Source organism: Canis lupus, chromosome 1 (assembly GCF_003254725.2).
Source record: "Canis lupus dingo isolate Sandy chromosome 1, ASM325472v2, whole genome shotgun sequence".
Classification (NCBI taxonomy): domain Eukaryota; kingdom Metazoa; phylum Chordata; class Mammalia; order Carnivora; family Canidae; genus Canis; species Canis lupus.
The window spans coordinates 70,396,975-70,448,581 of record NC_064243.1 but is presented as its reverse complement, the minus strand read 5'-3'; the positions used below and the strand labels follow the sequence as shown (position 1 = coordinate 70,448,581).

Here is a 51,607-nt window from a genome sequence, read left to right as displayed (position 1 = left end):
TTACACTGGTGACACCTTTGGTTTTAAAAAGGTAAAGTCCAAAAAAAAAAAAAAAAAAAAAAAGTAAAGTCCAAAATCCCTACCACAGTTTATGAAGTAATTCAAGGTCTCACCCCTCTTTATTGGTATAGCCCCATATTCTATCATTCTACACGGAAATTCAAATTAATCTGGAGGTCAATCATTCATCAAACCTGGCCTAAAACTCCCTCCTTTTTGGGATCTTTTCCAATTCATTCCCCTTATCCTTGTGTTAGGGTGTTAAATTCATCAAGGGTTATATGGCTAAGGACCTTTCAGTGGGAGAGGTGGTCTGAGACTCTGCAGGTGCAGAATCTCTGTCCTTCCTTGGGGGGGTCGGCTCTTTTTCATCATAAGCTTCTGAGCACCCTGAATGTACCAGCTTCTAAATAAGACTGAACTGTCTCAGCGACAAAGGACAAGCAGGTTTCCAGCAGATGATACTGACAGATCCAATTGCTGGCTTTGTATTTGTCCTTCAGCTCAGTGCTTCTCAAATTTTACTGTGCACAGACATCCTTCAGGGTTGTTGTAAAGTGCAGGTTCTGATTCAGTAGCTCGGAGGTAGGCCCAAGATCATGCATTTCTAACAAGTTCCTGAAGGATGTGCATCCTTAGACAATAAAGTATTAGCTTATTTTTAAATACATTTTTGAAATATAATCTAAGTAGAAAAGCAGCCCTATTTCAACATCTTAGTCAACTCCACCTTAGCATGGACACAATACAGCTTTCACCCCACAAACTGATATGAGGGGAGACGGTCTTAGTAAGGCATTTATTTTTCTATTGGTGATAAAATTATGGACCTCCACTCAACTCCTCTTTAGGGCCTCACCTGCACATAATGTCTGCCCTCTGCTCATATTGTTTTGTTTGTTTGTTTAGAGAGAGAGAGAGAGAGAGAGAGAGAGAACACATGCACACACAAGTGGTGGAGAGGGAGAAGCAGCTACCCACTGAGCAGGAAGCCCGATGTAGGGCTTGATCCCAGGACCCTGGGACCATGACCTGAGCCGAAGGCAGACAGTTAACCAACTGAGCCACCCAGGTGCCCCTAATATAGCTTTTTAAGAAGAGAAGCCATGTCCTGTTCATATCTCAGCTTTTAGTTCACCACTTAGAGGGAAGCATAATGGTTCGAAGTGCCAGTCTGCCTGTGTTCGTGTCCCAACTCATGCCCACTTACTGAGGTACTTCTCTTACTATAAGATGGGGGTAGTAGAAGCATCTACCCCTTCAGGTTGTTTTAAGGATTAAATGAAGAGAATTAGAATGATGGCTGGTGCCTAGCAAGCATTATGAAACAATTTGGCTGTGATTATTAGTGAATGTGTAGAATAATGAATCTTTCAGAAATAGTATTACATCCATTTGCTCATGTAGAATGTATCAGTTAATTTTCACACGTTAATTAATGTGTTGCATTTTTATTTTTAACACGTGCAAAATTATTTGTCAGGAGCACATGGATGCAAACAAGAAACTCATTCATTCACACAACAAATATTTCCTGAATGAAGGGCACCTCTGCAGGCACTGAAGATGAGGCCAGGAAGAGGAAAGAAGGGATACAGAAATGAGCTAAATACAACTTCTGGCCTGAAGGGAGAGAAATAAGAAAAATTTACAATGCAGGGTACAAGAGTCCAATGCTACAAGAGGCATAGCAATAATATGTTCTTGCTAGTCATCACTGGGGAGGATTCTGTGTGTTTCCTGCCCAGCATCTATTCCTATATGCAAGAATTAGAAACCATATTTTCCTCGGGGAACCACCCCCCTTTCAGTCTGTCCCAGCATTCAGGGAGCTGACTACAATTAGACCCCAGCACAGCCTTGTGACCCAGGCCTGGCCGATCAGAGAATTAAATGCCCTTCACTATAGCAACTGGTTCAAAGGTGTACACATGACCAAAGATAGGCCAGCGATTCAATTCTGGTATTCCTGAATAAATGTGGAGCTAAAAAGGTCTAAATTCCAAATTATTTTATTTAGCTTTGGCTAAAGTTTCAACCAAGAATGAGCTTTTAAAGGTAAGAACTTAGAATAAAATTCTGTTCTATTAGCACAGTGAGGATATAAACAACTCTGCTAGCCAGTCCCATCCTGCCATAAGAAAAAAAGCTAGAGAGAACCTCAGTGATACCAAGGCTACAAATATTAGTAGGTTGGGTACAGGTCCTTTCTGGATTTAAATATTCTGTATCTGGTCATCATGAGTGGATTTTGGCTTGCACAATGTTCTGTTGCATCCTTATTGTTAATGCTTTATAGTTCTACAACCACTAATTTTGAGACTATATATTCACTTTATTCATTTCCTGTGGGAAACTGAATTTAAATTCACTAATCAGTCTTTTAACAACTAGATCAGGAACTTTATTGATCTTATTACAATTGACTCAACTACATAAAAATATGAGATCCTCTTAGAATTAAGAAAAATATTATTTTATAGAAGTAGAAACAATTGTAAGATAACATAATTTTTTTTATCCTTTTCAATTTACTTCTTTGCTTTTATCTTCCCATCAATCATATGAGGAACACAGTGCTGATTAGAATCATCCTAATTTTATTGAGGAGAAAGCAGACAAAGAAGTAGTGGTAATCCATTGGCAAAACAAAGTATATAGAAGGCAACTCATTGGTGATTCACAAAAACTCAAACTCTTTACAGCTTGACTGGCCCCTGTGCCCTGGTCCTCACCTAAGCATCGTTCCCTGCATGTAACTCTGAAAGTAATACAGCTAGGCATTTTTAAACTCTGGACTGAACTTTCTGTGAATTTCAAGTCAATCTGGGAGATTTTAGTGTATTTTATTTTGCTGTTCCTAGTGCAATTTGTATATTAAGTAACTCAAAGTAATTAGCATTTTGTAAGTAGTTATATCTCACTGCATTTCCACTAGTGCCAATAGATAACTGCTACGGAAGGGCTGGTAGTATTATTCATTTTCCACACCCCATTGCTTTTTTGGTATGCTTTGTTTTCTAAGTTATATGGGGGTGTGTGATTTCTGTTATTATAATTACTAAAGACGGTTTTTAAATCTTGGATTATTAAAAATATCAGTCTACTAAATTGACCACATTAAATGCAATGTTACAAATAACTCAGGCTAATATGGTAGTCTAAATTTCAGGAGTGCATTTAAGGATGCAATCTCCCCGCAGAAAAATAGATAAAATTGTGAGGTTGCTTAATAAGTTACCATCAGTAAACTCTATGGGAATCAATAGTCCCAAAGGAAGCCCATGGCCAGCTAAGGTCAGCCAGAGGCTACTTATGTCTATTTCAGTGGTTCTAAACCTAAAGCAACTAGGATTGGTTGACTTACATGTTTTAGGCAGCTATGATTTGGAAATTAGGATGCAGTGCTCACAGGGCATGCCTTAAGAACTTGCTGTAGTTGGCTATAGCAGAAATAGGAGGGAAATGGGGGAGTGGGCTGTTTCCAGAAGTCCAGTAGAAAGATGACAGGTCCTCTCTCAAGTGGTAACAGTTCTTTGGTATTGTTCTTATGATGGGCAGCTTAAAGATGCCAAAGACAACTTTGGCTTGAAGCAGGGCTTCTCATAGTATGATCTCTGGCACATGTGGTGATTCTGTTGCGTGAAGAATCTTTGGAAATTTCATCCACCTCATAATAATGAGGTCTCAAAGGACTCTACCTGGTCTTAAGTCTGATTCAAAATGATGACAATATACTAATAATGATGATAATGACTTTTATTGAGGACTTAGTTTGTGCCAAGCATGGTGCCAAATGCTTCTATGCATTATCTGACCCAGTCTTCACAATAACCCCCTGAAGTAAGTATCACTATTTTTTCTCCAATTTACAGATGAGAAAACCGAGGCACAGAAATAAGGAACATGTCCAAAATCACAAAGTTAGTTAGTGGTAGAGCCAAGATTCACATCATGATCTAACTCCAAAATATATGCTTTAAAAATTGTGGTAAGAGGGGATCCCTGGGTGGTGCAGTGGTTTAGCGCCTGCCTTTGGTCAGGGTGCGATCCTGGAGACCTGGGATCGAATCCCACATCGGGCTCCCCATGCATGGAGCCTGTTTTCTCTCTGTCTCTCTGTCTCTCTCTCTCTCTCTCTGTGACTATCATAAATAATTAATTAAAAATTGTGGTAAGATACATATAACATTTACCATTGTAGCCTTTTTTTACATTCATTCATTCCACAAAGGAAAGAACACATCTCCATGTGTACACGCATGCTCATGTTCCCATGTAACAGAGCTTGCTGAAATTTACAGCCAGACCAACATTCTATCTGATGTGTACTCCCAAGTAAAGCTGGTTTATGAGGACTATGAGCAGGTGCAGGACTTGCTTTCAAAGCTTTCCTTCCTTTATCAGCACTCCTGATTTTATAAACTCATCAACCTCATTCTTACTCAAATATCCTGATGAATCTGGGTATAGTAGGGCTTCATGGGGACCAAAACATTTTTAACAAAGCTTTGAAGCATCTCAGCAGAGGATCCATGGCTCAGGCAACCCCACCCACAGGGCCAATGACTCCCAAAGTCCACCGAGAGCACTAGTATGGCCATTTTAAAGTGACATTTAGTACATTCACATTTTGTACAACCATCACCACTACAAATTCCAGAAAATTTTCATCACTCCAAAAGGCAACCTCATGCCCATTACATGGTCACTTCCTGTCCCTTCTCCCCTGAACTCCTGGGAACCGCTAATGTGCTTTCTATCTCTATGGATTTGCCTATGCTGGACATTTTATATAAATGGATTCATATTATATGTGGCTTTTTGTGTTTGGCTTCTTTCAGTTAGCATAATATTTTCAAGGTTCATTCATGTTGTAAGAGGTAATAGTACCTCATTCCCTTTTATAGCCAAATATCAATCCACTGAACCACATTTTGTTTACCCATAAATTGATGTACATTTGGGTGGTTTCCACCTTTTGGCTATTGTGAGTAGTGCTGCTATGAACATCCATGTGTAAGTTTTCATTTGAACACCTGGTCTCAATTCTTTTGGGTAAAAAGAATAGGCTTTTGATTATAAACCTCTGCTGATTCCAAAAAGGAGATGACCAAATATCTTAAAATTTTCAGTCATTCAACAAAAACTTACTGAGAATCTACCACATCACTACCTAGAATGCTAATACTGGGAATATAAATTGCAATGAATAAAAATGAGGTGAATGACAGGTATCATGCCTGTCCTCCTTGGGAATGACAGAAAATTGAGTAAAACATGAATCTGGCAGCAGTCAGGATTACGGGTTCCTTTCTCCTTTGCTATTAAAGGAAAACAAAAGCTGGTGATAACACAGAAGCAAGGTGCTCTAATGGGATGCTTTTGAATCAACAAATATAACTAAGAGTAGATTAAGCTATGTTATTTATCATCGTATATAATAAGTCTGAGGTAGGGAGTTTCCCCAGTGGGACAGGTCAGCAGCTCAACAACACCAAGGAGTTAGATTTTCTCCATCCTTCTGTTCTGCCAGGCTCATAGTCACAATAAGAGAGAGCAGCTCTAGGCATTATGTCCTTTTCACATATAACAAAGAGTAAAGAACAGAGGTGGGAAATGGCAGATCCCTTCTCAATCCCTTTTTAGATATAAGAAAAAATGTTCCCAGGAGTCCTCCAGAATACTTCCCTCAGGGAAGATCTGCACCAAGAGCCTATTGCTACACTAATCATTGGCAGGAGAATGGAATTACAGTGCATGATTTAAGATTAATCAAGTTTGAGGCTAGAAGGGGGCCCAGCTTCCCCTGGCCCATACAGGCACCTGATACCATAACAAAACACAGGTTCTGGGGGAAAATGTAAGAGGAAAAGGAAGGGCTATGAGACAAGCAGCTGGGTGCCAGACAAAACTTCCTGGAGGATTGTCCAGTTCAGAGTTCTCTGAGCTCCAGGCCTTAAATGAAAACAAACAAATGAAACAAAACCTCAACATGTCCAGAACTGATTTCATGATTCTCATCAAAATGGTCTCTTACAGTGCTCCATTTCCTTGGAATGCACCACCATGGCAGCTGCACAAGCCAGAAATATAGGAGTCATCATACCCTCTTCTTTTTCCTCAACACCCGTACCTACTGCGTCACCAAGTCCTGTTGATACAACCTCCAGAATAGCTCTTGAATCTACTGATCCCTTCCCTTCCACTGCCACCATTCTAATTCAAGTCACATGCATCAACTCTTCCCTGGAGCTCTGCGACAATCTTTTGCTTGGTCTCCTTGCATTTACTCCGACCTGCCTCCTATCTAGTCCTTCACATTGCAGCTGTGGCATTTTAAAATACATGGCTTAAGCTTAAAATTTGCTTCCCGCTACTCTTAGAATAAAGACCAAGGTAAGGGTCTCCGCCAGCTCTTTGCAATTCAGTTACAACGGTTTCCTTTGAGCGTTAATGGCTTGTGCTCCATCCCACCTCAAGACCTCTGTACTTGAGGTTGCCCCTGCCCCCGCCATTCCTCGTGTCTCAGTTTAACCGTCACTTCGAGGGAAAGCCTTTCCAGGCCTCCTAATTAGGTCAGGTCCCTCTGCTTCGGGCGCGTAAAAAAGTCCGTGCCTTCTGTTTAGGGCGCTTTTCTGTCTGCAGACTAAGATTGATGAGAACACGGAGCTCGCATCCCTTACAGCACAACCCCTTACAACCCCACTGCGTAGTTGAACGGCTGGAGGAATATACACACTTCCAAGAGTGGCCCGCAAGGACTGCATCCCGTGTCCCGGAAAGAGGACGGGTAACAGCCGGAGCCCGCCCGCACAGCCCGGCAGCCCGCACGACCGGCAGCCCGCACCCCCAGCCCCGCGGCTCCTCCCGGTAGCCCCGCCCCTGCGCCCCGCCCCTGCGCCCCGCCCCTCTCTGCTGAGCCTGGGGGAGGGGCATAGAGGTCGCGTGACGTGACAGCAGCCCGCCGTTGATTGGGCTTCCAGGGACGCCGGCTAGGGGAGGGGGCGTGTCCTCCTGTGCTGATTGGCTGCCGAGGGGCGCCGGGGTGGGCGGTGGCGGCGGCGGCGCGGCGGCGGCGGCGGCGGCGCGGGGGCAGGTGCCGAGGGGGACGGGACCCCGCAGGGCAGGGCAGGGAGGGCGGCAGCGGCGGGCGGGATGGGTCCTCGCCGCCGGCTTTGCTGAGACTCGCTCGCGTGGGCTGCCGGCCGCAGGCCCGCAGTGGCCGCGGGGCATGAAGGGCGTTCTGGGAAGTCCCGTGGCCGCGGCCGCCGCCGGCGCCGCGATGCAGGAGAGTTTCGGCTGCGTCGTGGCCAACCGCTTCCACCAGCTGCTGGACGACGAGTCGGACCCGTTCGACATCCTGCGTGAGGCCGAGCACAGGCGCCAGCAACAGCTGCAGCGCAAGAGGCGCGACGAGGCGGCGGCGGCTGCCGGGGCCGGCAACCGCGGCGGCAGGAGCCCGGCCGGGGCCTCGGGCCACAGACCTGGCGCGGGTGGCGGCCGGAGGGAGTCCCAGAAGGAGCGCAAGAGCCTCCCGGGCCCCGGCGCGCCGCAGCCGGACAGCCCCGGGGTCGGCCCGCCGCCCCCTGGTACGCGCGCCCCGCCCGGCACCTGGGCGCCCCCGGATAGGCGCGGGGGTCGGGGGGCAGGACAAGGGGGTCACGGAGGTCATCGCTCTTGGCCGCCTCCCGACCTCCGCTGCGAGACCGGGGCCTGGGGGTCCTGGTCCAGAGGGAAGGGGCCTTGTGGCGTTGGAAGGTAGGAGAAGAGGACGGGAGGGGGCGTCACGCCCCTCGCGGGGGTGGAGGGGAGCGGGCGTGGAGCGAGGGTCTCAGCGTTCTGGAGCTGAGCCCTTACAAGTTGGGCAAAGTTGAGTCACACGGCTCGGGCGGTGCGTGTGGCGGAGGTGACCCCGGGGAGCTCAGAGGTAGAGCGTGCGGAGTCCGACTCCGTCCCCCAGCCGGACCTCTGTCTGCAGGATGCCGGTCGGGAGGCCGCAAGGGAAGCGTGGTGGGGAGGGGAAGGCAGGAGGGCGCGCCCGGCCGCGGGGTGCTGGAGCCGAGGCCTAGGTGACCGCGGGGAAGGGCTGTGACGTCAGGGCCAGGAGCGGAGTGCGGCGGGGACGGCCGCGGGGTCCCCGGCTGCGTGCGGGCCGCGCCTTCACCCCACCCCGGCACCCTCCCGCAACCGGCCGGTCGTTGTCCAGTGCAGCATGTAGTGTCCTTGGGATATGTAACCTGTCCTTAACTCGGGCTGCTTCAAGAAAAGCGTTTGTAACCTTTCACCTTTTCAACAAGCACAAAGTTCCCCACACCGCGTGTACCAGAGACCCCGGTCCGCATCTATCAGGGAGGGTGCTCAGGACTCGCTTGTCACCTGAACTGCATCAGCCCGTAGTCTGCAGGACTCCACCTGTGTTCCATCTGTATTCCTAAAATAAGGCGGTGATGCTGAGTGAGGCTTGCTTAATGAAAGTATTAAGGTTAAGATGTGTCGTCCGACCGCTCAGCCGTTGTTGGGCAGCGTATTCAACTCGCTTCTCTGGCTCGTTCCTTGCTCATGACAGCTGTGCTCCCAGCTGAGGTTACAACTCCTGACTTAAGGGTTGGGTCTTTGACTCGGGCAGGCTAGGTAGTATTTACCTGTAAAACTTCAGTCCAACAGTATCGCTTGTGAATCAGAAAATTCACTACAATAAAGATGTTGGAAACTATTTTAAATGCTTCTGGATATCTCAAGACCCCCATGCTGGTAGGGCCAGTACGTTTATGGGCCTATTTAAGGTGAATGAAGCTTGAGATACATTGTACATTTTGTGTTCTCATTTTTCTCATAAATCTATTTAGATAAACATAGTAATGAAAAAACTGAGGAAGGCTCAGCTTTTCCTCTCCCTTTTTAACAACTGAAAACAATGTGTTTTATCCTTTAGAATAGTGTGAAACTCCATTTAGTGCTATCTGTTAATACATTGCTTTTTAACCTTTTTAATGTTGAAAATCATGCATTATTATAAGGATTTTGAACGGTTCCCTAAATGTATGAAGTAAAGTAAAATTATCCTGTTTTTCTTACTTGTTAACACTTTGCATTTATGTACATACAGAACTATTTCTTTTTTTCTAATTTAAATGATATATGAGCTGAGTTGCAATCTGCTTTCCCTTAGCATTGTAATCTGGGTTTACTAACTTTTCTGTCAGTTGTTCATGATCCAGATGATCTGGCTTTTGAGATCCATATTAAAAATCTTTAGTTAATTTTGTAGTTAAAATGGAAATTTTGTCATTTGTCAATTCTTTTTCAGGCCTGTGTTCAGTTCATTAATTTACATTCATGTAGTTACTGTACTAAATTTTTAGAGAGCTACTCTCTCAAGGTTTTGTAGCCCTAATTGATATGGATTGTGCTTTTCTAACATTCAAAATTTTTAATTTAGAGTCTTATAAGTGAATGCTCAGTATGGACAGGAATCAAAGTCAAAACATATTTGACATATATTGGAAACATTTTTGGATACGGATGTGGAAAGCGTAAGATTTTCCCATAGAAACAGGTTTTTAACGTCCTTCACTATTGAACAACATATATAGACTGTACCCAAGCCTTGTTCGATAAATTCATTCTTGAAATTCATAGAGGCTATTTAAGCTTTGCTCTTCCTAACCTTTCAGAACTACTGTCCTTGAGTCAGAGCTCAACTTTATTTTGTAGAACATCTCACTGTAAATTTTATTATACTCTGTCCCTTCATATGGGCTTGGGTATAGGTCAGTGCTTAGACAACATGTGCCAGCCTTTTATTGGAAAGAGCTAGAGAAATTCAGTGTTTGCATTATCCACTTGGTGCTGCTGACCCAGCACAGAAACAGTCGGTTCAGTTGCAGTCTTGATCTCTTAGCACTAGATTGTGGGGGAAAAAACTGGACCCCTTTTAATCTTTGGGTGGTGGGGAGAGAATGAAATGTTCACAGTGTACTTATAATTATTCTAATAAGTAGCCAGTTATACTTAATGGTTTTTAATTTATGTACCAAAACTTGGGAAGAAGTTTTAGTACAAAGTATGCACTAAATGTCATTTTAAATTTTGAATGGTGAATTCCAAATTTAATTTAATTAAAAAAAATAACCTTGAGGAAGCAAATAGGGTGGGATAAGCTCTTAAGTAATTCTGTAGTTGAGTGGAAATATTAAGATTTTAAAAAATAAGTTATAATGAAGAACTTTAAAGCAGCATTAAAAAAACTTTTTACATTGAGGGAAAAGTATTGAAAAGTAGAGTTTAGACTATTGTCATAGTCTGTTTTCAACTTGTTAGATAATTAACTTTCATAATAACATTTTCTACCTAACATTTCAAATTTGATCTCTTTTGGTAATGTACGTGCCCTCAGATTTGGCATTGCAGACTCCTGGGATAAGTGTCAATCTCTTTTTTGCTTCTGTGAGAGGGGCAGGATCTATTTATGACAGCATCTTTCCCATATCCTCAACATGTCATTAGCTCAAATTGTGACATCAGTACAGGATCCAAATTGGACTTAAGCATTTCTAGGTTGTGGGACAATGACTTAAGATTGAACTTAGATTTATTGTATAACTTTTCACATTTGAAAAAAATAGTTTGTTAACTAACAGGTAATAAGTTGCACAATTTTATGTTAGTGGTGTCACAGACTTGATTTTTGCTTTAAAATGGGACCGGTAAGGTATTGGAACTATGTTAATACTTACCTGTGCCCAGTAAAAAGTTCAGATAGGAAATATTTGGTAGGAAAAACAGAAAAATATGTATAAACATATATTCCTTAAGAGTCATGTGTTATCTAAGTAAGAAAGGAATCCGGGAATTTAAAAAATACCCATTAATTCAAATACATTTAATATTTTTATAGCCATACAACGAATGTGAAGGGTAAGTTATACCAAGGAAAATTGAAGCTACTATAATAAAAATAATGTGTCCTGTTTGAGATGGAGACCTTTCAAATGTATATAGAGAAAAATAAACACATTTTTGGAAGATGATTTAAGAAGTGACAAAGTTCTTCATTACTGAATTTATCGAGTATTGGCTGCCCTCAGAAATAGAATCTACTTAAAAATTTTAAAGCACCAAAAGCAGAGAGGAGTAAAGAGAGAAAAAGAGACTGAAGCCTGTACTGGACCCAGCTGAGTGCTGGCTTCTGCGAAGGAGAGATGCCCCTTCGAGTGCTGACTGGCCCTCGTATGAGTTGGCAAATAGCAGTTTGGCCTCCTATTGAGAAGTATGATCATAAATGTATGAAACAAAAAAAAAAAAGTAAATAAATAAATGTATAAAACCCATCAAAGAGAAGGAGAGCAGGAAAATCTGTTTTCAAACAAAAAAGATGATAGTAGTATAGACTATTTAGAAACTAAAACCTTAATAGCCAATGATGAATCCTAGTTCATTTAAAGAACAATCTGCAATATAGTGTCTGTCCTTTAACTTTTCTGTATGGTGCTTAACTACGACATTTTAATAAAGTAGTTTCTGTCAAAAACAATTTAGCAAACATGAACTGTCACACTTATTGTGAGATACCTGTATGTTAGTTGGTATAATTTATATTGCCTAGGACAGAAGAGAAAGAGAACATAAGTATCTTAAAAGTTTTTTTAGGAAGTACAGTTGACCCTTGAGCAATGTGGGAATTAGGGACACCACCCTCCTGTGCAGGCAAAAATCCACATAACTTTTGACTTCCTCAGAATTTACCTAATACCCTACTGTTGAGTGAAAGCCTATGGATAACAGTCAATTAACATGTATTTTGTGAATGTGTTGTGTATTGTATTCTTACAGCAGATAAGCTAGAGAAGACAAAACACATTTACACTACTGTATCTCAAAAAATCCATGTACACATGGCCTGCACACCTCAATCATAGTGTTGTTCAAGGCTCAACTGTAGTTGCTTTGGGCCGTGACAGCATCTACAACTTCTTCGAATGTTTTCAAACTTCCCAGATTTTCCTATGACTTTAACTTCTAGAAAAGTAGAATTTAAAACTCTCTCTGGACAGTAAATGTACCGTCATGGACCCGGTGTCCCAGCTCTCCCTTCTGATTTGTCGCCAGCAGGCCAGAAGCGAGCTCCCAGAAGAGGGGAGCAACAGGGATGGAATGACAGCCGGGGGACAGAGGTGACGCTTGACAGAGCAGAGCGGAGATCCTACAGGGAATATCGACCCTATGAGACTGAGAGACAGGCCGACTTGACACCTGAGAAGTTCACAGATGAAAAGTACGTACTGCAGGGAATGGGGAGCCAGAGGGTTTTCAGAGAACTGCTAGCATTTGCAACCTCTTCATGATGCCAGTCCTGGGAATATTTTGCCAATTTTAGTTGGGAGTTTATGTGACATGGAAGGAAATGGTCGTATGGTGAAAAATAAATTATTTATTGGTAACTGAGCAAAGACTCCCTAAAAAACTGCACAGGAGTCTGGGAAACTGGTTACATTTTGTTTTGCAGTGTAGGCTAGGGATATAATTATGGTTTTGATTTAACATTACTGATTTAGACTACTAAAAATGTAAACAAGTTTCTGGGCCTATGGTTGGTTAGGTCAGTTGGCTCTCATGATGACAGACATTTTAAGAAAAACTGATACAGTGTGTGACACCAATTCCTGGCTCCCATACCTTCCTCTAGAAAGTGCTGTAACCTGGCAGGTGGTGCCGGCATGTGGAGCTGGACTCCTGAGTGATGGGGCTGCATGCAGGCTGTGTGTGCCTACCTGTACTCGCAGAGCAGTCCTCGGGGTCTTATGCTTGGTACTACCATGGCAGGGGCTTGCTGCCTGAAGTTTTTAATTATTCAACCTGCACAACACTGAATTTAGATTAAGCAAGCAACTTGTGAATCTCGTTTAAAGCAAAGTAGGTAAAAAAAAGTCTAGGGAGACTAGAACCGTGTATGTGGACTCTATCAGCTGTCAACAGTTTCATGTCAAGGGAGCCATTATTCCCAAAGTCTTTCAACTTCTTGACTATTCATTCCATTTCTGATCCTGGCTACAAGTTTTATTCAAAGGATAAGGCTTTGTAAAACCATGTTCATTAAACTGCCCTACCACAAAAAAGTACAAAAATCCAGCAGAGAATAAGTAGCTCAGTCTGGGAGGGCTGAGGCAGGTGGTGACTTTCACAGATCCAGACCCTAGAAGTCACATATTCAGAACATGAAGATGGTGTATCTGCCACCATGTCAGAGGGTAAGGGAAAAGAAAGGCTTAATTCTGCAATTTTTGGTGATTTCTTCAATTTTGCTGTGTAATGGCCATCGTCTGCTTGCTTACAAAAAAAGTTTTTGGATCAGAGCTATTTATTTGGGGAAACCTATGTGTATTTTTTTTTCTCACTTCAGGGATTTATTCTGTGGAAATAAGGAAATTATAGCTCAAAAGCACAAATTCATGTTTCCAGCTTTTTTTAGTAGCAAAACTGTGAATCTTTAAAAAGGATGAATATATATGAACACAAAATGATACCTATTAAGTGAAATCATACATGTATGCAGAGGTAGGGTGGGATATGGGATTATGGAGGGGTTTTTCTTTTTTCTTTAAAAATAATTTCAGATTTATAGAAAGTTGCAAGAATTATACAAAGAATTCCCATATACCCTCATCCAAATTCCCTAAATGTTAACATTTGCTTTATCCTACTCTCCCTTTCTCTTTCTGTCTCTTTCCCTTCCCTTACACACACACACACACACACACACACACACACACCCTTTTTGACATTTAGGAGTAAGGTGCAGAAATATCTCTTTATCTCTAAATACTTTAAATGTATTTCCTAAAAACATGGTACAGTTATCAAACTCATTAACAGTGATACAATACTGTTACCTAATTATCTAAATCATGTAATCTACAGAGTACTCCACATTTCACCAATTGTCCCATCCCTTTTAGCAAAAGAAAAAAAAAAAAGCGTGGTTCAGAATGAAGTCCGAGAATGTGCACTGCATTTAGTCGTCTTCAGCATAGACCAGCTCTTTAGTCTTCCTTTATCTTTTATGACTTTGACATTTTGGAAGAGTGTGAGCCAGTTATTTTGTAGAACAGCCCAGAATTTGAGTTTGTCTGGTGTTTCTTCATGGAATGATACTCACTTTGGCAGGAATACCACAGAAGTGATGTCTTGTGTCCTCAGTGTATTACGTTAGGTATATGTAGGGAATTATTACCTTCAAGGAAATTATTATTATTTTTAAATATTTATTTATGTATTCAGAGAGAGAGAGGCAGAGACACAGGCAGAGGGAGAAGCAGGCTCCATGCAGGGAGCCCGACGTGGGACCCAATCCTGGGTCCCCAGGATCACACCCCGGGCTGCAGGCGACGCTAAACTGCTGCGCCATCGGGGCTGCCCGGAAATTATTATTTTTAAAAAAGATTTTACTTATTCACGAGAGAGAGACAGAGAGAGGCAGAGACACAGGCAGAGAGAGAAACAGGGTTCTGGGATAGAGTCCCACATCGGGCTCCGCACAGGGAGCTTGCTTCTCTCTCTGCTTGTGTCTCTGCCTCTCTCTCTGTGTCTCTCTCATGAATAAATAAAATCTTAAAAAAGGAAAAGATATTTTCCTTAATTTCTTAAAAAGTACTCTTCTATTAATAAAGATCAATAAAACAATTTGGGCAGTTTAGAAAATAATACAATTATAAAGAAAATTAAAACTACTTAACTTCCCATCTAAGATAATCACTCTTGACACTTGGCCTAATTTTTTCCTTTTTTTCTTATACACAGATATACTAAATATTAAGATGATAATACACATGTACTGAGTCCTTCATATTCTTTCAATTCTTCTTGCCAGGGCAGAGTGTTTTCCATGTTCTTAACAATGTTTTGTAAACATTTTTTATGGTTCTATTATGTTGTGTTGTCGATGCAGTACAGTGTAATCATTCCCTTAGTATTGGACCTTTACTAGATGTGAGTTCTAGAAGTGGGAACTTCAGTTAGGGCCATGAACCAGTGGTTCTCAGCTGGGCATCCTGTATCCTAGGATCCAGTTTGGGCATCATGTATCCTAGGATGCAGTTGTTACAGTGAAAGTTTCGATGGATACTTGTAATGTGAAAACAAATTGGAGTAAGGGGGGGGATCTTTTGATACATAATAACCAATCCCTGTCCTAGTAACCTGTCCGTTTACTCTGTCAGTAATAATCTATAGGAGCATTTCTTTTTTTATATTTCTTTATTTTTTTAAAGATTTTATTTATTTATTTGAGACAGATACTGAGAGAAAACATGAGCAAGGGGAAGGGCAGAAAGAGAGAGAGAAGGAGACTCCCCCCACTGAGCAGGGAGCCCGATGCGGGCTTGATCCTAGGACCCTGAGCCATCGGCAGATGCTTAACTGACTGAGCCACCCAGGCACCCCTATGAAAGCATTTCTCATAACTCTTTCTTCAGATTTGAATATGATAGATTGAACTTTCATCTTTGCTTATTTAATAGTGAGAAATTGTGTCACCTTGCATTTTCTATGATACATATACATGTTAGAATTATAGCATCTTGAAAATATTTTTTTTTTTTTTAAGAGAGCATGCATGCATGCCTGGGAGGGACAAAGGGAGAGAATCTTTTTTTTAAATTTTTTTTATTTATTCATAAGAGATAGAGAGGCAGAGACACAAGCAGAGGGAGAAACAGGCTCACCGAAGGGAGCCCAATGTGGGACTTGACCCCAGAACCCCGGGATTACGCCCTAAGCTGGAGGCAGACACCCAACTTCTGAGCACATCACACATCCAGCACAGAGCCGGTCACAGGGCTCAGTCTCACAACCCTGAGATCATGACCTGAGCTGAAATCAAGAGTTGGATGCTTAAATGGCTGAGCCACCCAGGTGCCCCTAGAATCTTGATAATCTTAACAGAGTATCTAATTCAGTCCTCTCCATGTTTATGAATAAGGGAACAAAGACCCAGAGTTGCCGTGATGAGTACTCTGGTCACAGCCAGCTCACATGGATTTTTTTATTCCACTAAGGCAGAACATGTGTGTTCACATAGAAGCAGTGTCATAAATGGTGCCGAGAGTAGCTTCCATGTGGTTCAGGTGCAGAGCTTAGCCACATCACTTGCGCATAGTCTGGGAGTGCAATTACTGTTTTTAATGCAGTAGGAGTTTTTCTTTAGGCTCCAAATAATGAGTTTAAGTGAATCTTTGAACATGGGCTATTAGGAAATTAGTCTATCTGGGTATCTTTTGACTCTCTGGCTTTTCCTGAAAGTTTACTGCTGGTCATTCAAAGTCAGTTCAAGTTCTGAGAGAATCACTTACTCAGATGTTTAATTTTTTTTCCTCCTCATAAGGGAAACATTTTTAAAAATTGGGGTAAGATATACATAACATAAAATTTACCATTTTAACCACTTATAAATGCACGATAGTGCAGTGGCATTAAGTACATTCACATTGTTGTGCAACCATTACCACAATCCATCTCAGAACATTTTTATCTTCCCAAAGTGAAACTGTACCCATTAAATGCTAACCCTCCTTCTCTCTTCCATGAACTTCGGTCCCTTTACCTGTAAAACAGGTACTCATGTCTACTTGCTAGGGTTGCCACCAGAGAGTGGCTTACAGGGATGTACAACAGGATTCTTCACTGAAATGTTATTTTCCTTACTTTTACTTGTGAGTACATCACAAAGCTTCCTTAAGCAGAGTACAGGATTTCTCCACGCTCACTAACCTGTTAAAAAAAAAAAAATGTTTTAATGTTCCAATTTTTAGTATATATGCTGCCAACATGAGCACAAAGAAGATATATTTTATAACCAAAAGAATATAAAGAAGCAACTGAGAATATATTTAATTGAGGGTGGGGGTGTGTGTAACCTGTAGAATAAAGAAAAAAGTAGTTTAAGGGATTAAAATATCACACAAGGGCTATTTCAGGGTCAATCACTGTTATATTTCAAATGACTTTGTATTTTGCTGGTATCTGATCTAGATTACATGTAAATTCAGACCTATTCTGACTGTTGGCATTCTTTTCACGTGTTATGGTATTTCACTTCCCCTCAATATTTAGATTTTTTTTCATTTATGGCCCTGTTCAACTTCCTTGTTAAAGAATGTATTGTTACTTGAATTGTGTCATTGTTTTAGAACTCTCCTTCAGATATTTATCATATGTGTAATAGATTTTACAACAATCTCTATTTAAAATTTTTGTTTTGGAGTGCCTGGGTGGCTCAGTTGGTTAAGTGTCTTGACTCTTGATTTCATATCAGGTCATGATTTCAGGATGATGAGATCAAGCTCTGAGTGGGCTCCACAGTCAGTGGGAAGTCTGCTTGAGATTCTCTGCCTCTCCCTCTGCCCTTCCCTGCTAAGTGCACATGTGTTCACGCACACATATTCTCTCTCTCTCAAATACATAAACCTTAAAAAAAAAAAAAAGAATAGAAATTTTGTTTTGCTCAGGGGTGGAGGGAGGTTGGAGACAGAAAAGCCAACTTGGAGAATGTATTTAGGATGATGTTTCTAGTAAGAGACTTGCATAAAGTTAATAAGTGGTGCTTCTGTATTTTTTTTTCTTTTCCAATAGGAGAATGAGTTTTGTATCTTTTTCCCCACATCATATAGTAGCTTTTTAATGTAACATTTTCAGCCATAGCAGTAGACAGGAACATACCTCTGGTTTTGGTGTTTGAACCACTAATGCCACTAGAGTTCAATGAGTAATTCTTCATGATTTTAAATATTTTTAAAGCCTTGACAAATTAAAAAATACAATTTTTAAAAAAGATTTTATTTATTTATTCATGAGACACACGGAGAAAGAGAGGCAGAGACATAGGCAGAGGGAGAAGCAGACTCCCTGCAGGGAGTCCGATGTGGGACTTGATCCTGGGCCCCAGGATCACTCCCTGAGCCATAGGCAGACACTCAACCACTGAGCTACCCAGGCGTCCCTAAAAAATAAATTTTATCTTATTAAAGTAATATTGTAATGATGAAAAGATGGAATCCTTCCTGCAGTAGCTTCAAGCCTAATGGAGGAAAGGCTGGCCCTCATAAAAATTAACAGTGGCCAGAGACAGAGCCAAGAAGAGGTGTGAGAAGAGGGTAGGCAGTCAGGCCATGGCACCAGTGGCAGAGGAAGAAGGGAAGATTGTAGAAGACACTTGGTTCTTGGCTTAGGTACTTTTTCATGCTGTAAGTTAGGGACCATAAGAGGAGCAGGGGGTCAGCATTGGTCATGTATCTGCAGGGCCAGGGCATAGACAGAGGGTATGTCCAGGAAGAACTGGCTTTGTGGCCTAGGATCAGAGACTACGATGAAAGATGTAAGATCACGTAGCAACAGCATAGAGATGAGGACAATGTGTGCCTAGAATGGGAGACAGGCATGCAGGGTCACGTAAGGACAATCCGATATCCAGAAGAACGAGGGAGGCAGCTGTGTGTGAAGCACGGAGACTAGTTAAATGAAAGAGGCAAGATACGGAACTGGTCCTTTCTTGTGACTCTGGAGGTGCCTACCTCTGGGAAGTGGAATTGGGTAGCTAGGGAGCAAGGGAAGTAGCTTGTGAATGTGTACTCTGTTTCAGTATGACCTGTTACAAAAATACTTTTTAAGGACAGGCAGGGAAGGAGAAGCCAGAGAGGTCAGAGGAAGATGAATGGTCACTGGTTTCAAATGATGAATGGGGTCAAATGACGTAAAGACAAAAGTTGTTGTTGGCCTTAACAACAAAGCGCTTCAGCTGTCCTTGGAAGGTCCTGTAGGGCAGCGGGGGTAGAGTTGAGGTGGTTACAGGTTCATGTTTTCAGCCCCTGTGTCACTGATGGGTTGTTTGGGAGAGGGAGATTTGGGAGGGTGCGTAACTTGAAGTTTAATTATTTCTGTTGTACAAAACATTCCAAATTTAACTTAAATACTGAATATTAGGGCTGGAATGAATCTTAGAGTTTATCTAACCTCCTCATTTATAAGTGAGGAAACCAGATCCAGAGGGGAAAAAGGGATGTCTTTCCACAGGTTAGTGTGAGACCTGCCCAGGACTTGGTTCTCTGATCTGGCTCCCTCACCTCACAGCTATACAACTGTGGGCAAATTATCTACCTCCTTTGTGCCTCAGTTTCCTTATCTGTGGACAGTAGTTGTATACTATAGTTCTGTTTGTGAGAATTAATTCCTGTATGTGGACTACTCAGAACAGTGCCTCAGGTGAAATTTAACAGTTACTTTATTACTCCAGCCACCATTCTTTCCAATGTATTACAGCCATCATGTCTTTCTAGAATTTTTTTTCTGAAAAAAAGCCTTAGCCCTTAATCCAGTTTACCGCTTTTGATTATGCCCCTCTCTTCCTAGACCCATTGACAGGTTTGATCGGGACAGACCACTGAGAGGCCGTGGAGGCCCCAGAGGGGCCATGCGAAGCCGAGGCAGAGGTGGCCCCGGGAACAGAGCTTTTGACGGTTTTGACCAGAGAGGAAAACGAGATTTCGAGAGGTATGGTGGGAATGAGAAAATGTCAGTTCCTCTGTAACTGCCATTTTTGCTTCGTGATCTTGATAATACATGGTATGAATCTGTTTGCTATGTGTTAATATTCATTGTACTCTTATTCCTGAGGGAGCTGATTCTGGGACAGCTTTTTTGACCAACTTCTCTGATTTGGAACTACCTTCCAGTTTAAGGGAATATTCTTTCTTTCTCTAGAGCAATCAGAACTGAAGACAACATGGGTGGATGTGGAGTTCGAACCTGGGGATCAGGTAAAGATACCAGGTATGGTGCAAATGTGTGCCTTCTGTGAACCTATAGCTAAGTGGAAATCTCCGGATCTTTATTTTCCTTTTCTTTTTTTTCTTTTTTTTTTTTAATTTTTATTTATTTATGATAGTCACAGAGAGAGAGAGAGAGAGGCAGAGACACAGGCAGAGAGAGAAGCAGGCTCCATGCACCGGGAGCCCGACGTGGGATTCAATCCCGGGTCTCCAGGATCGCGCCCTGGGCCAAAGGCAGGCGCCAAACTGCTGCGCCACCCAGGGATCCCCTATTTTCCTTTTCTTGAAAAGTATATCCTCTGTTGTGCTTGCAGCATCTTTGTGCTTGCGAGCCATTAAATAGAGATTCACTTTAGGCTTTTGTTTAGTGAGATGACTTGTTTAAAGCATGGTTGTTATGTTGCAATTAGATTTGAAAACTACTTTTTAAAGTTCTTTTATCATATTTTAGCCAGACAAATTTGTATTTGCTCACGCCCCAGTACATGGCACTGTACATTTGCATAGGCCTCAATGCTTTCTAAATTACTGAATATTCTATATTTTCCTGTGACCTTCCCAAGTTCTTATATACATTGCATCTTGATTTTATGAAATCATTTGCAGGCCCAAGCTCAATGACAAGTTTCGCCAAAGGTTCAAATTTGACATTTTTCTGAGGCTTCTTGGTGTCTCAGATCTGTGCCAGTTTTGCTACTTAGAGGAGGTACTTGGTTCTGTTGCTTCTGTCATTTCCTAGCCACAGGGACAATGCCTTCCTGCATAGAATAGGCAGCAAGTACTTCAGGGCCCTGCCTATGTTGTAGGGCAGGCTTTCTACAAGTTTGAAGGCTTGAGAGAATCCAGGCTTCTGCTTTTCTTCTTCTGAAGAACATAAGCTTTTTACATAAACTGGTTTTCCTGAAACTTGTCCTTAAAGACAATAGTATACAAAACAATACCAAATGTAATATTGCATGTGCTACCACTGCGTATCTGTGTTGTTCTTGAAAGGAAGAAGAAACTTGCTTAATGTTTCTCAGTATAGGGCTTCATAGGATCTTGATTATGAATCTTTTGATTTTGTTTTATTTTACTTTGAAAGTATATATCTTATAAAGTAATACCTCTGAGTCACCTGATTTACTACCTTATTTGATACAGCCACTCCAGGGGCACCTGGGTGGGTCAGCCAGTTAAGTGCCTGACTCTTGGTTTCAGGTCAGGTTGTGATCTCAGGTTCCTGGCATGGAGTCCTGTGTCTGGCTCTGTGCTCAGCAGAGTCTGCTTGTGGGTTCTCTCCTTCTTCCTCTGACCCTCCCTACCCCCCACCCCCACCCCTCCCGCTTGTGCTTTCCCTCAATCTCTGTCAAAAAAAAAATTTAATTAAAATACTACCACTCCATTTCAGTTTGCATTGGAACTTAAAAATAATTTTGGCTGAAAGTGATTATGTTCCCTAAGGAGTCAGCATTGGTCTTATCACATGAAGAGGTAACCAGGTGCCAGGGGTGCCTCTGGTGGACTGGCATGTCCCAATGCTAAAATGACACACATCACATGTTATTTTGAGTTGTCTGTGAGTTATTAAGTCAAACCTCTGAGGCGGCAATAATTTGTAATTTAAAGATTTTTGGAGAGTAAGACTTGGATTTCTTTTTTTTTTTTTATTTTAAGATTTTATTTATTATTTGAGAGAGAGAATGAGCTGTGGGGAGGGGTGGAAGGAGAGAGAAAGAAGCAGATTCCGTGCTGAGTGGGAAGCCCAACAGGGGCTAGATCCCAGGACCTGGAGATCATGACCTGAGCAGATGGCAGGTACTTGACCGACTGAGCCACCCAACTGCCCCAAGACTTGGATTTCTTATTTAACAAATGCAGATATGGATTTTGATCATGAAAACAGTATAGTACACTGGGGTTATATGCTGCCTTTGATTAATGAGAAAAGAGCAGAGGTGAGCCTAATGTAATAAGGCTGTTCATGGCTGGCAAGGCCAAACACTGTGTTGAAAGTTTGGGGGTTTTGGGGCACCTGGCTGGCTTAGTTGTTGAGTGTCCAACTTTTGGATTCAGCTCAGGTAGTGGGGAGCCTGCTTGAGGTTCTGTCCCTCTGCCCCTCTGCCCCTCTGTCTCTGTCTCTAAAATAAATAAATTCTTAAAAAAACTAAAGGTTTAAGGATTTTGCTGTGGTTAGTATTCCTCGTTGAAGGCATTGGCAGTGCTAACTAAAGTTATGGATAAGATGTTTTCAAAATCATACAGAGCCATTTCCAACGTTATTGGTTTTCTTCAACAGTTTGACAGTGGGTGCTTATGCTGAAAGTAGAATTTTCTCCATCTGTGGTAATTAAAAAGATATAATATCAGATCTCAGATATTTTCTTGTTACCGGTTGAAACACACCCATAAAAACACTTTTCAGTAATGGTGCCTTCCAAATTTTATTTCAAAGGGCAAGATGGTCTTATGTAATAATCAAGTAACATTCAGTTAAAATCTGTTCACTGTCATAGATTTGGGTAAGTGTGAATTCTGATTGAATTTGAACTAGATAACAAAGCCTTGAGGTATTTAACATCACTTGATGGAATGTACCTGTGCAAACAGGCATTTTCTGCATTCATATAAGTGAAATCAAAATATACACATGGCCCCTGATGCTTATCTTTCTTCTGTAAATCCAACATTGGTTTTCTACTTTCAACAAAATAACAGAATCTACTAATGTAAATTGTCGCTAATTTTGAAGCCCCATTGTTCTATAGTTTTGGTCACGTGGTTTTATAAGAGCTATAAGCACATTAGTTTTTTGTTTTTTCATTAAATAATTTAGGTTAACACAGGAGGGAGATCTGTGATTTTTTTCTCTTTGTTTAAATCGGCTGCTCAAGTTTTAGAAATGCTGGTGTTCATATAGTCAGCCCTTTTATGATTTGTAATTTTTGAAAGCTACAAACTATCAATAAACCTATGGTTTTTATCCCCTTGGTTTATTATGTTGCAAAGGGAATAAAGAGAAAGTTGGAGTAATTGCTGCTGCTTCTGCTGCTAGACTTGAGGGCTCCTGGGTGCCCAGACTCCGTGACCCTGCTGGGGTCAGGCTGATGTGCAGAGGCAGCCTTTATTGAAGGGCCTCTGCCAGCCAGAGCAGCAGCTGCATCCTTCCAAACTCAGAGTACATTTGATTTAGGACGTTTTTTAAAGTAAAAATCAATTATTTGGGGTGCCTGGATGGCTCAGTCAGATGAGCATGCAACTCTTGATCATGGGGTCATGAGTTCGAGCCCCATGTTGGGTGTAGAGATTACTAAAAAAAATAAAATTAAATATTCAAATTCTGTATTGAAAAATTCATTTTAAAGTTCAATACAATAGCTTTGCATTGTGAATAAGAAGTTTAAATGTAAAAAAGTCAATTCTGTTATTACAGTTTATCTTTCTTTTAAAGAATAGCTTATGTTGTGATATTTTTTCATAACGGAAGATGGAAAAGTGCTGGATTCTGCATGTAGAGTATGAAATGTTTCTAATGAATACACTTATATTGACTAATTTTTAGCATTTTCCTGAAAATGAAATTTCTTTTGCTGAGACTGCTTTTTTCTAAAGTAATATTCAGATAGGATTAACATTAACATAAAAAGGGAAAATTAAGATCATGTGTATTAGAATTCAAATTGTGTCTCACTGTTCTGTAATTTCCAATTTATAGATTGTATTTAGATGTGACAGTATATAAATTGATGTTTCAGAGACTGACTTTTCTGGCACAGCTATCACCAGCCTGTGTGTATTCTGTACACTCATTTTTGTGGAATGTATTCATCATTTTTTAAAAGTTTGATATGGCGTATTCTTGTGTATTGTGAGTCATTTAACACTTGTAGGTTGAGAATTTTTTTAAAAATTTATTGTTGACATACAACATTGTATTAACTTGAGGTACATAACAGTGATTTACCAATTAGATACATTATGAAATGCAAACCATGCTAAGTGGAGTTCTCATCTGTCACCACCATAAAAGGTATTACGGTATTATTTATATTCCCTATGCTGTACTTTTCATCTCCATGACCTTGTTATTTTAAAACTGGATTTTATACCTCTTAATCCCCTTCATTTATTTCACCCATCCTCCTCCACCCCTTTGCCCCTGTAGGAACCACCAGTTCTCTGTTTTTATGAGTCTTCATTTGTTTTGTGTTTTAGATGACACACATGAGTGACATCATATGTATTTGTCTTTCTCTGACTTATTTCACTTAGCATAATACTTTCAGGTCACAAATGGCAAGATTTTATTCTTTATGGCTGAGTAATATCCCACTGTGTGTATACAGTACATCTTCTTTATCCAATCATCTATCAGTGGGCACTTAGGTTTCTTCCATATTTTGACTATTGTAGACAATGTTGCAATAAACATAGGGGTGCATATATCTTTTAAATTTAATCTTTTGGGGCACCTGAGTGGCTCAGTTAGTTAAGTGTCTGATTTGTGATTTTGACTCAGGTTATGGTCTTATCAGTCATGGGATAAAGCCCTGCATCAAGCTCCACACTTGGCAGGGAGTCTGCTTGGGATCCTATCTCTCTCCCTTGCCCCTCCCTCTACTTGCACTCATGCATGCGTGTGCACTCTCTCAAATCTTTATTTATTTTTTTTTTAATTTTTTATTTATTTATGATAGTCACAGAGAGAGAGAGGCAGAGACACAGGCAGAGGGAGAAGCAGGCTTCATGCACCGGGAGCCTGACGTGGGATTCGATCCCGGGTCTCCAGGATCGCGCCCTGGGCCAAAGGCAGGCGCTAAACCGCTGCGCCACCCAGGGATCCCCTCAAATCTTTAAAATAAATAAATTTATCTTTCCATTTACTGGTGGTAAATATCCAAAGTGGCGTTGCTAGATCATATTGTAATTCTATTTTCATTGTTTGAGGAACCTCTATATTATTTGCCATAGTGGCTGCACAAATTTACATTCTCACCAGCAATGCACAAGGATTCCCTTTCTCCACATCCTCAGCAACAACTGTTGTTGCATGTCTTTTTGATACTACCTATTCCAACTGTGTGAGATTATATCTCATTGTGGTTTTAATTTCTGCATTTCCCTGATGATGAGTGGTGTTGAGCATCTTTTCATGTGTCTGTTGGTCATCTGAATGTCTTCTTTGGAGAACGTCTAGTCAACTCCTCTGCCTGTTTTTAAATTGACTGTTGGTTTTTTTGGTGTTGAGTTGTATAAGTTCTTTCTATATTTTGGATATTGACCCACTTTTGGGTATGTCATTTTCAAAGATCTTCTCCCATTCAGTAGGTTGCCTTTACATTTTCTTAATGTTTTCTTTCACTGTGCAAAAGCTTTTTATTTAGTTCAATGTAGACCCAATGGTCTATTTTTGCTTTTGTTTCCCTTGGCTGAGGAGAGAGATACAGGAAAATATTGCTAAACAGATGTCTCAGAGTTTACTGCATATGGTTTCTCTCTCTCTCTCTCTCTCTCTCTCTCTCTTTTTGAAATTTTATGGTTTGAGTTTTTACATTCAGGTCTTTAATCCATTTTGATTTTATTTTTCTGTATGATGTAAGAAAGTGGTCCAGTTTCATCCTTTTGCATGTAGCTGTCCAGTTTTCCCAACACAGTTTGTTGAAGAGGCTGTCTTTTCCCCATTGTATATTCTTGCCTCCTTTGTCATAGACTAATTGACTGTATATGCATGGGTTTAGTTTTGGGCTCTCTTCTGTTACATTGATCTGTATCTTTATTTGTGTGCCAATGCTATATACTGTTTTGTTATTATAGCTTTGTAGTATAGTTTGAAATCTGAGATTGTAGCTTTGTGTTTCTTTCTCAAAAGTGCTTTGTCAGGGGCACCTGGGTGGCTTGGTTGGTTAAGCATCTGCCTTCAACTCAGGTCATGATCTCCAAGTGTTGGGATCCAGCCCTGTATCAGACTCCCTGCTCACTGGGGGTCTGCTTCTCACTCTCCCTCTGCCCCTCCCCCCTCTATCTCCTGCACTCTTTCTCTCTCAAATAAATAAAATCTTAAAAAAAAAAAAAAAAAAAAAAAAGGAGGGCTTTGCTATTCGGGGTCTTTCATTGTTCCATACTTGTTTAGGGTTATTTTAGTTTTGTGAAAAATACCATTGCCATTTTGATAGGGATTGCATTGAATCTGTAGATTGCTTTGGATAGAGTTGACATTCTAACTATTCTTCCAATCCATGAGAATAGAGTATTTCATTTATTTGTGTTGTCTTCAGTTTCTTTTGTCGGTGTCTTATAATTTTCAGAGTACAGGTTTTTCACCTTCTTGGTTCAGTTTATTCATAGGCATTTTATTCCTTTTAATGCAATTGTAAATGGGATTGTTTTTTAATGTCTCTGCTAATTCATTATAATATATAGGAATTCAGGGGTACCTAAGTGGCTTAGTGGTTGAGCATCTGCCTTTGGCTCAGATTGTGATCCCAGGGTCCGGGGAATAAGTCCCACATCGGGCTCCCTGCAAGGAGACTGCTTCTCCCTCTGCCTATGTCTCTGCCTCTCTCTCTGTGTCTCTCATGAATAAATAAAATCTTAAAAAAAATATGTATATTATATATTCTTTAAAGTATATATATTATACATATATGTATAATATATCATATGTATAATATATGTATATATATGAATGCAACAGATTTCTGTATGTTCATTTTGTATCCTGCAACTTTACTGATATCATTTATTCTAATATTTTTTTCGTGGGTAACGTAGGGTTTCCTATATGCAGTATCATGTCATCTGCAAATAGTGACAGTTTTATTTCTTACCTGTTTGGATGCCTTTTATTTCCTTTTCTTGTCTGATTGGTATAGCTAGGACTTTCCATACTATGTTGAATAAAAGTGGTGAGAATGGACATCCTTATCTTGTTTCTGAAGTTAGAGGAAATGTTTTTAGTTTTTCACTGTTGAGTATGATGTTAGCTGTGAGTTTTTCATATATGGCCTTTATTATGTTGAGGTATGTTCCTTCTCTACCCATTTTGTTAAGAGTTTTAATCATAAATGGATGTTGAATTCCATGAAATACTTTTGAGATCTTTGCATCTTCATGTTGTTAATGTATCATGTTGATTCATCTGTAGGTATTAAATCATCCTTGTGCACTTGGAATAAATCCAGTGTGATGGTGGTAAATGATCCTTTTAATGTATTGTTGAATGCTGTTTGTTTACATTTTGTTAAGGATTTTTACATCTATGCTCATCAGGGATATTGGCCTGTAATTCTTTCTGTAGTGTCTTTGTTTTGATTTTAGTATAAGGGTAGTATTGGCCTCATAGAATGAATTTTTTTTTAGTTTTTTTTTTATTTCTTTTTATTGGAATTCAATTTGCCAACATATAGAATAACACCTAGTGCTCATCCCAGCAAGTGCCCCCCTCAGTGCCCATCACCCAGTCACCCCAACCCCCCGCCCATTTCCCTTTCCACCACCCCTTGTTCGTTTCCCAGAGTTAGGAGTCTCTCATGTTCTGTCTCCCTCTCCGATATTTCCCACTCATTTTCTCTCCTTTCCCCTTTATTCCCTTTCACTGTTTTTTATATTCCCCAAATGAATGAGACCATATAATGTTTGTCCTTCTCTGATTGACTTATTTCACTCAGCATAATACCCTCCCGTTCCATCCATGTTGAAGCAAATGGTGGGTATTTGTCATTTCTAATGGCTGAGTAATATTCCATTGTATACATAAACCACATCTTCTTTATCCATTCATCATTCGATGGACCCCGAGGCTCCTTCCACAGTTTGGCTATTGTGGACATTGCTGCTATAAACATCGGGGTGCAGGTGTCCCAGCATTTCACTGCATCTGTATCTTTGGGATAAAGACCCAGACCTTTTCTGGGTCATAGGGAAGATCTATTTTTAACTCTTTGAGGAACCTCCACAGTTTTCCAGAGTGGCTGCACCAGTTCACATTCCCACCAACAGTGCAAGAGGGTTCCCGTTTCTCCACATCCTCTCCAACATTTGTTGTTTCCTGCCTTGTTAATTTTCCCCATTCTTACTGGTGTGAGGTGGTATCTCATTGTGGTTTTGATTTGTATTTCCCTGATGGCAAGTGATGCGGAGCATTTTCTCATGTGCTTGTTGGCCATGTCTTCATAGAATGAATTTGAAGCATTTCTTCCTCTTCTATTTTTTGGAATAGTTTGAGAAGGATAGATATTATCTCTTCTTTAAATATTTGACAGAGGGGCACCTAGGTCGCTCAGTTGGTTAAGTGTCTGCCTTGGGCTCAGGTCATGGTCCTGTGGTCCTGAGATCAATCCTCAGGTAGGGGCTCTCTGCTCAGCCAGCAATCTGCTTCTTCCTTTGCACCTGCCCCTGTTCATGCTCTCTCTCCCTCTCTCAAATAAATAAATAAATAAATAAATAAATAAATAAAATATTTTGAAAAATAAATATTTAATAGAATTTACCTGTGAAGCCTCTACTCCTAGAGTTTTTTTGATTACTAACTCAATTTCATTACCAATAATTGTCCAGTTACAGATTTTTTATTTCTTCCTGATTCAGCTTGGATGATTATATGTTTCTAGGAATTTATCCCTTTCTTCTAGTTGTCCAATTTGTTGGTGTTTAATTTTTTTGTAGTACTCTCTTATGACTCTTTATATTTCTGTGGTATCAGTTGTAACTTCTCTTACATTTGTGATTTATTTATTTGGGTCCTCTCCCCCTCCCTTGATGAATCTGGCTAAAGGTTTATCAATTTTATTTATCTTTTCAAAGAACCAGCTCTTGGTTTCATGGATCTTTCCATTGTGCTTTTTGTCTCTATTTCATTTATTTCTGTTCTCATCTTTATTATTTCTTTTCTTTTACTCCTTTGAGCTTTGTTCCTCTTTTTCTAGTTCCTTTAGGTGTAGAGTTAAATTGAGATTTTTCTTGTTTTTTTTTTGAGGTGGGCCTGTATCATCATAAACTTCCCTCTTAGAACCGCTTTTGGTGTGTCCCAAAGATTTTGGACAGTTGTGAGGTTTTTTTGTTGTTGTTGCTGTTTTTAAAGATTTTATTTATTAGAGAAAGGGAGAGAGTGAGCATGGGAGCATGCACATGTGTGTGGGGAGGGGCAGAGGGAGATGAAGAAGCAGGCTCCCCAAGAGTGGGGAGCCCAACTCAGGATCTCAGTGCCAGGACCCTAGGATTATGACCTGAGCCCAGGACAGGCACTTAACCGACTGAGTCCCCCAGGTGCCCCTGGACCATTGTGTTTTCATTTCATTAGTCTCAAGGTATTTTTTATTTCCTCTTTGATTTCTTCGTTGACCCATTGATTTTTTAGTAGCTTGTTGCTTAGCATCCACGTTTGTGTTTTTTCCAGTCTTATTATGGTCATTGATTTTTGGTTTTATGTTGTTGTCATGAGAAAAAGATGCTTGATATGATTTCAGTCTTTTAAATTCATGACCTGTTTTGTGCCTAATGTGATTTATCCTGGAGAATGTTTCATGTATACTTGAAAATAATGTATAGTCTGCTGTTTGGGATGGTTTGTTCTATATCTGTTAAATCCATCTGGTCTAATGTGTCTTTCAAAGCCACTGATTGATTTTCTGTCTGGATGATCTATCCATTAATGTAAGTCAGGGGTTGAAGTCTTGTACTATTATTGTATCACTGTTGAGTTCTCCTTTTATGTCTGTTAACGTTTACTTTATATGTTTAGGTGCTCCTGTGTTGAGTGCATACATATTTATAATCATTCTTTTCTTAGATCTCTTTATCATTCTGTAATACCCTTTCCCTCTTGTTACAGTTTTTGTTTTAAAGTCTGTTTTATCTGATGTATTTTATTTTTTGCTTCTATTTACATGGCAAATGTTTTTTCCATCTCTTCACTTTCAGCCTGTGTATGTCTTTAGGTCTGAGTGAGTCTCTTATAGGCAGCATATAGATAGGTCTTGTTTTTTATCCATTCAGTCACCTTATATCCTTTATTGGAGCATTTAGTCCACTTACATTTAAAGTAATTATTGATAGGTATGCATTACTGCCATTTTATTAATCATTTTCTGTTTTTTTTTAAATTTCTTTTGCTTTCTTCCCTTGTGATTTGATGACTTTCTTAATATTATGTTTGGGTTCTTTTCTCTTTATTTTTTGTGTATCTATTATAAGTTTTTGGTTTGTGGTAACTGTCAGGTTCATATATAATATCCTATGTATTTAGCAATGTCTATGTTATCGATGGTTGCTTATATTTGAACATATTCTAAAAGCACATGTTGAGAAATTTTATGGCTCCTGTTGATACTTGGAATTTTCTAGGACAGTAAGTTTTAAATAATTATTCTGGTCATTTATAATCTGTTTTTAATTTTAGGCCATTCATAGAAACTTCTATTTCTAAAAGTACTTATCACATTTTTCAAATAATTTCAAAGGATTAGCAGTTTTCTCATTTTCATTTTGATGTGGATTACCTGTATGTGTATATAATTCCTTGAATGATATTTACTTAAGCAAAAGGATATTGAAATGTATTTTTTCTATCTCAAATATGTAAGAGCACTGATGTGAACATATTTGTGTGACCAGAACGATTCTCACTGCTTTTCAGTGACATGGAGCAGACTGCACCAATGGAAGAGATCACAGCGGTAGAAGAGTCCCCAGGCCCTCTGGAGGAGGAATCTCCAGACAAGTGGGTACTTTATTAATTTCTCCATGGGTTGTTGGTGGCCTTCTTCTTAATAATTTCAGAGAGTCCTTCATGGAGCAGGAAACTCAACCTTTAATTATGTCACAGAAGGTTGACCTTAATGTGTTAATGGATAACTGAACTCATTAAGAATTCAAATAATCTAATGAATGATCATTAATGATAATTAATGAGTTAAATTTAGGTATTCCACCAATGCCCACATCTTTTCTGTCAGCAGTTTGTGCTATAATTAGCCTTCCTCTTATCAGTGCCCTTATCTCTTTTCTTTTTATTCTGAGTCCATCCTCCCTCTTTTCTTCACAGAGCTTAGGTCCCTGGTCCACCTCTAGCATCCTCTCCCAGTCCTTTAACTCCCTTGCCCTTGGGTCTTTTGTCGTGCCTTGCTAGTAAAACCCACCTCCTGGATGACTGCTAACGTCGGCTTTCTCTCTGCCTGCATTCACAGGCCAAGCACCGCGCCTCACTCAGTATAGCCCACAGGAACCCCTATAAATTCTTGATTCCCTGCATTCTGAAACGAGCCTTCAGCACTGCCCAGCATTCCTCTATTCTTAGGTTCACTCAGTCTCCCAGCATCTACAATAATCAGTTCCGTCCTTTGTGTTTCCTCAAAGCGCCAACACTGCCTCACTTTCCCCTTCCCCCGTCCTTCCCATACCACATCTCCTCTTTCATTTTCTGGATACAGCTTTGCCTCCCATGTCACACAGAAATTGAGAGCCATCAGATGGGAACTTTATCACCCTCCCAGTCTTAAAGGTACAAACCGGCCTGCACCTGCATGCCTCTGAACCTTCCTCCCCTGTGGTAATATAGAGGCACCGTCTCTCCTGCCACTTGGTCAGGCTTTGTATCCTGTTCCTGTGCAGAAACCTCACCCTGGCAGCTCCTTCCTTTTGAGATATATTCACCTTCCTTCCACCTTTGGTCTTCATCACCAGTTTAAACATGTTCAGCGTCTCCTAGTTTAAATCTGCTGCTCTTGCCCCACATTCTCACTCTGCTACCTTTTTCAGAGTTGTATATACTCTTTCTTCATTTCCTGTCCCCTCACTTAAGCCTTACTTCACTCCAGGTCTGGCCCTGTCCCCACTGCCCTTTGGAAACAGTCACCACATGTCTCCAGATCTAATAGATGTTTCCCTCAGCATCTTGCTTGACCTGTCGGAGCATTTGGCTTTATTTTCTTAAGCTCGCCATCCTTGGTTTCGGTGATATCTGTACTCTTCTTGTTTTCCTTCTGCCTCTCAGTTGGCAGCCCTGGTGGCGCAGTGGTTTAGCGCCGCCTGCAGCACGGGGTGTGATCATGGAGGCTTGGGATCGAGTCCCATGTCGGGCTCCTTCTGCCTCTCAGTTCCTCCTTTGCAGACTCATCCTTGTCTTTCTGGTCTTTTAAAATATCAAGCCCTCAGGGCTCTGCCATAGGCCCTCTTTTTTAGTGTCTTTTATACGATTTCATGCACCTCTGCAGGTTGAATCATCATTTATATGAGGACTCCAGACTGTACACCTCTGGCTCCCACCTTCAGTGTGGGCTTTGGGTGTGTATATCTAGCTGCCTACTGTGGGCAGCTCCCCGTGGATATCGCAAATGCTGCTCCTGCTTCACATGTCCAGGAGAAGTCCAGAAACTTCAGTCCTTATTAGGTGTTTCCATTTTGTGGAACAACCCATTCTCATCCATCGAGTTGCACAAATCAGAAACCTAGGAGTCATCCCTGAGACTTCCTTCTGGAAACTTCCTTCTTCCCCCAAATCCAGTCTGTCACTCTGCCCTGATGATAGGTACCTTCTCATCTCCTCTCATCTCCACTCATAATCGTCCTTTTAACCAATCTGTCACTGTAGCTCCTGACGTGGTTTCCTGCTTTCTCACCTTCAGCCAGCCTTTTCCATACCACAGTGGCTTTCACACTAGCATTCTTGTTGTCATGTCCTCGTCCCTGGTGCAAGACCCCAGTGCCTTGCTGTTCTTTTCCTGTCCCTTGATCAGACCTGCACGGTCCTACATGGCCTGTCCCCCTCAGAACCCTCAAGTGCAGCCGCTCGTTGCCTTCTGTGGGTTCAGCACGTGGCCCTATCTGGTGTTCTCAAGCACTTTTCTCAAACCCTCTCCAACACATGTCTGAGTGCTTCTGCAAGTGCTGTTGCCATTTCTTTTTTCCATACCTTTCTTCCAAACCCCCTTCTCCCATTTAACTCTTACTCATTTACCTGCAATGAGGCAAGGTGTCTAGTGGTTAAGAGCATGGACCCCTGGCCAGCATGTGGGTTCACATCCCCAGCTCTGCCACTTGCTAGTTTGGGCAAATGGAAATAAGAATAGTACCTACATCTTAGTGTTGCTATAAGGATTGTGTGTGTGTGTGTGTGTGTGTGTGTGTGTGTGTGTGTCACATGGGGTACCTGGCATGTAGTTAATGCTAAATAAATATCTGCTATTATTATTTTCCTTATTGCAAGAGTAAAATGCTGCATTGATTGATTATGAAAGGTGTTCATCTACTATTCAGAACAACAAAGAAATAAAAGAAATAAACAATATGAGTATTTAGATAGTTACCTAAGGAAGTAGATTCATAGTTTATATGAATGTTGAGAAAATGAATTAACTAGATACCTTCAGGAAAAATTGTATCTTTTTTGAGCCAATAAAACATTTATGCAAATTCAGACTATGTAAGGCAGAATAATAAGGAGTAAATTATAGCATAACTCTTATCTGTGGAATTGATTAAGGTACTCTAACTTTCATAATATTAGACAAAATAATTCAGTTGGTAACTCTGAAAGACAGAATACTATTTAATGATTTTGTGGCAGTCTCATTGTCTACAGTATCCTAGCAGAGCTAGCTGACAAACCCCCTCTCTCCTCTCTGCTGACTGCAGTGGACAGTGAGCATCCAGTAGGAGTTGCAGGACCTGCGCACCCTTGAGCAGCTGCATGGCAGTCTGGTGGCTGACTGTGCTATGAAATTCTTGCTTCTGCACTGCCCTGTCAAACTGTAAAGTTATCACTAAAATTCCTAATAAAACAGGTACAATTTTTTGATAATTTCAAAATTAGGTTTGTATTTGAGATGTACATCCGATGATGGTGATGCTCTCTGATCTGAGCTTTATCTGAATGCTGATCTAACACTCAAGCTTTCAGCACCCAGCCAAAATGTATATTCAGTGTACCTCTCGGTTAGAACTTCCTTCTAACCTCTCGGGTTAGAACTTCCTGATAGATTGATTTAATGTCCCCTCACTTATGTTAGAACTTCCTTCTAACCTCTCGGGTTAGAACTTCCTGATAGATTGATTTAATGTCCCCTCACTTATGTTCAAACATACACTGCAAAGAACATATATTTTCCTTAAATTGGACACATTTTTGGGATCTCGGGTGGCTCAGCAGTTGAGCCGCCTGCCTTTGGCCCAGGGCATGATCCTGGGGTTCCAGGATCGAGTCCCACATTGGGCTCCCTGCATGGAGCCTGCTTCTTCCTCTGCCGGTGTCTCTGCACCTCTCTCTCTCTCTCTCTCTCTCTTTCCCTCTCTTTCTCTCTCTCTTGTTTCTCATGAATAAATAAAATATTTTTTAAAAATTGGACACATTTTCTTGACAACTAAATGTGCTATGCCCATCCTGTCTTCCCTCCTTCCCCCTTTCACTACAGAAGTATTATGTGGTCCTCATCACATGGTGTTTTCATCTCTCAGGATGCTTGTGACAGTTTCTTGGGAGTATTTTGCTACAAGACTATAAGAATAAATCTAACATTTATAGAGCATTTGTTATGTGCCAGGAACTGTTCTAAATGCTTCCATGTCTTAACTCCTGGACCCTTTGCTGCCCTTTGGTGAAGGAGCAGTTACCTCATCTGGAGACATAGAGGTTAAAGGGCTTGCTGAGAGGTGCAGAGCTGGAATTTAAACCAGATGTCGTTGGACAGACATTTGTAGTCCTCCCTGTAGTGGATGGCAGGAATGGTTGAAAGGGCCATTTGCACCAGTTTGCTACGAAGAACCGAAAGGGAAGAAGTTGGTTCTGTGAGCAGAGAAGGGGCTGCTGGGGTGGCTAAGGGCTTCCCTGGTCAGGGATATGGAACAAATGCTTCCTCCCTCCCTTAAAAATCAAAAAGTCCTCATGAAGAGAGAGTGTTGAGGAAGCATCATTACAAAATATCTGCAATGAAATATTTTTCATTGTAATGTGTTTCCAAGTATTTTTTGCTTAGTGAAGATTGTTATGTACTGAATTTTCTTAAAACCAGAAAACACCTCCTTATTTTTATTTATTTAATTAATTAATTAATTTAGAAAACACCTCTTTAGAATGTATATGGCAAATTTCTGAGGAGCTCACAAGTTTAGCATCAAATTCACTTCCCTTTCAGTATTTGGGAAGGAAGGAAGGAAGAGGTATCATTTACATGGTAGGTTAAATCCACTTGCCCTGGTTAAGTAGGCCGTAATAAAATTTTATTTCTAGAACTCTTTTTTTGGTTCCCTGCACTCTTTCATATATTGAGGTGAAAAGGTATTGCCTGAATGGATATTTGGACATCTGGCATTGTGTATGTTTTCTCTGTCCACATCTTAACTATATTCTATCTGAGTGTATTTCTTTGCCCTCTTATACCCTAAAGGGGTTGAGTCTGGGCTTTGGAGTTAGAATGAATGGATATGAAACATGGCTCTTTCATTTATTAATGATATGACCTCTGCCTCAGTTTTCTTACTTGTAAAATGTAGCTATTGATTGGATCTAATTCATGGGATAATTAACATGACCAAATTAATGTAAAGCACTTTGAATAGCATTGGCACCTAGTAAGCAAACAGTAAATGTTAGCATTATTGCCCCATTTATTTTTAAATTAACAGTTGTTAAAATCGTTTTCTTCTATAATTCCACCCATTTCAAAACAAATCTATAACTATCAAATTTGTATATAGTATTATTTATAATACAAATCATAAATTAGACCACCTATTATCTCTAGGCAGCTCTGATATAAAGTCCTCTTCCAAGATGTTTGATAATATACCAAGAACCGTGAAGGTCTTTGAATTAGTCAAATGGTGGAGGGGTTGTTAAATTAGAGTGATAGCAATTACAGTGCTTTTATAACTGCTAGAAATATAACCACTTTCGTCCCTTCTGGAAATGAGGGATTAATTATACATCTCTTCCTGTTGAAAATCCAGTCTGCTGAAACTGCCAGTAAAAACTGCATTTGGTGCCATTTCAAATAGGAAATGGGATCTGCCTCACAGAACTTGCATAGAATGTGTTTTTTGTAAGAATTTGTAGTCAGTAGAGATTAAGGTGAAGGAGCCTTGCTTGGTGGTTTTACACTGCTCCCAACATGGCTTGTTGCAGTGACAGATGGTAAAGGATGCATCGGGAACATCTACACATACACTCATGAATGGTATGCCCCAGTGTGCATGGGGTCAGGGCGATCACTTTCAAGGAGGGAATCACTTGCAGCAAATGCTCTCCTTTGAGAACTCTGTTTTCTTCACTTTGGGTATTTGTGTGTGTGTCACTTAAAGACTGCACTTTAAAAAAAAAAAAAAAAGACTGCACTTTTTATCTGCCTTACACTTCTTGGTATTACCTTCATGTTTGGATATGATGTTCTTTAAGACAAGCAAACAGAAAAAGTACTTCTTTTGTGGTTTTAATACAAGATCTGTTCTTACTAAACTTTTTGGAAATCATTAACTTCTATTAAGTAATCTGAGTTATGAAAGAGTCCTCAAATTCACAGCATAAGTTCTAGAAATCAGAACTAGATTATAGTCTATAATCAGAATAGCAACTGATTTCTGTAAGAAATCACTGATTTCCTGATTCTGTCACAAGTAGCCTAAGAACCTTTATAAATCCTTAATATTTCTTTTATTTTTAGTGGTGTATTAGAAGATTGTTATAGAAAGATATATATGAAAAATAGTACAGTGAACCTCCACCTAAGGTATTCAGCTTAAACTTTTATCCAGTCTTCGCCATTCCTGTTTCATATGTTTCATATGTATCTACCCATTTCCTCTTGCCCTTAGGATATCCTATATCGTTCATAAATGTTTCAGGATGCTATACCTAAAAGTCTACTTAAAAAAATGTTTTAAGTCTACTTAAAAAAAGATTCATTTATTTGAGAGAGAAAGAGAATGAGTGTGGGGGCAGGGGCAGACAGAGAGAGGGTAAGAGAGAGTCTCAAGCAGACTCCCTGCTGAGCAGGGAGCCCAATGCAAGGGCTCCATCTACGACTCTGAAATGACTACCTGAGCCAAAACCAAGAGTCAGATGCTTAACTGACTCTGCCCCACCCAGGTGCCCCTACAAGTCTACTCTTTTTAACTAGAATAGTGTTATCCCCTCTAAAGTTTTTAACAATTCCTTAAATATCTGGGCAGTTTGTCAGTTTCCCTGACTGTCTCAAAATCTCTTTTTAAAACAACTTATTTATTTGAATTAATATTGAAATATACATCTTAATTGGTGTGTCTCTTATATCTTTTTAAAACAGTACTATTGAAATACAGTTCATATCCAGTGAGTGGCATATATTTAGAATGTACAGTCTCACAAGCTTTGACATATGTATATGCTTGTAAAAACCATTACCACAATGAAAACAATGAGTATATCCATCAACCCATAAAGTTTCCCTTTATCCTTTTGTCATCCCTCCCTCCTGCCCCTTCTCCCCAGGTAACCAGTGATCTACTTTTTGTCACTAAAGATTAGTTTGCAGTTACTATAGTTTTCTATTAATGAAATCATCCATCATGTATTCTTTTTTTTTTTTTGGCCTGTATTCTTTCACTGAGTATACTTTTGAGATTCATCCATGTTGCTGTATGTACCAATAGTTCATTCCTTTTTATTCTCAAGCAGTATTCCACTGTACAGATAGACTGCAGTTTCTTTGCCCGTCTACCTGGTGGTCATTTGGGTTGTTTCCAGTTCTTGTTATTACAAATGAAGCTGCTATGAACATTTTTGTGTACAACTCTTTCTGGGATATACATTTTAATTTCTCCTATGTAAACACCTAAGAATGGAATGGTTGGACTATATGGCAGGTGTATAGATAACTTTTTAAGAAACTTAAACTCTTTTCTAAAGTGGTTGTTCCAGTTTTTATAATTTCTGGCCATTATAATAGGTTTATATCTCATTGTGGTTTTAATTTGCATTTCCCTATTGACTGATGATATTAAAGCAACTTTTTAATGGGTTATTTGCCGTTTATATAGCTTCTTTAATAAAGAGTGTTGAAATTGCTCATTTTATAACTGCTTTCTTATTACTGTGTTTTGAGAGTTCTTCATATATTCTGGATTTAAGTCCTCTGTCAGATAAATGATTTGCAGATACTTTCTTCATTGGATAATTATCTGTCTTTTCAATTTCTCATGTCTTTTGAACAGCAGCAGTTTTTAATTTTGATGAAGTCTGCTTTATTATTTTTTTCTTTTATTGATCTGGCTTTTGGTCTCAAAACTAAGAAGACTTTGCCCAATTTAATATCACAAAAGTTTTCTTATAAGTTTAACAGTTTGGGTTTTTATATTTAGGTCTGTGATCCATTTTGAGTTGATTTTTATATACAGTGTGAGGTGGGGATCAAAGTTCCCCTTTTTCTCTTTTTTTAGCATATGTGTATTCAGTTATTACAGCAGATGAAACATAAAAATCAGTTTTCCATTTATGTGAAGGCCTCTTTCTATGCTCTGTGTTCCATTGGTTTATTTTATACTAATATTATACTGTTTTGATAATTCTTTTGTTTTTTGTTTTATTTTTTATTCATGAGAGACACAGAGAGAGAGAGGCAGAGACACAGGCAGAGGGAGAAGGAGGCTCCATACAGGGAGCCTGATGCAGGACTCGATCCGGGGACTCCAGGATCACGCCCTGGGCTTAAGGCAGGTACTAAACTGCTGAGCCACCCAGGTGTCCCTGTTTTGATTATTTTTAAGTCACTCTAACTCTGCATGTTTTTTATTTCCCTTGTAATATACTTGTCAAAAAAACTGGGTCATATGTCCAGAGTCAGAATTTTATTGAGTGCCTCCCTGTGAGCAATGGTATGCTGGTAGATAATCAACATCTGGCTCTCTAGGATGAAAAAGCCTGGGTCCATTGGCACTTGCTGGTTTCTGTGGTGTAAACATTCCCATCATGGCTGATTTAAAACTACCAATGTGTCATCTGAACACAGAGCTAGGAAGAGGTGGGCAGTAGCACACTATTATGTAGCATTTCCAGTATACACATACATTAGATATAATTCACCTCAAGAGCATAGATAAAGGTAAAATAGAGTGAATTAGGGAATAGTGAATTGTAATTTTTAAATTATCTTTGTTATAGTTACTTATAAGTTTATATAATTTAATTTTTAATAGTCATTAATAGCCAGCTCACAAAACTCATGAAAAGGTAACAATTGAACTGGCTTATAGCCAGTTCAATACAACTGTTATGTTACAACTGGTGCAAGCCAGTTGTAACATAACATTGTTCGTAGAGTAGTCGAACGTGTTCTCTGTCTCCTGTATTTTCTGTATTCCCTGAAAATTAATACTGAACGTCAGAGGTTTGGTCAAATTCAGGTTCAGCTTTTTGCAGGATTATTTCATAGGTTTTAAAAGGCCATCATTGCCTGTATGCATTATTTTATTAAGGCTGCATATTGATGATAGTGTAATAATCTCATTCTTTCTCCCCTTATTATCTGGCATGATCTGTAAGGAAAAGCTTGCCTAGAACTAGTTGATTATGTTGAGGTAGAAGTTTAAGAAATGTAGGATGAATAAAAGGGTAAGAAGTACTTTTTATCTATTTCTAGAATAGTGAGTTGATTTGGTTCCCTATCATACTTCAGAGGTGCAAGTGACTTTTAAGTGTCATTATGAATTTAGAGATTTAAACATTATTTCAATCCACTGACTTTTTTCTTCTTATGCGTTTTAAACTGACCCAGTTTTTAGCTAGAGGGAATTTCTTCAAGTTGATCTTGGTCCTTTACACACACACTAGTCATCTTTGATGGCTTTCTTGCATTTTGGTAGGATGTGTTCTGAGCTCATCATCTATACTTCCTACCCAATACAAAATACCTCATATCGAGCCATTTTTCCAAAGAGAGCAATTTTCTTTTAATAGAATATGGTAGTTAGAGACCACAGTCTGAGCAGTAGGGGTGCTCACTGCTACTAAGTTCTTAGTTGTCTCTAGGACATTTTAAGTAGACACAACTGAGAAATATACATATACACTTTTTAGGTAAAATATGAGTTTATTATTTCCATTTGAAATTTAAGACTATGAATTTTTAGCAAAACTACATTTGTTTGTTCTTACGTTTGTTTCTCTTTTACTTCCATGCTGAAAATCCCAGTTGTCAGTAACATCACTCATTGGGTACACACACAGATAACAAACATTACCAACATTGTGTCCAATAATATGATTACTAAAAAGTTATAGTGAGAGAAATGAGTAATCAAAGTTGTCTTAAAGATACTTTAGTTTCTCCTGATGGTTGTGTCACCAACTCGATAAACATTAGGTTAATTTTATTAATTTTGCTTTCAAATTTTAGGGATTGAATTTGAATTTAGATCTGTTTTATAATTATATAAAACATTTGTGTTTCCAAAGTTCCATCTGATTAAACAGTATACTTTCCTTTTTTTTTTAATTTTTATTTATTTATGATAGTCACAGAGAGAGAGAGAGGCAGAGACATAGGCAGAGGGAGAAGCAGGCTCTATGCACCGGGAGCCCGACATGGGATTTGATCCCGGGTCTCCAGGATCACGCCCTGGGCCAAAGGCAGGCGCTAAACCACTGCGCCACCCAGGGATCCCAAACAGTATACTTTCCAACCAGCTTCTATCTGTGTTATTTCTCTGGCCTATTATAATTTTTTAAAACCTATATGTATACAGGTTTCCCCTGCTATCTGAAAGTAAGGTGTTTCTTTGAAACATAGGCTAACTCTAGGAAATTAATGGTAAATTTATTACCATTAATTTATATTAAAGATTTTTTGAGCATTCCTAGAGTCAAAAATTAACTGCTTAGGCTTTTCTGATACTTTAGGACACATCTTGCTACCAGATGCACAAAATAAATTGAGATAAAGCACAGATGCTCACAGACATTTCAAAGCTATCAGCTTGATGCTGAGATGTACTGAGTGTAGTTCCTGGGAAAGAAGCTTGGTGAGGCTGCTCTTGCTGCTCATGATACACTCTGCCTCACTGCAAAATCAAAGCTGAACACTGTTTTCACTTTTTTTCCTTTTTCCATAAAAGCAAAAGTCCTCTTCTGATTTCTTTAGTTTGCAGAAACTGGTACTGATGTAGGCTTTTTATAAAAGCTTCATGTGAACTTCTAGAAAGTGGGAATTAGTGATATATTTGTATGTCTCACTACTTCTTCGGTGAATGGTAATGTACATTCCACTTTGCTTTTCCATGAACAAATCAGCAGATGCTCCATAGCAATATATAGAGATAGTACTCATTCCTTTTTTAAGCTGTTTAAAATTCATGTTTAATATCCATAATTTTTCTACCAAATTTCTCCCTAGATGAGTTCAGGTTATTTCCAGTATTTTGCTACTACATATTTTTAATGTCTTTTCATATTTTTGCCAATATATATATATATATCATTTGGGATGTTTTAATATTAGCATTTTTCTAACTTTGTATTATGAAAATTTTCAAACACAGCAAAGTTTAAAGAATCTTATAGTAAACACCTAATCCATCACCTAAACTGATGTAAAATTAGTTCATTGTAAAGTTAAAAAATAAGTGTACATTCATTTTTTAACAAATGCATATGCTTGTGGAACCCAAACTCCTCCATCAAGATGTAGAATATTACCATCATGCCAGAAAGTTCCCTTATGCTCCTTCCTTCAGAGACAACCACTGCTTTGATTTTTTTTTTCTTCCATTTGCTTGATATTTTAAAGGCGCTTTATAAATATGCCTGTTTTGGATGCTCTATGATTAGGTTTCTCTTCTGATTTCACTAATAGTTTTCATATCATGAACCTGTAACTTCGTGTGCAGCCATTACCACCATTCATCTCCAGAACATTTTCATCATCACAAAGAGAAATGCTGTATCCATGAAATAATAAATCCCCATTCCTCCATCCCCTTTACCCTTTAATAACCTCTATTCTTCTATATCTCTATGAATTTGCCAATTCTAGGTACCTCATATAAGTGGAATATAATATTTGTCCTTTTGGGTCAGGCTTATTTCGCTTAGCATTATGTTTTGGGGTTCATCCATGCCATAGGATGTATGTATACTTTCTTTTTGGTGGTAAATACATATAAATAAAATTTACAGGCTTAACCATTTTAAAGTGTACAACTGACATTTACTACATTCACAGTGTTATGCAGCCATCACTGTTACTGGTTCCAGAACATTTTTTTAAAGATTTTATTTATTCATGAGAGAGACAGGCCAGAGACACAGGCAGAGGGAGAAGCAGGCTCCCCACAGGAGACTGATGTGGGACTCGATCCCAGAACTCCAGGATCACGCCCTGAGCCAAAGGCAGATGTTCAACTGCTGAGTCACCCAGGCATCCCAGATAACCCATATTTTGTTTATCTTTGCATCAGTTGATGGACATTCATGCTGTTTCTACTTTTTGGCTATTAGGAATAATGCTGCATTATGAATAAACAGCATTATTGAATTTCCATTTGTGGTGCTGTGTGTTTTCACATGGACATATGTTGTCATTTCTCATAGGTGTATATGTAAGAGTGATATTGCTAGGTCAGATGGTAACTCTGTTTAAATTTTTGAGGGTTTGCTGGACTGTAATTCAAAGTGGCCACACAATTTCATATTCCCATCAGCAATGTATGAGAGTCCAATTTCTCCACATCCTCACCAGCACTTGTTAAATGTCTTTTTTATTCTAATCATCCTACTGAGTGTGGAGTGTCATTGCAGTTCTGATTTGCATTTCCCTGATGGCTAATGATATTGAGCATCTTATTGGTTATTTGAGATCATCTTTGGAAAAAATGTCTATTCAGAATCTAGCCTATTTTCCATTTGGGTTATTTCTTTTCATTGAGTTGTAAGAGTCAAGATGTAAGATGTAAGTCCTTTATCAGATACATGATTTGCAATATTTTCTACCATTTCATGAGTTGTTTTTTTTACTTCTTAACGGTGTCCTTTGCAGCACAAAAGTTTTAGTGATGTCCAGTTTGTCTACTTTATCTTTTGTTACTTACACTTTTGGTGTCACCACTGCTTAATGTTAAATCATGGAGATTGGTGCCTGTATCATCTTTTAAGGGGTTTGTATTTCTAACTCATATTTCTGGTGTGAGGTAGGGATCCAGCTTCCTTCTTTTGCATGTGGGTATCCTGTTTTCCCAGCACCATTTGTTGAAAAGACTATTTTTTCTCCTTTAAATTGTCATTGGCACCTGCTTGAAAAAAAATATTGTAAATACAAGGATTTATTTTTGTGCTCTGAATTCTAGTCCATTGAATCTGCAGGATCACTCATGGTGTCCTTTCCATTTGTGAGGGCCTTATTTCTCATATATCTGTCTTCTGTTTTCTTTTAAAATCTCATGAATTCAAAGAGGATATTTACAAAAGTATGTATGTGTAACCCACCATTTTATGATTCTGTTCATGATTGCCTATATTTGTTTTGACTCAATAGCTTCTCCCTTTTCTTTTGCAGTTATCTCATTTTGTGTGTAATGCCATCTGGGAAGGGAATGCCTGGAGGTGAAGTGTAATGTCAATGGGATGGTGATATTCCCATATTTCAAAGACAGCTTTGAAACAAACAGATGGGAAGTGGGGTGTCTAGCTGGCTCAGTCGGGGAAGCATGTGCCCGCCTCCCGATCTTGGGCTTGTGAGTGTGAGCCCCACAGTGAGCACAGAGATTACTTTAAAAAAAGGAAAGACAGACAAGAAGTATCTTTAGTTAGCAGTGATACCATAAAATGATTAAAGTAGGGAAGCTTGTGGTTCAGAGATTTTACCTTATGTAAATTAGATGTGGGACCATGAAAGTGGCTAAACTAAGAGTAATGACTTTGCGTATGAGAACACAGGCATTTTAGAACCATCAAAAACGGGATCCCTGGGTGGCGCAGAGGTTTAGCGCCTGCCTTTGGCCCAGGGCGCGATCCTGGAGACCCGAGATCGAATCCCACGTCGGGCTCCCGGTGCATGGAGCCTGCTTCTCCCTCTGCCTATGTCTCTGCTTCTCTCTCTCTCTCTGTGACTATCATAAATGAAAATAAAAATTAAAAAAAAAGAACCATCAAAAACTTCTGCTTCTTTATAGAGTTCCTGAGTTGGAGTTAGAAGAAGAAACTCAAGTTCAAGAGATGACCCTCGATGAGTGGAAAAATCTTCAAGAACAGACCAGACCAAAGCCTGAGTTTAACATCCGAAAACCTGAGTCCACTGTCCCTTCCAAAGCAGTGGTGATACACAAATCCAAGTATAGAGATGATGTAAGCATGACATTTTCTTCTCTAGAGGTGATTTTCTGGATTAACTGACTAGGAACTGGATGGACCCTCTCCACTTCTGAGGTGCAAATGGGACATTAATAGTTGGCGTTCTGCTTTCTACCTAGGAGTAATCAGATGTGATGTGTGCCTAATTTTATCAGTATTGTTCATAAAACGAGTTGGAACTTGACCTATTGACACTTCATACAAAGCAGTTATGGTGACAGTGCATCTTCTGCTCAACCCAGAGCTGTGCTTTGTGCAAATACTGAATGTTAATGGCATTTCATTTTTATCTCAAAAGAGAGGTACAGTGTTTCCTGAGCAATGCCATTTCACAGGATAACTGCTCTGCATTTCATGATTAGATTAGGTTCAGCTCAAGCTCTTTAGAAGCACATTTAATTGGGAGTACTTGATCATTTTAAACAACCTGGAGTTCTGTACTCTGTTAATTGCAGCAGCTCTGCTTCCTCTGCCTAACTGCGGAGACTCCAAAGACAGGCCCCCAAGAGGAGGAGCCCCTGAGAGCCAGTCAGCCGTATGATCATTCACAGTGTCCTCCTCACTTGTGAGGGCCTTATTCTCATAGTTTGGGTTCAGTCCTTTTTTGGAGGCCTCTGCTTTGGAAAGATCTCCCAGCCTATATTGTGTGGGATGGTCAGCGTGTCATTTAATCACATTCTATTTGTGTTCCTGAACTTAAAGGTATCCTGAAGCATTCTCATTTTAAAATTTTAAAATTTAGAATTCACATCATTCAGTCATAGCCATTTATCTTGATACATATCTCTATGTTGATGATGGGGGTGAACAAACCCTTTCTTCTGGGTATCATTAATTGGTTTTCCATTTGAAACTCAGGAATTTTGTACTGTAGATTTGTCTGTGTTTCCATTTATACTTTGATTAGTGCTAGTCTTTGAATGGATACTTTAATTAGAGGGTCACTTATGATACAGGATCCCCTCCCACCTCCTGTTCTGGTGAGTCCAGTCTCTTAGAGGCCTTACTAGTGAGTTTTGAGCTGTTCGACTAGAAGTGGCTTTTTTTTTTTTTTTTTTCCCAGCAGCATGGAGGCAAGAGCCTTATTTTCTTGGAAATCTCTGTGAGGTATTTCTACAAGTCCATCAGCTGGCTGGGTTGGCTCTTTTCCTATTCATTTTGTTCTTTTTTGTTCTGGGGCATTGTAAATAAAGCTTTGCCTAAAACAAATGTGCTGTCAGGATGTGAAATATGCAGCTGACATGTTAGGTAAAAATAGAAGCTATTTTTCCTGCATCCACACCAGATTCATCCTCCCTGAAGAGAGGCTCCAGAAAGAGGTCTGCTGCAATATCTGAAGCAAGTGGGTTAGCTGACTCATCCAGCTTGTCTCAGTAAGGCACACGGGTCCTTGTTAATCTGATGGCATTGGAGGTTTCAGCCAGGAAACCTGAATCGTTCTGAAAGCAACAGAAGCCAAATCTTGGGTGACTAATGTGCTTTGTCCTGGGCACCCTAAGAGACCAATCACTGTGGTGGGATCTTGTGTTTGCAAAGTCCAGAGCAACAGGAGCCTCCAAAGTGAGCTGGGCCCTGGAAAGCACACTCAGCTCTGCGCTAGGAGCCCGCTGTCCGCTAGGACGCAGTGGGCTGTTTCTAGGTCTACCTTTTTACCACGGTGCTGGTGCGCCCGAATTGTCCTTTCTTCCATTTACCTAAGGTCTCTGCTTTATTTTCATGTGCAGCTTGGAAGGCAGCTGTACCATGTTAAACATGTTAAACATGTTAAACATGAACTCTGTACCAAACACATGGCCAGAAGGGACTAATATGTTTGGGGAAACCTGATTCCATTTCCTAGACAAGTTGTAGGAATGTTCAGCATTAAAGCACTTTGGAGATTCTCCTTGAAGACCATTGGCATATTTCCTGTATATTTATATTTTATTCATAAGTGAGAGGTTTGTTTTATCTGTTCTTAGGAATCGAAGCCAAATCAAATTTGGAGCAAGATATATTTAATACAGTTTTCCTTTAACAAGACACAGAACTTATTTGACCTCTTAAAATGTAATTTCTCAAAGTATTTTGACCAAAATAGTTCATAAAAAGCAGCTTGAGTTCTTTCTGCAGCATTGGGAACAATCCTTAGATAACCATACTCTGTTATTTTACTATTTCCCTATATTTTGAGTCAGAATTGTTTATTGTAAATCATGCAGTTTTTAACATATGGTATTTGTACAGTCAGCACCCACATTGAGAGGAGTTTTTTCCATCAAGTTCTATCCTAGGAAGGTAATATTTCCTTATTTATCAAACTAGCATTTGTGAACAAATAAAAAAGGAAGAAATTAAAACTTTTTCATCTGAGCAGAATGCATTTCGACATTAAACATTTATATCAATTACTGTTAGGCATGTCAAATCTTAACAGCTTAACCTGCCAAGCTCATAGCAACTTGGTCTCATTAATTCAAATTAATATAATAATAAGTTCACAGATGTTTGGATGAAGACCATGAGTATGAGAACGTGTGGCTGGGAAATGGCAGATCCCCCGTGTGCTGAGCCCAGAGCAACAGGGGCGCCACCTCTGTCTTGCCGTGGGGCAGCAGGGGTGGAGGGCACTGTCCTGCCAGATGTCACAGTGGCTCCCGGGCAGCGTAGCTCCGGGACGTTTAATGGAGCAAGTGTCCATGGAGACGGCTGTGTGTGTGATGCTGAGATGCTGTAACTGTGTTCCAGATGGTAAAGGATGACTATGAAGACGATGCCCATGTTTTCCGGAAAGCAGCCAATGACATCACATCCCAGCTGGAGATTAATTTCGGTAACCTCCCTCGTCCTGGGCGTGGAGCCAGAGGTGGCCCACGGGGAGGCCGGGGAAGGATCAGAAGGGCAGAAAACTATGGACCCAGAGTGGAAGTGGTGGTGAGTGCTGGTGTTCTGTGTCCTGGATGGTTCTTCTGCAGGAAGTGAGAGGATGAGGAGGATACCCTGGGCTGTGCAGTTGGGAGGGCCACCAGGGTCTGCTGTCCATTCCTCTGCTAGTTTGGAACAGTTACATCAGCAGCATGGTCGTAGTTGGGCACAGACCATCCGGTGGCCCATGGTCACCAGGGGGGTCCACAGTCTGCTGTGAGTGCACACTCAGAACCAGAGACAAGCTCATTCATCTGCATCACACAGGATTCCCAGCTCGGGATGCAGTCAGACCACCTGGTGGTCGTATGCCCTGCCCTTCCGGTGCTTTCCAGGCAGATAGAATCTTTCCTAAGGCTTCAGGGCCTCCTTGGGACCTCCCCAGGCTCACCTTCTCACCTCACACCATCCTTTCTCTCCTCAGCCACCTCCCCAGGCTCACCTTCTCACCTCACACCATCCTTTCTCTCCTCAGCCAACACTGCTCTAGCTCTAGTTCTTTAGACAAGCATGTTCCTGACCCCACAGGGGCTTTGCACCTGATGGTCCTTCTACCCCCTTTGCTTGCTCACCTAGAATAATATCCTCTGACCTTGCTTCCTCACAGGAATCTTCTTTGGTCACATTTCCTTCCAGACCAGGTCAGAGTCCTTGAGCAAAGAATTTTATTTTTCTTTGAAGTGTCATCTTCATTTGTAGTTGTATTCTCACAACTACAATGGTGTGATTATTGATCAGCACCTGCCGTCTCTACCATAGGTGACAGAAACATGTCTGCTTTTGCTCGTTTTTAGTTCCCCCAGCACAATGGATGGGTATAGTAGGCGATTCATAAGTGTTTTGTGAACAAATCTCTGCATTTTCCAGCTCAGAACTGCCCTTGGGCCCCCATCCCTTCAACTGTCCAGTTGCTCCATTTCGGGGTCTGTATTCTCTTTGCTCCTTCGCTGAGGCTTATCTCTGGAACAACCTTCTCTGGTAGAAAACCCTACCTGACCGTGACGTGCCTTTCGCCACCAGACTGCTGTGGGCACGCACCCCTTCTGTGGGCTGTTCACGGGCCAGCTGTTGGCTGAAACTACCACACTGTGACTTCTTCAGGACTTACCCCCTCAGCCCAGGGGCCCCCAGGGCAGGCAAGAACTGTCTCTAATCAACCTTGTGTCTGCACGTAGTAAACATTCTGTATGATGTTTACTGAATGAGGGAAGTGCCAGATACAAGAAAGAGGCACTCGGTAAGGTTTTGTGGGAGGCAGGGAGGCAGGCAGGCACTGCTGGCCGTCTTGCAGGGGCCAGGAGCAAGTCTGAGTGGGAGAGGCACCCTTCCTCATCCCCCTTTCTGCATGTCCTATTTGCAGTGGGGCCTCCTCTCCCGGGGTGTTTGAGCCACAGCCACCGTTTGCGCCCCCCGCCCCTTGAAAGCGCAGGCGCGTGTTTCTCAGAGGGCTCTGCCCAAGTGGGAGTGCTTCAGGTGACTGGGTTTCAAGACTCTTCTTTTCTTCTTTAGACACAAGATGTTGCTCCCAACCCAGATGACCCTGAGGATTTTCCTGCTCTGGCTTGAGAGAGCCCTGTTTCCCTAGCAACCTGACACCGTGTCCGCGTACCTATGAAGAGACTTTTCTTGCCGTGAGGAAGAGTCAGACTCTAAGAACAATAGATGTTGCTTTTTCCCGTGTAGTGTGAATTTGTTGCACTTTTTTGGCCTGGGGGCTATGGGATCGGGATTTCTCCAGACACAAGAGCAGCAGTTCCAGCCAGGGGGTTAGTCTGGCACTTTCCCAAGAGGGTGGAGAATGGTGATTATTTTTTTATTGAAGGAATCCCAAATGAAGTTCAGAAATAATATTTAAAATGTATATATAGAGATTGTATTGAATCCTCCACGGAAACCAGGAGAGTAAAGATGTAAAATAGAATCTACTGAGCCGGCTCTGTAAACTGTATAGGCCAGAGGGCTGTGTTCTTTAATGCCAGAGGAAACACACATAGCGAGGTCACAGCCTACTTTTCAGAGACAGGGGAATTAAACTATAAATGTACTGACTGTTTACTTGTAAATGTTATACTCTCCTGGAAATTTTTTGAGTTCTGGTTTTCACGTAACCAATAATTTTAAGCAGCTAGTGCGCGGCTACTGGCTTCCACTCTATGACAGAGAACTAGGAAAAGTATTAATTTTTTTAATGGTGATTTAAACTACCTCGTGGTTTCTGTGTGTGTATGTACACACACATACACACATGCTTAGTATAAATGTGCATATTTAGGGTTTGGGTGGTTTTTAGGATGAGTATCAAGCATACGATTTTTAAAATCATGTTATTTAACCCATCAATGAAGTGAGAGGGGGGTCCAGGCAAGAGTATTGTAACTTACCACCGTATCCTTTTCTCCCTCAAAACTAGTATTTGAACTCGACGCCCATGTACAGATGTCCTCTGTCCTTGTCCTGGCAAGATTTGTAAATAGTATTTATTGAACGCCGTGTGCGGTTTTTCTCACTCAGCCCTTATACCAGTTTGAGTTCCTCTTTCTTGCCTTTGGCGAGCGTTTGGGGTTAGGGGACACCTTGGAGGTTCAGTAAGTCACTTAGTAAGTCACTGAGTCCTGCCCTGCCCAACAGAGCAACCCCTGAAGAGCCCGCTTGAAGAGCCCACGCCAGCGGGCTGAGCGCTCCAGGGCAGGGCCTAGGGCCAAGGCAGCTGGAGCAGCTGTGGGCAGCTCCGGTGAGGCTCTCCCCACTTTGCTGCAGAAACTCAAGATAACATTTGCCTGTTGTTACACAGTTACTCTGCTTGTGCTGGACCTGAACCCGGTCCCAAGATCTGTGCTTTTTCCCCCACTTTGCTATGCTGTTTAAGATGGCTCTGACCTTGAACCCAAGTGTAAATAAAGGTTGGTATTCCCTCCTAACTGTGTATAGAAAGCTGAATCCTTTTGGTCACTCCCAGGTCAAGAGAAAACGTGGAAAGAGACCCAGCAGGAGGAATCAGCTGTACCCCCCCGCACCACGTGATAACCAGTTAAGGACCTTTGCTGTGGGGGACTGCCTACCCTTGGGCTCATTATTAAATTAATATCTAAGCACTAAGATCTATTAAGTGATTGCTGTATTCCCTCTCCCTGGAAAGAACACAATGAGTGGGAGTGCCCTGACCCAAGTCAAGTCTCAGGAGAATGAATGTCGGGTTCAGCCACAATGATCAGCTAGTACAGCATGAGGCTGTCACATGAAGTCACTCTGCCTGCCTTTGCTTTGAAGGTTGGCGAAACCGAGATCCCTTTCAAGAAAGTTCCCTAGTATTGTAGATAATGCTTGGAAAGCCCATAGAGCTGGATTTAATACTGTATTTACAAACACCACATCCTTCCCAACATACTGGAGATCTCTGTACCACGGAGCAGTCTTGGGTCCTGTGGTCAGAAACAGTTTTAGGGTATGGCATACACTTCCTGAGCCTGTATAAGACTTGGTTGCTCACCAGGATTACCTCTTACCAACTGGTAGGGCAGATGGATGGCAGGTTTTGGTCATGTGGTTGTCTACAGTCCAGTGCCCCAGAGAAGATCAGGCGGAAGCACAGAGCAGAGGAAATCCCTAACAGCATGTTAGGGAAAAATCCGAGTTGACAGGAAGCTTATGTTCAGACCCATACACAAGAGAAGGCCTTCCTGATCAAAGTTCCCCTACCACACTCAGATGTGTGGGTGTAGACGGGCCATGAGGCAAGGCATGTTTCTAGCTGGCAACTTAACACTGAGCAAATCAACCCCACAAAAGAAAACTAGTCAGGCCCAAGACTCTCGGAAGGCGGAGGCCAAGTACGTTTGAGTTGCAAAGTCAGGTGTGCCAGCCCCAAGGCCAGCCGGAGGAGCTCACAGTTGGATGAAGGTGGGAAGAGTAGTCTGGAGCTGGGAGAGCTTCACAGAGCCATCACCCTCGAAGGGAGGGGGCTGCTCCCAGCCCTGACCAGATGAAAACCCAGGATGTTTCTCTGACAAGGTCTGGGAAGAGGCAGGCTCACTGGAAGCTGCTGCCTGGGAATTGCCTCAGGAAGGTTGACATCCTGCACTGGATGATTTTAAGATGTGGCCAGGCTGCTTTCAGAAGTAGCATATCTTTCGCCTAATGTGGCTGCTAAGTGTGTAATGTTTTCGTCCCATGCAAGGCAGGCCCCTCCAGAGCCCGAAGGGCCGTAAGGGCCACGCCCCTGCTACTGGGTCCCTGGGTCAGGGCTTTTCCTCTGTTAACTGGCCTCTCCAGGCCATCCTGCACACAGCTACTTTAGAGGTGAAGGCATTGTTTTCTTTTGAAACCACACATTGTGGTGTAGGAAAGACCTGTGGAGCTATGGGACCTGGGTCTCAGAAGCTGGGAAAGATCAGCCGTCAGAAACAGGAACTGACCTCTTCTGGGCTATTCAGGAAAGAGCCACACTGCCAAGAGCAGGTGGGGCTGCCCTGCCCAACACGGCATCACCCCGCTGGATAGTTTCCCCGAGAGAGGAGGTCTGTCCGTTTCCTTCACTGCTGCTGTCTCTCCCTCAGCCTCTACGAGGATCATGCTCTGTAGAAGCAGCCACCAGGGGTCTGCC

At 40.8% G+C, this 51,607-nt stretch overlaps 1 protein-coding gene across 2 annotated transcripts; it reads left to right on the top strand.

The window, feature by feature from the left end:
- The first annotated feature begins 7,142 nt into the window (after positions 1 to 7,142).
- Positions 7,143 to 49,925, top strand: HABP4 (hyaluronan binding protein 4). Of its 2 annotated transcripts, none has more exons than XM_025423088.3 (8): positions 7,143 to 7,592; positions 12,115 to 12,277; positions 19,402 to 19,542; positions 19,753 to 19,821; positions 30,433 to 30,516; positions 43,926 to 44,097; positions 46,831 to 47,016; positions 48,517 to 49,925. In XM_025423088.3, exons 1-8 carry the CDS (start codon positions 7,235 to 7,237, stop codon positions 48,571 to 48,573), a joined length of 1,230 nt encoding a protein of 409 aa, XP_025278873.1. In that variant the 5' UTR covers positions 7,143 to 7,234; the 3' UTR covers positions 48,574 to 49,925. The 2 variants fall into 2 exon arrangements, with proteins under 2 accessions (XP_025278873.1, XP_025278872.1); XM_025423087.3 differs by having other exon boundaries at positions 12,112 to 12,277.
- Positions 49,926 to 51,607: the final 1,682 nt, after the last annotated feature.

What these genes read in the sequence shown, in the direction of transcription:
- HABP4 (XM_025423087.3), top strand. Translation starts at nt 7,235, where the DNA reads ATGAAGGGCGTTCTGGGAAGTCCCGTGGCCGCGGCCGCCGCCGGCGCC. An exon ending in GAGGAGGAATCTCCAGACAA is followed by an intron (nt 30,517 to 43,925) that starts GTGGGTACTTTA and finishes GCTTCTTTATAG; the next exon opens with AGTTCCTGAGTTGGAGTTAG. An exon ending in AATCCAAGTATAGAGATGAT is followed by an intron (nt 44,098 to 46,830) that starts GTAAGCATGACA and finishes ACTGTGTTCCAG; the next exon opens with ATGGTAAAGGATGACTATGA.